At 46.0% G+C, this 71,543-nt stretch overlaps 2 protein-coding genes across 2 annotated transcripts; one reads left to right on the top strand and one right to left on the bottom strand.

Moving 5' to 3' along the window:
* The first annotated feature begins 11,134 nt into the window (after window positions 1–11,134).
* Window positions 11,135–15,361, top strand: CUNH10orf71 (chromosome unknown C10orf71 homolog). Its single transcript, XM_042696274.1, has one exon. The coding sequence runs from the start codon at window positions 11,135–11,137 to the stop codon at window positions 15,359–15,361; it is 4,227 nt and encodes a 1,408-aa protein (XP_042552208.1).
* Window positions 15,362–38,048: 22,687 nt separating this feature from the next.
* On the bottom strand, window positions 38,049–70,808 carry Drgx (dorsal root ganglia homeobox). Its single transcript, XM_042696535.1, has 6 exons — window positions 70,744–70,808; window positions 65,477–65,574; window positions 63,925–64,026; window positions 60,108–60,286; window positions 59,879–59,991; window positions 38,049–38,314 (listed from the first exon to the last, which is right to left on the bottom strand). The coding sequence occupies exons 1-6, from the start codon at window positions 70,775–70,777 to the stop codon at window positions 38,049–38,051; spliced, it is 792 nt and encodes a 263-aa protein (XP_042552469.1). The 5' UTR covers window positions 70,778–70,808.
* Between the last annotated feature and the right edge of the window lie 735 nt (window positions 70,809–71,543).

Genomic DNA, 71,543 nt, shown 5'->3' with positions numbered 1-71,543 from the left:
AGTGCATTGGTGACAGATGGGCTGGGGACTTTGGCTACTTGGTGCTGGGGTCTGCAACAATAAGATAGACATAGGTAGGGGTCTGGCATGCCTCGGCTGCCAGATGAAGTAATTTAAAATTACCCCCCAGTGAAAGCCAGGCATTGGTGGCTCACCCCTGTAATCCTAGCTACTCAGGAGGATTATAATATGAAGCCAGCCTAGGCAGCAAAGTCTGTGAGAAGTTGCCTCCAATTAATTCCACAAAAGCCAGAAGTGGAGCTGTGGCTCAAGTGGTAGAGTGCTAACCTTGAGCAAAAAAACTCAGGGACAGCACTCAGGCCCTGAGTTCAAGCCCCAGGATTGGCACACACACACACACACACACACACACACACACACAAACTACCCCTAGTGTAAAGATAAATACTTCTGTAGGTAGTATATCTGTGCAATATATGGAATGTATTTACAATAAATTACTAGCCTGAGTCTCAGACTATATATATATACATGTGTATGTATAGTGGCAACCCCAGGGCCTTACTAGTGTTTACAATCAGGAGGCCAGTATGGAGAGTGAATACTGGAATAACAGCAGTGACCTGTGTGCACACCACTTCATAGCTCATGACCTACTTGGCGTCCATTAGCTTGTTCAATTTGGAGAAGGGCTATGTAGGTGGAGAAACAAAGGCCCAGAGAGGCACACGACACAGCTCAGGGCCACAGGTCCTGGGGCTCAGGCTCCCCTACGTGTGTCTTGTGGCATTTTGGCCACTTGTGGCTCCTGAACTTGAAGAGTTCACCAAAGATTTAAAAGCACAGGGGAAAGAAAAGGAGTATTTTATGTTCATGCTACAAGCTGGAAATCCTCTCTGCTATTTTTCTGTTATAGCCACGGAGCGGGGGGAGGCGGGGGTGGGGAGAGGAGGGCGGGGAAATAATAGTTTATTCCACAGGAAACGGGGGTCCCTCCGTTTGGGATGTGTGGGTGCTGCTGAGGGCTGGGGACAGAGGCTGACTCAGGGGACCTTGGACAGGCTCTGAACGCCCATGGATTCTGCCCAGCTTTCGCAGGAAGCCATTGGGGTTTGCTCTGCTGCTGGGTTTGACCACTTGCCTGTAGTGTGGTTTTGGAGCCCAAGGTCTTTGGGTAGATTTAATTGCCTTAATTGAATGGTGTTTTTACTTCTCAGTCAAGGAGGAAGCAGGAAGACAGAGGAGATGACAGAGGCTGGCTTTATCACACCCAGAAGGCCCTGACAAATTGGAATTGATTCCTCTTGCTCTGCTTTCTGGGGTAGGCTTCAGAGGCATCACCTCAGGCAGGCCCTAAGGAGTGCTTTGGAGTTGTGAACTACAACATCCCCTGTCTGTCTTCAGGCCTGAAGCCCCACTCCACTGTAGATCTATGCAGCCCTGCCCCCACCCCACAGCAGCCCCTATACTGTCAGAACTGTGCCTTGCTGGTCAGGCCTGAGCCACGTGCTTGGCCTCTGTGTCTACCAACAGTCCTGTAAGAGTCAGAGAATGTGCTTGTGCATATTCTGCATTGCATAAGGGGAATGTCTTAATTTGGGCTAATGTGTGTGTGTGTGTGTGTGTGCACGCACACACGTGTGAACACACATATATATGTATACCTGCTGGTTAATTGCAGATAAGAGTCTAATGGACTTTTCTGTACAGGGTGCCTTTGAACTATGAGTTTGATATCTCATCCTCATGTGTAGCTAGGATTACAGGCATGAATCACTAGCACCCAGATGATCCCTTTTTTGTCTTATTTTGGTGCTGAGTCTTGAATTCAGGGCCTGGGCACTGACCCTGAGCTTTTGTGCTCAACACTAGTAGCTCTGCTTTGAGCCACAGCTCCACTTGAGGCTTTTTGTTTGTTTGTTTTTTGTCAGTCTTGGGGGCTGAACTGTGGGCCTGGGTGCTGTCCCTCAGCTCTTCAGCTCAAGGCTAGCACTCTACCACTTGAGCCATAGCACCACTTCCACCTTTTTGTGCTTATGTAGTGCTGAGGAATCAAACCCAAGGCCTCATGCATGCAAGGCAAGTGCTCCACCACAGAACCACCTTCCCAGTCCCCACTTCCAGGTTTTAAGTGCTTAATTAGAGATAAGAATCTTATAAACTTTCCCACCCAGGCTGGCTTCAAACAGCAATCCTCAGATCTCAGCCTCCTGGGTAGCTAGGATTACATTTTCGACCATAGTCCATTTTTGACCACAGATATATGTTACAGATGTTAGGGCTTGGAATCAAAAAATAAAGGAAATTCACTTGGATTCAAACTCTCTAATCTAGGATTTGTGGTAGGTCAGCAATTGACAAATTACCATTGAATCAATTTTTTTTAATTCTGCTAAGGAAACTAATAGTGTGAAAAAACGTTCAGGGTGGAAGTAGAAAGGCTTAATCATGTTAGACATCTCATGTCAGGTCATGAAGACAGGTGGAAAGACAGACAGACAACAGTCCAGCACAGGGAAGTTCCCAGACTAACAAGAGAGAGAGATGTTAACCAGCAAATCACCCAGTTCAGTTGCTAGGCAGGCCAAACCAATTATGAGAGTATTTCCCGGGAGCACCTGAAATAACCGGAAGAGGCTTTCTTGGTGAAGGGATAGGTATCTGGGGTTCTGAAGCATGTGTAGGAGTTAGCCAGGAAACAGGGTAGGGCAGAGGAAAAGAAAAGAATTCCAAGGGTCCAACATGCTAAAGCCCCAAAGCATGAAGTCACACGACTTATGAAAGAAGCTGGCAAAAGGCCAGGATGCATAGAAAGCCAACCACAAAGTAGAAATAGTCCAAAAATAAGGATGGTAGGAGAGACTCCTTACTAAGACTCCTTTGGAATATGTGAAAACAGGTAAGCCATTGAGGCTCTAAGCAATGGGTGGACATGACAGATTTGGCTTTCAGAAGCTGTATCTGGAGGGTGTATAAGAGTGACTGGGGTCCTCCTGTAGCCCAGGAGTGTCATGACAGCAGTGAACGGTAGCTTCTATGGCGGTTGATAACGCGAGATGGAGACAAGATGCTTTCAGCAGATGATGCTTGTCACACTTGGACTGGCGTGAGAAGGGGACTGAGGATGGGGGACGGAGAAGAGTGTGCTGTGATCCTTGGGTTTGGGGATCCCCAGAGGGTGAGTGGTCTCTTGCCATGTCTCCCCTTTTACCTGACAAGTTGTCCTATGAACAGATATTCAGCCAAGTCAGGCCCTGTGTGCCACACCGCGGGCTTCTCCAGAACAGCCTCTGAGCTGCACCCAACCCAGGGGCCCTGAAAGAAACACCACCCACCACCACATGCCTGCCCCTTGGCCACACGTGGTACCCATCAGCTGCTGCTCAACTGTGAATATTCTTGTTTTCTGGCCACTGGTGGCTCACCCCTGTGATTCTAGCTACTGAGGAGGCTGAGATCTGAGGATCTCAATTCAAAGCCAGTCAGGGCAGGAAAGGCCATGAGAGTCCTGTACCCAATTAACCAACAAAAAGCTGAGAGTGGAATTGTGGTTCAAGTGGTAGGGCATGGATGGAGCCCAGACCCTGAGTTCAAGCTCCATTATTATCATCATCATCATCATCATCATCGTCGTCATCATTATATGATGATGATGGCCTTGACACACTCAAGACCAGGGCTCTTTCATCTTAAACTTTCTACTGTTTTGCTCCCCCTTATTTATTGTGTGTGTGTGTGTGTGTGTGTGTGTGTGTGTGTGTGTGTGTGTGTGTGTGTGTGTGTTGTGTATGTGTATTCGGATCCTGGAGCTTGAACTCAGGGCCTAGGTGCTGTCCCTGAGCTTTTGTGCTCAAGGCTAACGCTCTACCACTTGAGTCACGGCTCTACTTTTGGCTTTATTTTAGTTTGTGCTTAGAGTTAAGAGTCTCATGCATAGTTTTTCCCAGCCTGGCTTTGAACTGTCATCCTCAGATCTCAGCCTCCTGAGTAGCTAGGATAACAAGCGTGAGCAGTTAGTGACAGTCACAATTGCCACTTTCTGAAGCCTGAGTGTTATGATACTCGGGAGGGCACATATTGAGCTGTGGGGAAGGCGGCGGCTGGCTGTGAGGATGGGCCCGCTGTGAGGATGGGCCGGCAGGAAGGCCCACCCAGGGCTGCCTGGGGAGGGGGACCGGGATTCACCATATGGTAACCAACACAGTGTGCGTCTGTGATTCTCCAAAGAAATATATTCCCCAAATTTATATTATTATGATTACTAATATTATTAATAAACTACCTTCAACTAGATTAATATCCAAGAGCTACAATCAAGGGATGGTCTTGTGGAAACCCCAGAGATCTGCACTTAAGATTTGCATAGTGGGTTTATTTTAATTAGTTTGCACTTCATCCTGAGCACTCTGAAAATTCTCCTGGGCAGCTTTTTGGTTCTGTTAGCTGTCAAAATAGATGTTCACACCTCCTGCCAACAATAAACCAAACAAGTGCCACTCTTTGCTGACTGGACACGAGTTTGGCTGCTTTCGTTCTCTTTAAAACCTAAGGGACCTTTGGTTAGACCTTTTACTAGAAAAAAACAATTTCATGACTTGGCCAATCACAGAAAAAATCCCAAAGGCTTAAGAGTGGTTCTTAAGGATTTCTTGGACCATAGACAAGGAATTTAAAAAGTGTTAACCCTATGTTGGTTTGCACCAAGAATGTCACTATTTAGAATTTTGTTGTGTTTATGTACGGATTTGGTGGTTCACTCTCATAATTGTAGCTACTCAGGAGGCTGAGATCTGAGGATTACAGTTCAAGCCAAACTGGGCAAGAAAGTCTCTTATCTCCAATTAAGTACCAAACAGCTAGGTATGGAGCTATGGCTCAAGTGGTAGAGGGCCAGCCTTGAGCTAAGGGACAGCCCTAATTTTAAGCCCAAGTACCATCATCATCATCATCATCATCATCATCATCATCATTGATAATAATAATAGAGCAATTAGGACATTCAGGAAGTTGAGATGAGGATCATAGTTTGAAACAAGTCTAAGCAAAAAGTTAGCGAAATCCTAGCTTAACAAACAAAGGGGACGGTAGTACACACCTGTAATCTCAACTATATTTTAGGTAGGTATAGGTAAAAAAAATTGTAGTCTGAGGCCAGCCCCAAAGAAAAATACAAGATCCTGTTTGAAATATGAATTAAAACAAAACAGGACTGGAAGGAAGCAGAATGCCTTCTTGAATTCAAACCCTAGTAAGACCAAAATAAACAAATTTTAAAGAATGAATATATTACAACTCAATCACTGGTATTTAAAGACAGTATTTGTTTCTTTTCACTGAACACTTTGGCCCTTTGGTCAGTTGGGTTGCACTAAAATTATTTTCTCTTCTTTCTAGATGGGCAGTGATAACCTCCAACATAAGCATGGAAAGAAAGTTTAAGATCCCAGCTCCTGTACCCCAACAAGGCAGGCACCTGCAGTCCCCACAGCTCTAACAGGTAAGGGTTCATCCACTTTCTATGACAGTAACAAAGACCTGAGAGAACCAAGTTAAAAAGAATAAAGCTTTATTTTGACTCCCAGTTTGGAGGTTTCAGCCCATGGTGGGTTGACCCCATTGTTTTGGGCCTGTAGTGAGGCAGGACATCACACTGTAGCAGGAGTCTGTGTTGGAGGTTCATGTCTCCATGGAACCCTGAATACAAAGAGAGAGTAAGGGAGACAGACATCTAATAGCTTCTTCAAAGTCTGTTCAGTCCCAAAGACCTAACCGCCTCCCATTAAGCCCCGCCTTAAATTTTCTAACATTGCTGCAGACCAGACCTATAGGGGACATTCCAGACCCAAAGCATGATGATATGGAATCAATATCTCCTATGGCTGGTGCCTGTGCTGGAGGAGCCACTGCTAGTGTGAGGATGAAGCCAGCATTGGGACTGACCTCAGGTCATCAAGTCAGAATTGAAGAAATAACCTGAATAAAGGCAGTGAGGTGGTGCTGCATCTCCCTGTCTCCTGGTATGAACTCATGTGGTTACTTTTCTGGATGCTTAATCAGCAAACACTCTTCATTGTGTGTGTGTGTGTGTGTGTGTGTGTGTGTGTGTGTGTGTGTGTGTGTGCTGGTCCCAGGAATGAACTCAGGGCCTGGATATTGTCCCTGAGCTTTTTTGGTCAAGGTCAGTGCTTTACCACTTGATCCACAGCTTCACTGCCAGCTTTTTGGGAGTTTGTTGTAAATAAGGGCCTCACAGCTGGCTTGAACTTTAATCCTCAGATCTCAACCTCCTGAGGGCTTATTTCAGTTGTAGTTGAAATCACAAGGTAAACTTGGGATCCATTAGAATTCTTTGGTCACAAGCAACAAAATCTGGACACATCTACAAAAACAAGTAATTGTGGAATGGAAAATTAGAGATAGAGGTTGAAGTTCAAAGAACGGAAAGATCAGAAAGCCAACAGTCCCCAAGGATGCAGAAAGTTCTCCCACTGATAAAAACCCAGAGGACATGGGGCTCTAGCATAAACATAAAATCAGCATCTCTGCTGAGTGTGATAGCTGACACCTATAATCCTAGCTACTCAGGAGGCTGAGAACTGAGGATCGTGTTTCAAAGACAGCCCAGACAGGAAAGTCTGCAAGACTCATCTCCAATGAACCACAAAAAGCCAAAAGTGGAGCTGTGGCTCAAGTAGTAGAGTGCTAGCCTTGAGCAAAAAAGCTCAGCTTTGAGGCCCAGGCTCTGAGTTCAAGCCCAGGATCGGCACACACACACACACACACACACACACACACACACACACACACACACACACACACACACACACACACACACACACACGCACCTCTGTCCTGTCTTTCACCCTGGCTCAGAGAGTACAGTAGGCTTCCTGGCTTTCAGCACCCCTTACTTCTGAGCATGATGATTGGAAGAAAGACTTTCTCAAAGATATCAAGTCTTCTTACTCAGAAGGGTGAAAACTCAGTGTTCCAGAATACATAGCAAATCCCGGCTAATGTAACAATTCACTTAGCCAGAGTCTGTTTACTCTCAGATTCTAGACTTAGTTCTGCAATTCTCCTATTTGTGTCATACATGCACCACGTTTTTCTGATATCATGCACCAATACTGATGAGTGATCTTGGTGTCCCAGACACCAGCAGACACCACCACCATACTGGAAGGGCCATGGGGCTGCTGGTAATCACATTATAATGGAGAGACAGGCAATGAAGCAGTGAACATAGACGAGGAAGGGGACATCCATGGAATATGAGAGGAGGATTGTAAAACTTTATTTGAATGTTAGGCCCTTTATTAGAATTCTTCAGAACAGAACAGAACAGGATGATTCATAGAGGAGAGAGACAGAGAAGGAGAGAGGGGAGACACTTTAACTACGATCTATCCTCTTTAGCAAAATTCTGCCCACTCAGCAATGCAGCATCATTAAGAATAGGCAGCATACTCCACAGAAGAGCTCTAAAGTTTATCTATCATGTAAAATCAAAAGTTTTATCCCCTATGACCATCAAGCCCCCATCACCCAGCCCCTGGCAATGACCCTTTTAGTCTCTGGAGTAGTTTGGACTCTTTTGAAGTAGTTTGGCTCTTTTATATAAGTAGGCTCCTGAGGTTTTTGTCCTTCTGTATCAGGCTTATTATACTTAGTGTGATGTCATCTGGGTTTATCTGCAGTGTCACAAATGGCTGACTCCCCTTCCTTCCTAACACTTTTATTTAGGTATGTTAGTTGTACCAAAGGGTTTCATTGTGACATGACCATATATGCATACAATGCCCCCCAATCAAACTCACCCCTCCCTCCCACTACCTCAGCCCTTCACCCGGCTTTGTGAAACAATTTTGGCAGGTTTCGTTGTTCTTTTTCCGTACATGTATATAAACTATATGGAGCATGTCTGCCCTCCTTTACCCTCTCTACCCCCGGACATGCACTGCTACCCACCTCCCAGCTGGGCCTGCTTTTCTCTCCTAACATCCAGTTTTGAATGGATTTGATTGTATAAAGAGTTTTTACAGTGGTATTTCACATGTGTATATATTATATTTTATCAGACAACTCCCTCTGTTGCTCTTTCCCCATCCTCTCTACCAGCTATTATTTAACAGCTTCCAGAGATTTCTTTTTTTTTTCTTTTTGCCAATCCTCGGGCTTGAACTCAGGGCCTGGGCATTGTCCCTGAGCTTCTTTTGCTCAAGGCTAGCACTCTACCACTTAAGCCATAGCACCACTTCCAGCTTTTTCTGTGTATGTGGTGCTGAGGAATGGAACCCAGGGCTTCATGCATGCTAGGCAAGCACTCTACTACTGAGCCACTTTCCCAGCCCCTCCAGAGATTTCTTATGCCATCTTCATACACAAATATAATGCATTTCAATATTGTGTGCCTTCCATCATGCCTCTTCCTCTCTCCTTCTCATCTCCCCAAACATTTCCACAGTTACAATCATGTTAGACAGATGCATAGATACATTGATATATACATACATAACATACAGACAGACACAGATGGATGATTGATAGATGAGATAGATAGATAGATAGATAGATAGATAGATAGATAGATAGATAGATAGATAGATAGATAGATAGATAGATAGATAGATAGATAGATTCTACCACAGGAAAGAAAACATGTGACTTTTGTCCTTCTTAATCTAGCTCTCTTCATGCATCCTGAGGATCTCCAGTTCCATCTATTTCCCTATAAATAACATAATTTTATTCTTCCTTGTGACTGATTAAATTCCATTGGATATAGACTAGTTTTCTTAATCCATTCCTCAGTAGTTGGGCATCTGGGATGTTTCGATTGCTTGGCTATGATGAATAGTGCTGCAGTGAACATGGGTGTGTCAGTGTCTCTACTGTACCCTGATGAACATTCCTTTGAATGAATATCATTCGATGTCTGGGGGTTCTAGCTTTTTGATTTCCATAACAATTGCCCTAATTCATATTCTCACTAACAGTGTATGAGGGTTAGTTTTTTCCATAGCATGCCTGGAAGCATTTGCTATTTATGTTTTTGATGATGGTCATTCTGATTGTCATTTCTATTTACAATTTCTGCATGGCCAGCAATGCTGATTGTGTCTTTGTGCATTTGAGGTGTACTTCACTTCTTCTGAGAATTCTTTGTTCAGCTCATTTGCCCATTTATTAATTAAGCAGTTGGTTCTTTGGGCATTTAGGGGGTTTTGGACTCATTGTATTTTCTGGTTATTAATCCTTTGTCAGATGTATAACTATTTTTAAGACTAAATTATATTCTACTGTGTGCATGTACCACATCTTTTATCTATTCATCTATCCATGGACATTTAAGTTGCTTCTGTATGCATGAGGTTCCACTATGATCAGTTTTAGCTGATAAAAATCAGGATCTCAGAGCTGGGAAGGTGGCTCAGTGGTAGAGCACTTGCCTTGCATGCATGAGGCCCTGGGTTCAATTCCTCAGCACCACATAAGCAGAAAAGCCAGAAGTTGTGCTGTGGCTCAAGTGATAGAGTTCTAGCCTTGAGCTGAAGAGCTGAGGGACAGCGCCCAGGCCCAGAGTTCAGCCCCACGATGGACCCAAATAAATAAATAAATAAATCAGGATCTCTAAGATCTTAATTTCATCTTCTTTATGCTTACAAGTAGATATTGGATTACTGAATCATAAGGTAGCTTTTTTAACTTTTGAAGGAAACTTCACAAGGTTTTCCATAATGGCTATACAAGTTGCATTCCCCCCAAGAGTAGGAATCCTTAACAACACATGATCTTCATATATACGTATGAGTTTTGAGGGCTGGGGAGGTGGGCAGTACTGGGGTTTGAACACCAGGCTGGGAACACTCTCTACCACTTGAGTCACATTTAGTTACATTTCAAATAGAGTCTTAGGTTTTTGTCCAAGGTTGGCCTTGGCCAAGATCCTGCTATCTTCACCTCCTGAGTCGCTGAAGTGTAGTAGTAGCTGAGTTAGGTAGTACAAGCATGAACCACAACACCCTGCTTGTTTGTTGAAATGAGGTCTCAATTACTTTTGTCCTGGATTAGCCTTGAACTTCAGTTTTTCTGATCTGTCTGCTGAATAGCTGAGATTATGAGCCTGAGCCACTGTGTCTGACTCACTGTGGTTTTAAGCTACATTTTCCTGCTGGTTACTCATTCTAGACACCTGTTATTATACCCATTGGCTATTTGTACCTCTCCTTTGAAAAAACACCTATTCAGTTCCTTTGCCAATTTTTAATTGGATTATTTGCTTTTGTTTAATTGTAGGTTATTTTGCAATCACTTTGTAGGAGTGCCTTATAGAGTTTGGAAAACAATCCTTTATCAGATATATGGTTTGCAAACATTTCACCCCATTCTATTGGGTATCTTTTTTTTTTTTGACAGTCCTGGGGCTTGAAGTCATGGCCTGGTGCTGTTTCTGAGCCTTATAGCTCAAAGTTAATGTTGCCACTTGAGACACAGCTCCATTTCTGGCTTTTTTAGTGGCTAATTGGAGGCAAGTGTCTCATGGACTTCCTGCTACGGTAGGTTTCAAATCTCAATCCTCAGATCTCAGCATCCTGAGTAGCTAGGATTATAGACATGAGCCAAGGCACCCAGCTTCCGTGGGGTATCTTTTCATTTAGTTGTTTTCCTTTGCTGTACAGACACTTTTCCTTTTTAGGTGATCACATTTGCCTCTTCTTTCTTTGCTTTTGTTACCATCCTCTTCTCCATTGTTTTTCTCTTAAGGAGTTTAACTCACCTGCTTTACATGGGGTAATCTGCTTTGTCCTTTCCGCTGATTTGCATGTTCATTGTACCTGAAGAACCCGGTCCTAGGAACATCTAGTCTGCGTGCCTAACCCCAAACCATGCTTGCTGTAAGCGAGCCTCAGCAGCATCGAACTAGCCATCCCAGGCACCTTTACCTATCCAGGCCAGCATACTGATCTATTACCTTGAATGTACTGTTTACACTATGCATTTCTTTTCCAGAGGGGGAAAAAACAAACAAATAAATAAATTCCCACTTTGCAATTGCAACTGGTCAACAAGAAGCTCAAGTCTGTGGGAAGAAAGTTGTCCCTAATTCTGACAGAATCGCACCCAAGGCACTGCCCGCTGACAGGGACCGTCCAGCCAACGTCCACAGACCATGCAGGGGAGCAAGAAGGGCACAGATGGATTCAGTGACACCTCCAGCATTGGCAGCGTGCTGGATGATGCGGACAGGGAGGTGAGTAACCTCACAGACCGGGCTTTCCGCAGCTTGTGCATCTCCGAAGACACCTCCTTCCACGACTCTGAACTCACCCTTTCTCCAGATAGCAACCGCCAGGGGTTCGGCTCTTTCCACCAAGAAACTGTGGGCCATGCCCACAGGAAGAGTGGCATTTGGACTCAGCTTCCCTCCCAAGGCACAGAGCATGCTGGCTGGGCTGCCGCCTTCCAGCAGCTGCCCAAATATGCTCAGGGGGAGGAAAGGTACCCCAAAACCAGCCCCCCACCAACGCCAGCCCAGAGGCGACTGGAGGTCCCCGTTTCTGGTCTGAGGAGCAGCACTAAGCCCATTTCCAAAGTCTCATCTTTGATCAAATCCTTTGACAGACCTGAGAGCCAACATTGTGACAGTAGGCCCCCGCCTAGCAAGCCTCCGGCTCTCAAAAATCCCCCCAAATTCGCCCCTCTCCCAGAAAGCGGTGTCAATTTCTGTTTCGATTCTGCCTTTTTGACTGTCAGAAGAGTTCCCGCTGAAGTCTCCAATCCCCACCAGAGCGGCCACCAGCCCGGCAGGAATCTCGGTGAGCAACAGTCCCCCAAGAACTCTGACATGGTCTCCCCTGGCTCTGGCAGCTTCCTCCCCACAGAGGACAGTGCCACCAGCTCGTTAGAGTCCCAGTTCCCCTCTCCACCCAACAAGTCAATCAAGTCTGAGCCCGAAAGAAGCAAAGAGTGGACTCCCAGAGGGACTTTTCTGCATAGTGAAAACAGCGCTTTTGAGTCATGGAATGCCCACCAACCAAAGCTGCAGGAAAGGAAGGAGGTGGCTGAAACCATCCCAGAAAGCAAGGCTCCCAGACATTACGAGGACAAACTTTTATTGAAAGAGCCCCATGCCCCCGATTGCAAAGTCTCTCCCTGCCAGGTCCGACCCAGCTGCAGCCAGGAAGAGACCAGAGCAGCACCAGGATCTCTGTGTACCTCAGGATCCTGGGGGCCCAGAGATCCAGGAGCCCCAGTGTTCCCTCCTGAGGGAAAAGCGTCTGGCTCACAGTCAGAGCCTCAGATGAAGTCAAGCCAGCCCCCGTGGAGGAAGCCAAAACCTAGCAAAGGAGGGAAAGACCCTTGCCAAGATACCCCAGAAGAAAAGAAACAGAGTCACTGGAGAGATCTGCCTCCATACTCAAAGCACAACCCGCCTGGGCAGTTTCCAGACAATGAAGCTCTGGACATGTCTGGGGATCCCCATGAGCACTACAGTCCTCCTTTTAATATCAGTAAGCTACTGACCCCCATCATACCCACCAAGCACACCCTAGAGTCCTCAGGGCCCCAGCCTGGGCACACCAGCCCCTCCCCGCCAGCACAGCTAAATGGATACCAGGAGAGGGAGGCCAGCCAACACCTGCCTCGGGACAGTTACAAATCCAAAGCGCCCAGCCTCCTGTTCAACCTCAAGGATGTGCGGAAGCGGGTCAAGAGTACCTACAGTCCCTCCCCTCTCTTGAAAGGCTTTGACGAAAAGCACCGGAGTAAGACAGATAGCAAGCAAGAAGCCATCAGCAATGGGGTGATGCTGCCCAATGGACTTGAGGAAAGTCCTCCAAATGAGCTTTCAAAGGAGAGCCCAGCTGACGCCCCCAGCACACCTCACAGCGGTACCCAGGGGGATCCCAGTGACTCCTCTGCAGAAATCCATCGTACCCTCAATTCCCCTCCAACTGGCACCCACACCCCTTTCTGTGTCAATGGGGAGGCTGTAGAAAGGAACCCTGAGAAGGAGGAAGTGGAAGGAGAGGCAGAGCTGGGTCCTGCCAAGGCCAGTTGGCACCCAGACTCCAAGGAACGTCACCCCAGAAAGCATCTGTCACTGAAGCTTTGTGACAGGGAGCCTGAGACCGGACAGGCTGCAGAGAAAACAAAGGTCAAAAATGGGCTCTCGAGATCCATCTCCCAAGAGACAGAACCTGAGCAAAAAGTGGGCCTTCTGGTCCCACCCTTGAGCCAAAAGTTCTCCCCCGGACCCCTCTCTCCGGAGGAAGAGGAGGTCTTCTACAGTGACAGCCAGTCTGATTTCATGCCGAGCCTCCAGAGCAAGGCCAAGTTCAGCACCAGCTCTTCAGACCAATCATTTGCCTCCTTTGAAGATCAGCAGAAGGCATGGTTTCCCGAGAGCCAGTGGGAAGACAGGAAGAAGGACACAACGGCAGGTGACAGTCAGAAAGATGAGAAGAATGTGCTAGAAAAGGATGAGCCACCAAGTCATGGGGAAGGGGGCATGGAAAAGCCTACCCAGGGTGGGGTGCTGGGAATAGAAGGGGCGGGGTTGTCTACAGGGAGACCCAGAAAGGCAGCAGTGGAGGAAGTGAATTTGAGAGGCTCTTGGATCCAAGGAAAACAGGACACAGCCCTTCCCCATGCCAAAGACACCCCTCCCTCCCCAGCTTCTGCACCAAACAAGCACAAGCTGTTCCCCATTAAAGACAACACACTCAGGGCCACCCCAGTGATAAAACCCATCATCCTGCCTCTCCTGAGGACCACAGCTTGCGAGGAGTCTCCCAGCGGCGGCCACCGCGAGGAGGAACTGCAAAGACCAGGGTGGGGGGAGGAGGCTGGTGGCCCCTGTGCCCCCCCAAACCAGGAGATGCCCAGCACCCCAACCTCTGCTATGCTACAAGGCACCTGCCTGAAGCACACAGTGAGTGAGAGCCTGGAGGACCCCTGGCAGGTGCACACTGGAACCAAGATAGAGACCTCTGAGCAAGCTCACAAGGGGAACTTCCCACCTGAACCCCTGACAGGAGGAGGGGGTCACGGGATGTCACCCCTAGATGTAACACATGCACTCCTGAGCAGTGATGGCAAAAGCAGGCCCACAGAAGGGAGCACCCTGCCCACTCCCAGGCATGTCCCCACGATCGCTTTCCCCCAGGAAGATTTAGAAGTCCAGCCACTTAGCACACATTGGGAAGGTTTGCAGAGTCAGTTTTTGTCTCCACCCAGAGCAGGGCCTGCTGGGAAAAGGCAGGTCCCCTCTGAGATGGTGGCTTCTCCCCACCCCAGCTCCCTGGGGGAGAGCAGCACCTGCTCTCCAGCTGCCAGCATCCTCTGGGATGACACTTTCCAGATCCCCAGCGACCTGGGTCTGCTGCCGGAAGAGCCTCTAGCCTCCAGCTCCTCGGCCAGCCAGGGTCCTGCCAGGCTTACCCGAAGAGAGGACCTGACCCATAGCCTCACGTGGGAGGCAGATAGTTCTGACCCCCAGCTGGAGGGAGCCGCAGAAGATGTCCGGACTCTCTCTCCAAAAGGTACACTATTAGAAATGGCTGCCAGTTCTGCAGGCCCTTCTGAGAAATCTGAACATCCGGCTCACCTGGGAAGGACAGCCAGCAAACCCCCAGCAGTTCCACCCAAGACAGAGAAGGCCCTGAGGAGGGCCAAGAAGCTGGCGAGCAAGAGGAAGAAGATGGACAGAGTGCAGGAGAAGCCTGGAGAGGCCTGGGAGAACTTGCAGGAGCCGGAGCATAGGCCGGCCTTGCCTGGAGACAGGCCTCAGGCTAGATTTCCCGTGGTGAGGGCCCTGCCCCCTCCAATACACCGCCACTCAGTATCAGGAGGCCCAGAGCCTATGGGAAGGCGGTCCTGGGGTCCTCAGTCCCTCACACCCCTGCCCCCCTACCCTGCTACCCAGAAGATCCTCCAAGATCCTCAGTCTGGAGAATACTTTGTCTTCGACTTGTCCCTGCAGGTGAAAATCAAGACCTTCTATGACCCAGAGACGGGCAAGTATGTCAAAGTCTCTGTCCCCTCATCAGAGGGGGTGTCCCCTGAGCCACCCCTGCAGGACGGCCTGGCTCCCTCTTACCTGCTGTACCCTGGCTTCCGGCCTGTGCCGGTGACCGCCCTGACACCCCTGCGGTGCTCCTCCCAGCTCTCTGCCCCTACCTTCCTCAGGCAGGGCCCCCACACCAGGCCCCAGAGTGTCCATGGTGGAGGACTTCAGCCAGCCCTAGGGCCTCGGGGTGACCCTACCCCACAAGCTGCTGACCTGCACCCACGGGAGCCTCCCCAAAGCCCAGAGGAGGGCACAGAAGCCTCCAGCCTGAACATCATCTCCACTGAAGACCTAGAGGACTTTGCCACTGAGGGCATTTCCTGAGGATTGCAACAGACTAGATCCTCCCACCCCCAAAACAAAAGAGCTTACAATTCTTAACAACTAATCTCTCCCTCCCTCCCTCCCTTCTTCCCTCTCTGTCTCTCTGGGTCTGTCTGTCTCTCTGGGTCTCTCTGTCTCTCATGCACACACACACACACACACACACACACACACACACACACTTAAACTCATACTTAGCTGTTTGAATTTCCTAAAATCCACAAGAAAGCGGGGATCCATGTGACTCCATCAGAAGAGCCCCACCCTCGGCTCCCTCTCAGTCCCTTCTCAAACCTGCTCTCCTCCCTTCTCCCCCTTCCCCATTCCTGTCTTTCTTTGGCCCTGCACAAGAAGGATGGTAGGGCACAAGCAACTGTCAACCGGATGGGGTGACTGAACTCTTGCACCCCCACACCCTCCTTCTCAAGGGTGGGTTCTTCCCTGAGGTCCCAGCAGTGCCAAGCCCTGTGGTGGGCACGCACACCCCACAGGAGGAGCTCTGTCACACTTTCCTGGGGGGGGGGGGGACGCAGGTGGCACATGATAGCCGGGCTCCTGGTCACTGAGATGGAACTGGCTGAATATGACCCAAGATGGATTTTGCAGAAAAACTGTGAGTGGGCAATAGGTTTTGTTTGCAGAAGGATGTTTGCCCCGGGAAGGCTATGTCCTGATCAAGAAAAGACTCTCCTGGAAAAAGTGAAACAAGTTTGCCAATGTGCTTCTGTCCCTGGACTCCTGTCTTTCTTCTGTGGGCAGTGGGAGTTGGGAAAGTTTGGCCAAGGAAGAGTGGTGTGCACTTCCCAAGGCAGCCCGCAAGGGATTCTGTGCCTGAATGGAACCGCAGCCCCCGGGATTCACGGCATTCTTTAGCCCTGCTCATGCCATCTTGGGGAAGACTGTCAGTGCAAAAATGAGGGAGGCAGGCCTTAGCTCACTCTCAGCCTTGGCCCAGGAAAGCTGAGTCAGTTCAGTCAGTTGACTCCGTTTCCCCAAGTGAAGAAAACAAGCTGCTCTGACTTAGTGACTGGTTTTTGCACCCTGCACTCAAAAAGAATGTGTACTCTTAAGTCCTCGGTCTCTGGGGGCAGAGCCGGGGGTGGCAAGGGGGCGGGGGACATGGGAAGAGAGGGTAGTGACTCTGCTTAGGTCACCTGGGCTGTAAAAGTTTTGGGAAAGATAGGGATGGCAGGAAGGGACCAGATTCAAGCAGCAGTGCCAGTTCATGCTTTAGATTTCGGGGTTTTATACCTCTCTACTTTCCTAGCAAGTACAGCTACACCTGGACTTCATTGTCAAGATGTCCCCAGGTAACTTCCCCATACACACACATACACATACACCCTGGATTGATGCTACTGGCTCTAGTTCTATCTGTAAAGTCAGCTCAGCTCAGTGTCATACCAGGAATGCAGGTCCCAGTGCCACACACCAGGCTCTCATTGCAAGGGGCAAAAACAGAGCGGTCCTTGATGCCACCAGCCCAGGACCGGCAGGCCCTCACCACTATTTTTTGTCTTACTAGAATCAGAAAAATGAGTTCATCTGAGAATTCTCAGAGCCTCTGGGGGAAAGTGCCTAACAAAAGAAAGGTCTCTTCATTCAATAATAATCACCTATTATAAGAACTGTGTCCTCACAAGGAAAAGTACTGGAGGGATGGGATGGGGGAAGCTGTTCCCTTCCATCTTGAGGGGGATGTATTAAAAGGACTATGGGGAGAGGCAAAAGGATCAAGGTGAAGATCTGGAGATTCAGGTCAGCTCTTTGGGGCTTTGCTGGATTGCAGTGTGTTGGTGGATCGCACGGTCTGTCCACTCATACCAGGGAACAGGAAAGAATGTCTGGCCTGAAAAAAGCCAGCCTACACCTGCTCACCGCAAAGCATCCTCCATCTTCAGTTCAGATAACAGCCCAGGAGACAAAAGGTAAGAGTTGCTACTCAGGAAAGAACAACCCACTTGGTGGTTTGTACCAAGATGGGGGGGGGTACTTATGTTTCCTTCTTCCCTCCATCCCTTATTCCTGTTCGTCTCCTCTCCCCCCTTCATCCCTTCCTTTTTCCTTCTCCATCCATCTCTTTTCTCCTGCTTTCTTTCTTCTCCCCTTCCCTGTATCCCTTCCATCTTCTTTTCCTTCCCTCCCTTCTTCCCTTCCTATCTCAGCCCCATTTCTTCCTTTTCCCTCCCTCTCTCTATCTCTTCTCTCTTCCTTCCCTCCTTTTTCCCCTCCCTCCTCTCTGTCCTCCTTTCCCCCAACCTCTATCTTTTGTCAAACCTCAGCACAGAGCCAGGCACTTTGGTGGGCACTGGAGGAACCATGATCATGAAATCTGCACTCAGCTATCAATGAATTCAAATCTAACAGAGAAGAAAGACAGTTGCCATCCCAACATTCGGTCATCAACGGGTTTCTCTGAAGAGGACACAACTCAGGCTGGAAAGCTGAGGGAGATGGTGCCCAAATTAAGGAAGGTACAGCAGTTCGTCTACCTATGAAGAAAGAACATTTCCCCTTCGTCTGTTTATCAAAGATGACACTGATCAAATGTGTCTAGTAAGATGTGTCTTACCATAGCACATTGGATTCATCTAGCAATTCATGAGCATTTCTAGTCAGTGCAAGGGCTGAGGATAGACCTTTATTGAAATGTCTGTCAGCTTCTGAATTCATATTTTATTCTTTTGGCTTCCCAAGAAAACCCTTATTCTGCCATTGTGTCTAAAAGGGCGAGAAATATGTATGTGTATAGTTAGTATACACAGTACATTCTGCCTGCATGTTCTTTACTGTGGGGATGTTTTCTGAGTTAGACTCCTAAAGTGTCTCCTTAGAAGGGACAAAAATGTACAGCCCATTCAAGGGGAGTATCAAAAGTCCTGAAGTTGGTTAGTGCAGGAGGGAGATTGTTATGCCAGCTTCTGAGTGGGGAAATGTGAGCCTGTTATTAGTCATCACAACAAACTGTATGGCTGCCTTGGCTTAATTTCCCTTGTATACAAACAAACTCACTTGGATATGATGTAATTGCCTAGGCACTAAGAACAGATTGTGTCAGAGGCTTGAGGCTCTCACTTCTGGGTGGATATTTGAATCCTAAGTTGATGCCTCTTCAAATGTGGTCCTCAGATCAAGCCAAGAGCTAACCAGAACCCCAAGATCTGACCAATTTTCCAAGGTCGCCAAGGTGACAGATTCACCTGCAAACTGAACTCTGTGAAAGTGCTTTCAGTACTATTGAGCCTGCATAGGTGATTTAAGGCAAGAAACTCACAGACCTGTCTATTTATTGTGGGTCCTGACCTTATACCTTCCTCCTATCTACTTCTGCAGGTCCTGACCTCTATCCTTCTTCTATCTACTTCCTATATGTTCTAACACTCTCTTCCTGGCCTTATACCCTCCTCCTATCTATTTCCTGTGGTCCCTGACTACGTACCATCTTTCTACTTCCTATGGGTCCTGACCTTGTACCCTCCTTCTTGTCTGCTTGCTGTGTGTCCTGACACCCTCCTCCTGTCTACTTCCTGAGTTCGCAGCCTTCTTTCACCTGCCTCTTAAAGTGCTGTATCTTCAACACAGTGTATTCAAAGAGACTGCCTCTGATGCCCTCACTTCTGGCCATACCTAACTCACTTGTGTAGTCTGCCAGCACTCTGTGATTCTCTATCACTGAACATGTTATAACTGCCTTATTCCCTGTGTATCTTCCTCATCCACTGAATGGTCAATATGGAAGAGAAGAATCCTGCATGTCTGTATTACTGCTGCCTTCTCCCCGTGGCACAGTGCCAGGTGTGAGGGAGGCCATCAGTAACCATCTCCAGATTCATCACTGAATTATGTTAAATTGTTGGGTTGGAGCTGGTAACAGAACTATACTGGGAGAACAACCATTACCATCTGGACAATGCTACTTTCCCCAATTGGGTGTGGCTTCCACACAGCTAAGCCTTGGTGTTAAGGCAGAGTAGGTACTTTACTGCCTTGACCCCAGTTATGGGGGACAGCTGAGCAGCTTGCACCCTACAAATGAGGTCTCAGGGACCCAAAGCCCAAGAACAGATGTCTCCCGATGTAACCCTTAAGTATTTGCATTTCACTAATGTTCTTTGATGAGAAATTCCACACCTGCCAACAAACGGAGGCCAAAAGACTTGCCCAGCACCCACATCCACATCCAAAACCCAGATTAGAACCCAATTATCCTTTGGCATTGTGTTGATCAAATGATGAGGACATTAGGCAAATTGTATTAAGTAAAAGTGATGAACGTGCCTGAAGTCTGTGTGTATCACCACAGGATGCCTATGGACCACACCTCATTCTTCAGAAGTATTTTACTGTGTTTGCTTGCTAGGTGGTAAGGCCAGTTTTAGTGTAGGTGTGTTTTAACTTTTAAGTCATCCTCCTTCAAGATCAAGAAGGTAATCAGGCACTGGTGGCTCACAGCCTGTAATCCTAGCTACTTAGGCGGCTAAAACCATAGTTTAAAGCCAGACAGACAGGGAAATCTGTGAGATTCTTATCTCCAATTAACTGAAAAAGTGGAAAATGGAGCTGTGGCTCAAGTGATTAAATGCTATTATTGAGGGGGGGGGAAAAAGAATGGATGAAGGGAAGGAAAGAAGGAATGAAGAAGAAAAAGAAAAAAAGGAAAGGAAAATGAAAAAGAAAAGTTGAGGATAGCATCTAGGTCTTGAGTTCAAGCCCAGAAAACAAAAGGTAAAGTAAGATAGTTGTTTTTATCTTCTTATGTTCTCTTAATCCAATCCAATGAATCTGGCAAATTTTAGCTCCACTGGCTGAGAAATGAGTCTAAAGGTCTTCTAAAAGCACCCACAAATCCAGGCTTAAGCCTGTAGTAGATTTAAACATGGAGGATCTTGAGAAAATCTTCACAGGTCCAGGGTAAGCCTGACATCTTCACACCCAATACACTTCTCTATGACTTTTTCAAACAGGTGACTCTGAAGGTTCTTAGAAATTCAAATTAGTCATTAAGAGATGATTTTTTTTCAATGTTCCAAAAAGCTTCTTATTTTGAGCATGTTGTTAAGGGTCCAGAAATTTGACCAGTTGTTCCCCTCCGAGCACATATTTGAAGGTACTCTGACCACACTGACACCTTAGAGCACATTATCTTTGCAACGAGCCCCAAGAAGACCTTTGCCTCTCACATGGTTGGGGGAGAGGATGCATCAGAAGCCAGGAGAAGAAAGGCAGAAATCTCCATATACATATATATATATATATATGTATATACACACATATGTGTATATATGTGTACATATGTACATGTATATAAACATATATGTGTATGTGTGTATATATGTACATATATATAAATTAGCACAGTACAGCACATAAATGCAATCAGGAAAAAAAAATCACATGATGGGGCTGGGAAGGTGGCTCAGTGGTAGAGTACTTGCCCCTTATGCATGAGGCCCCGGATTCGATTCCTTAGCACCACATAAACCAAAAAGGCCACAAGTGGCACTGTGGCTCAAGTGGTAGAGCGCACTAGACTTGAGCTGAAAAGCTCAGGGTCAGTGCCCAGGCCTAGAGTTCATGCCTCATGACTGACAAAAAAAAAAAAAATTACATGATCAACTCAATGGATGGAGAAAAAACTCAACATCTTTTTATGATTTAAAAAAAAAATTAAGATGGGCACCAGTGGCTCATGCCTATAATCCTAGCTACTCAGGAGGCTGAGATCTGAAGATTGCACTTTAAAGCCAGCCCCGGCAGGAAACTCCATGAGACTCTTATCTCCAATACACCACCAAAAAGCCAGAAGTGGCGCGGTGGCTCAAGTGTTAGTGCTCACCTTGAGCTGAAGAGCTCAGGTTCAGCAGCCAGGCCCAGAGTCCAAGCCCCATGCCTGACAAAAAAGAAAAAGAAAAACTCATCCAGACACTGGTGGCTCATGCCCATAATACTAACTACTCAAGAGGCTGAGATCTAAGTACAATGGTTCAAAGCCAGCCTGGACAAAAAGTCCCTATCAGACTCTTATCTCCAATTAACCACTCAAAAACCAGAACTGTCACTGTGGCTCAAAGTGGTAGAGCACTAACCTTGAGCAAAAGAACGCAGGAATAGTGCCCAAGGTCCCAAGATCAAGCCCCACGACTAACAAAACAAAACTGTGAATAAACTAAGAAGAAATACAGCTTTACATGACATATCTCTAGCCAACACCAAGCTGAAATCATGTCCTCTGAAGTCAGACAGAAGATAAAGGTGTCCACTCTCCCTAGTCTGATGGAAGGTAGACCTGGAACACCTAGCCAGAGCAATCAGCAAGAGAAAGAAATAAAAGGCATGGGGATAGGAAATACAGAAGTCAAATTATCCCTATTTGTACTTGATATGATACTATGCATAAAAGATTCTAAACACTCCATGAAAACAAAAACCTCTTAGATATTTTTCAGCAAAGCAGTCAGATATAAAAATAAATAGAAAAAGTCATTTTTCTATACATGAGAAATGAACTTGCAGCTGGGCACTGGCAGCTCACACCTGTAATCCTAACTATGGAGGAGGCTGAGATCTGAGCATCACAGTTTGAAGCCAGCCCAGGCAGAAAAGTCCATGAGACTCAGACCTCCAATAAATGACTCTAAAAAAGCCAGAAAACATGCTGTGGCTCAAGTAGTAGAATGCTAGCCTTGAGCAAAAGAATCTCAGAGACAGAATCCAGGTTCTAATTTCAAGCTCCAAGGCCAGAAAAAAAATGAACTGGCTAAAAAAGAAATCAAAAAAGCAAACCCAACCACAAGAAGCCTCAAAAAATGTAGGAATAAACAACTAAAGAGGTAAACAATCTCTACAATAAAAAAATTATAAAACATTGACGAAAGAAGTCAGAAAAGGCATCTGAAGGTGGAAAGGCCTCCCACATTCATAGATTAGCAGAATCAATATTGCAAACATGACTATACTACCAAATTCTATACATTTGTTGTAACAATATTAAATTAAATCCCAACAATATTCTTCACATAAATTGATAAATCAATCCTAAAATCATATGGAAGCACAAAGACCTCAAATAGGCAAATTAACCCTGAGCAAAAAAGAAAACAAAAAAAATAGTGTTGGAAATATAATACCTGACTTCAGGCTATAATACAGAACCATAGTAACAAAAAGACAAGGGTACTGGAACAAAAGACACAATGACCAATGGAATAAAAGACCCAGAAATAAACCCATGCATTTACAACCATCTGATTTTTGACAAAAAAAAATGCACCAAAAACATAAAACGAGGAAAAGCCTCTTCAACAAATAGTATTGGGAAAACTGGTTATCTTTATCTAGAAGACTAAAACTAAATCCCCATTTCCCTCTCATTGCTGAAATCAATTCAAAATAAGTCATAAACCTAAATGGAAGACATGCAACTTTGGTCAAGAGCAGGTGGCTTGTGTTTATGATCTTAGCTACTCAGAAGTAACAAGATCTGGAGAACTGGTTTGAGGCCAGCTCAGGCACAAAAGTTGACTAGATTTCATCCCCAAATTGACCGGCACAGGCAGGGCTAGAACAATGGCTCAAGTGACACCAACCTCAGCACAAAAAAAAAAAAAAGTCAAGCAAGATCATAAGGCCCAAAATTCAGGCCCTACTACCAACACACATACACACACACACCTTTGTGCAGTTGATTTACACTACTTTTTAAAATAAATAAAAATAGCTGGTACCAGTGGCTCACACCTATAAACATAGCTACTCAGAAGGCTGAGATCTAAGAATTGCTATTCACAGCAAAAACGCAGGAAATGGAGCTGTGGCTCTAAAAAAAGCTCAGGGAACAGAGCCTAGGACCCAGGTTCAAGCCCCAGCACTGACCAAATAAGAAAGTAAATAAATAATAAAATAAAATTGGCACTTTTAGACAAAAATTTAAAAGAATGCAACTCTGGAAGACTTTGACCTCAGATATAAAATCTTATTCTTGTTAAGCACTGATGGCTCACACCTGTAATCTCAGCAACTCAGGAGCTGAGATGTAAAGATTGTGGTTCAGTCAGTATGGGCACACAAATCTGTTAGAGTCTCACTCCAATTAACCAGCAAAATGCTTGAAGTGGAGGTATGCTCAAGTGGTAGAGTAAAAGCCTTGTGTGAAAAAGCCAAGCAAGAAAGTTCAAGCCCAGTACCAGCAGAAAAAAAAAGGGAAATACTCAAACATAACAAAAAAATAACCAAATTCTTTAAGCAGAGGAAAAATGACATACAATAGCAATCTAAGAATATAGCAATGAATTAACCACTTCTAAAATGATGAATATGTAGGCTAATAGAAACATCTCTCTGCACTTAACATATTGCAAAGAAATTTGCTTAAAACAAAAAGGACAATGTAGTGTGAGGTTTACAGCAAAAATAGATGCAAGTTTATGTCAACAATGGTGGAAAGGTTGTAAAAAGGTAGAAAGTTTTCTTACAAGGTTTTTATGATATATAACAAGTGGAATAATATTGCTTTGAGGTTGTTTAAAATTAAGAATTAAGCTGTAAGTCCTGGAGCAAACACTAAAAATAATAATAATAACATTAAACCAATAATGAAGTAAAATAAAAAATTTTTTACCCAAAACAAAGGAGGAAAAAGCAGGGTTAAAAAAGGACATAGACAAATGAAAATGCCCTAAACACTCAAATTCAGAGACACAAGATGCTCAGAAAATTCAATTACAACTTGTCAACAAAGAAATTCACTTTTACTGTAAAGCCACAGTCTAAATCATAAATAGAAAAGGATAACGCTAACCCATCTACATTAATATCAAACAAAACATGTTTCGGAGGAAAAAAGCATTACCAAAACTAAAGAAGATCATCATCTTCTCATACTAATAAGATCCTAATAGAAAACAAACCTGCTCTATACCCACGGCTCACACCTGTAATCCTAGCTACTCAAGAGACTGAGATCTAAGGATCACGAGGAGAAAGTACATAACTATAGTTCAAAGTTTCAACATTACTCTAACTTCTACAGCCCAGCGTAATGGTGAATTGTAACAAGGTGACTGACAAAGTACACTTCTCTGGGTGTGTCCATGAAGGTGTTTATAGAGATCACTGACCTCATGAATGGACTGAACACTTGGTAGGTTCCTAATATGATGGCATTGGGAGGTAGGTCACTTAAGCTAGGCTATAATCCTAGCTACTCAGGAGGCTAAGATCTGAAGATCACAGTTCGAAGCCAGCCCAGGCAGGAAAGTCTGTGAGACTCTTATCTCCAATTAATCACCAAGAAGCCAGAAGTGGAGCTGTGGCTCAAGTGCTAGCCTTGAGAAATAAAGCTCAGAAACAGATCTCAGGCCCTGTGTTTCAAGCCCCAGGTCTGGTACAAAAATTAATAAATAAAAGCTAAGGGACAAAATTTACTAACCAAAAGCATGCTTGTCAGTAAAGTAAGTTAGTTATGGGGCTGAAACTACAGTTGTGAGCACCTATAGGTATCTATTCCTGTTACAGTAAAAGGAATACCAAAGACAGAGCCAAACTGGCTTATATAACAGATCTGCCCTCAAGATAACCTGCTAACCCATTTTCCATTAATCCAAGAATGGTTAATATATGTATGAGATAAGGGCAGAGCCTCTGCCACCTACTAACCTCTACAAGGTCCTGTCTGGTCCACTTCTTAATAACTCTACCAGAGTTTTGAGGGGGATATTAAGTAGGATCATAGATTGACAACAAATAGATGATAGATGGATGGATGGATAGATACATACATACATACAGATACAGATACATACACTGGAGGCTGAGATCTGAGGATCACAGTTCAAAGCCAGGCTGGTTAATCTCCAATTAACCAGCAAAAAGCCAGAAGTGGAGTGTAGCTCACATGGTAGAGTACCAGCCATGAGCCAAAAAAGTCAAGTGAGAACATGAAGCCCTGTTTAAGCCTCAGTACCAGCATCAAAAAACAAACCAACAAACAAAACCTTCAGTGTTGTTGTTGTTGCCTTCCCCATGCATCTTAAAGAAACAATGCAATATAAATGCTATTAGCAAGTTGCATTAGCAAATTGTTGAGCTAATAAGATCATCTTCAGTACAGACGCAACATTTTTACGGGGTTTGCTTTTTGGGTTTTGTTTTTTGTTTTGTTTTGGTTTTTTGTCAGTGGTGGTGCTTGAACTCAGGTCTTGGGCACTATCCTTGAGCTCTTTTGCTCAAGGCTAGCACAGTGCCACTTTCAGCCATAACACCATTTCTGTTTTTCTGATGGTTAATTGGATATAAATAAGACTCTCATAAACTTTTCTGTCCAAGTTGAACTGTGATTCCCTGATCTCTGTGCTTGGTTGAATCTGCAGATGCAGGACCCACGACTACAGGAAGAAAGAACACCAAGATGACTATTAATTTCAGTCAAAGTAGATTTTAGATGAGGAAATAAATCAGGACATTTCAGAGTGAGCAAGGCGTAGAGCAGGAGGGAAGCTCAGAGGGGCTTGGGATTCCCTATCCCCTAAATGGCGCAAGGAGTGAAACCGCGTCTGCATGTTCCCTGAGCCTAAGGGACATCCACGTCCAGCCAGAAGGGTAGCGTTCAGTTCTGAGGACTAAGGAGGCTGATGCTGGGCAAGGAAGGATAGAGAGAAGACAGGCTCTGATCCCTATAAACCCCCTCACTCTAAATTCCTCCCACTGAGTAAACAGAGATGAATCTTCCCCATAAAGAGGGACTCCAACTGATGCCATTACTAATTGCTGGCAATAAAACTGCTAAATAAAGAACAGAGACAAGATGATGAATCTACAGGAGGCCGCCCGACAGAACAATTAGACTTGAGAGACGAACCTTCGCTCACAGGCTGCGCCACCACGCATGCATTATTAATAAAGTAGACATTGAGCTCTGCCACTAGAAGAAAAGGGGACCCTAGCCTTTGCCGCTCACCCCAGTAAAGTCTCCCACTGTCTCTCAACTTTGGCAATGAACTGTAACTGAAAAAGAAGTTGCTGGATGATGCCCCTTGATAGAGAGGCACCAACCCCACAACTCGAGTCCCAGGTAAAACTCTCAACAGTTCCAAATGCTAACTCATGCCCCAGGGCCTGCTCCTCTCCCAGGGCATCTCAATGGCAGCTCCCCCACTGCTGTGGCACAACAAAGTATCTTCTCAACTGAAAACAATAGTCGGCCAGGTGCTGGTGGCTCACGCCTGTAATCCTAGCTACTCAGGAGGCTGAGATGTAAAGATTATGGTTCAAAGCCAGCCAGGAAAGTCCATGAGTTGTTTATCTCTAATTTACTACCAAAAAGTCAGAAGTGGAGCTCTGAATCAAGTGATAGAGTGTTATCCTTAAACACAAAAATTCAGGGACAGCACTTAGGCCCTGAGTTATGCCCCAGGTTGACATCAAAAAGAGAAAGAAGGAAAAAAACTGATGATTATCTTCCAAGTTTCTGTGGATCAGAAACTGAAAGTGTCTTGGCTGAGTACTCCTGGCTTGTGAGGTCTCCTGGTGTTTAGGTGAAGCTGTTGGTCTAGCCTGAAGACTAATTGGAAGGAGCACTTCCTGGCTCATCCCAGGTTGGCTTGTTTTCCTGTGTCTGTGAGCTTGAGGCCCCATCAGACATGGCAGCCACCCTTCATGCCACTCTCATCCTGAGGGAGTTGTCCTAGAAAGGGCTAAAGACCTCAGAATGGAAGCTGCCATCTTCTCAGGGCTCAAGTAACAAAACAACAAACTGACAAAACAAACAAGCTGGGTGCTAGTGGCTCACACCTGTAATCCTAGCTACTCCAGAGGCTGAGATCTGAGGACTGGGCTTTGAAGCCAGCCTGGGCAGGAAAGTCCATGAGACCCTTATCTCCAATCAACCACCATAAAAACAGAAGTGTCTCTGTGGCTCCAAGTGGTAGAGTGCTAGCCTGAAGTAGAAAAACTCAAGGATAGTGCCCAGGCCCTGAGTTCAAGTCCCAGGATTAGCCAAAATAAGTAAGTAAGTAAATAAATAAATAACTCAAAAGCCCCAACTCTAAAAACAGAACTCCCATATGATCCAGGACTTGAACCAAGGACTCAACCAAGGAGTTGTACACCCTGGTTCATAACAGCAGTATTAGACACACACAAATAGCCAAAATATGAAAATGGCTCATTGATAGAGAAGATGAACAGAATGTGGTGTACTCACACAAAGGAGCAAATTCAACAACGTGGATGAACCTAAGGGACATGGAATTAAGTGAAAGCTGGTCACAGAAAAGGACAATCACGCTCTGTCTCCACTCTTAGAAGGCACTCTGGCATGGGGCTGGGAAGATGGCTCAGTGGTAGAGCGCTTGCCTTGCATGCCTGAGGCCCTGGGTTCGATTCCTCAGCACCACATAAGCAAAAAGAAAAAAGCCAGAGTGGCGCTGTGGCTCAAGTGGTAGAGCGCTAGCCTTGAGCTGAAGAGCTGAGGGACAGCGCCCAGGCCCAGAGTTCAGGCCCCACGTCCGGACCGAAAAAAAAAAAAAGAAGGCACTCTGGCAGCTAACAGATGGATGGTTTTCAAAAATAAGCAAAAGGGTACATGGGAAAGATTACAAGATGGAAAGTTCCAGAAACGGACAAAGGTAATGCCTTCACAATAACATGCATATACTTAACACTACTGAACTGTGAACTTAGAAATGGCTATGTTTTCAAAAAGAAAAACAATTTCCCTGTCTCATAATAGTCATGGCATACTTTTGTATCAATGATGGCTCCAGAGCTTTTTAACTCAGGGTCTAGGCAGTGTCCCTGAGCATTTCTGCTCAAGGCTAGTGCTCTATTATTTGAGTCCCAGCTCCACTAATGGCTTTAGACGTGTACTGGAGATAAGAGTTTTATGGGCTTTCCTGCCCAAGCCGTCTTTGAACCATGATCCTCAAATCTCAGCTCCTAAGTAGCTAGGATGATAACTTCTTTAGAAGTTAAGATGTGTAGTGGATCGAATGTTTGTATGTGTCCCCCCTCCCCCCACTAATTCATATGTTTAAGCTGAACACCCTGTATTATGTTCTCAGCTGCTAAGAAAATAATTAAGGCCGGGTGCTAGTGGCCCATGCCTATAATCCTAGCTATTCATAAAGCTGAGATCTGCGAATCATGATCCAAAGCTAGACCAGGCAAAAAAGTCTGGGAGACTCTTACCTCCAATTAACCTCCAAAAAGTCTGGAAGTAAAGCAGATGGCAGAATGCCATCCTTGAGAGAAAAAGCTAAAGGAAAGTGCCTTAGTCCTGATTTCAAGCCCCAGCACCAGTAATAACAACAGCAATAATGATGATGATGATAATAATAATAATGAAGAAGAAGAAGAAGAAGAAGGAGAAGGAGAAGGAGAAGAAGGAGAAGGAGAAGAGGAAGAGGAGGAGGAGGAGGAGGAGGAGGAGGAGGAGGAGGAGGAGGAGGAGGAAGAGGAAGAGGAAGAGGAAGAAGAAGAAGAGGAGGAGGAGGAGGAGGAGGAGGAGGAGGAGGAGGAGGAGGAGGAGGAGGAGGAGGAGGAGGAGGAGGAGGAGGAGGAGGAGAAGAAGAAGAAGAAGAAGAAGAAGAAGAAGAAGAAGAAGAAGAAGAAGAAGAAGAAGAAGAAGAAGAAGAAGAAGAAGAAGAAGAATTAAGTAGGGTCATAAAAGTATAGGGTGGTGCTGGGCACTGGTAGCTAAAGCCTATAATCCTAGCTATTCAGAAAGCTGAGATGTAAGGATTGTAGTTCACAGCCAGCCCAGGCAGGAAAGTCCATGAGACTCTTATTTCCCTTAACCATCAAAAAGCCAGAAGTGGAGCTGGAGGTCAAGTGGTACAGCAGTGGACTTGAGCAAAAAAGCTCAGGGATATTACTGAGGCCCTGAGTTCATGTCCCAGGACACACACACACACACACACACACACACACACACACACACACACACACACACACACACACACACACACGTATGGGATGCTGATCTGACAGAATAGATGTCCTTATAAAAAGACATACTGAAGATATTTCTGTCTCCCTCCCGTTGCCTATCTTCTGTGCATATATAAGGTTATGTACAAATAAAGAAAGAAGACAGATATCTGAAAGCCACAGAGAGCCCTCCCCAGGAACCAACCCTGCTACTGAACTGATCTTGAACTACCAGACTGCAAACTACGAGAAAATAAACTTCTGTAATCTAAGCCACCCTACCTGGCCTGTGTCATTTTGTGACAGAAAGCTGAACTGACTGACAAATGCATGTTGCATATAATTAATGTTAACTCTCTGTATTTAATGTTTTAAACTATTATGGATAGCAAGTCGTATTTAATACTCTCCTTTGAAAAACAGCCTAGCCTAGCCAGTGTAATCCTGTAATCCTAGCTAATCATGAGGCTGAGATCTAAGAATCATGAATTGAAGCTAGCCTGGGCAGAAAAGTCCATGAGACTCTTCGCTCTAATTTATCACCCAAAAGCCAGAAGTAGTAGAATGCTGGCCTTGAGGGGGGAAATAAGCACACCAAAAAAAAAGTGTGTGTTTGTGTATGTGTGTGTGTGTATGTGTGTGTGTGTGTGTGTGTGTGCAATCCTAAAGTGATGGAGAATGGACCAGAGGCTATGCCATGACTGACGGGGATAGAAAAACAGTCTCCTTGGGAAGGTGAAACAGTCTGTACTCTAATGAAGAGTGGGTTACATGAATCTGTTCTAGGATGACTGCACATATCCATTGTCCCCTCTCACATGCACCCTCTCCACCAAAAATGACAATATGTAAAAACTGATGGAATCCAAAACAAGTCTGAGGTTTAGTAAACCACGCCGTCCCAATGTCTGCGTCCATGCTGATCATTGCTCTCAGCTCTTTGGGGAGAGTGGGTAAGAAGTTCATGGGGATATCATGCTACTTTTGAAAATCTAAAATTATTTTGGAATAAAAAAACTATTTAAAATGTATCCAGTCAAACTGAGTGCCCGGGGCTCATGCTTATAATCCTAGCCACTCGGGAGATCTACGGATTGTGATTTGAAGCCATCCAGGGCAGACAAATCCATAAGAGTGTTATCTCCAATCAACCAGCAAAAAGCTGGGAGTGTAGGTGTGGCTCAAGGGGTAGAGTACCAACCTTGAGCAGGGGTGAGAGGTAGAGTATCTAGTTACTGAAGATGTGGTATTTTGTGCCTCTCTGGAGATAGAACTCACTGATAGTGTATAAGGTGTCATTTGTGCTCATTTTTTTTCCCTTGGTGCCTGTCCTGAGGCTTGAACTCAGGGTCTGAATGTTGTCCCTGAGCCTTTGTGTTCAAGGCTAGTGCTCTATCACTTGAGCCACAGCTCCACTTCTGCCTTCATTGGAGGTAAAGAGTCTCACAAACCTTCCTGCCTGGGCTGGCTTTGAACCACCATCCTCAGATCTCAGCCTCCTGAATTGCTAGGATTGCAGGCATGAACCATCGGTGCCTGAATCATTGCCTCCATCTTAAAAGAGGGCAAACTGAGACATGGTTCAGGAAAGAGATTCTCCAAGACCCCACAGCCAATGGGTAGGATGGGATCCAGGATGCAAGGTCAAGTCTGATGACCCCTTACCTTGACTGCAGATCCCTGCGTTGGCCACCCTGGGCTGCCACCTGCAGGCTGGCCTCTGGCAGCAGGTGCAAAGCCAGCCAGTAAGGACAGGGCTCTAATTCAAGGCTGTGGGCAGAGCAGCTGGTTGCTGAAGTCCCCACGGCCCGGGGCCACATTGCTCTTTATGTTCCTGGGGAGATAAAATGCTCCACTTAGGGGAAGCTCTCTCCAGGCTGCAGGGCCATTAGCTCACTGACTCAAAAAAAAAAAAATACCATTTGGGCAGCGCTGACAGATGTGGCCATTACCCCATCACTTAGCCATTCTCCCTGCCCCTCCCCGACCTTGGGAAGGGGAGGGGCTGTGAGGCACGCAAAGCCCTGGGGAGGGGCCTCGAGATTCACTTCCTGGCACCACCTCCTCTCCAACCTTAAGTTGCGCTTTGCCAAGCCACCTCACTCCACGGAGCAGGAGACAGCCTCAGACAGTGAGGTATGCTGCCACTCCCCTAGAACTTCATTAACGGCCTTCACACACCTCATCTCCGTTCCTCCCACCAATCTTGTGTACTGGGAATGAGACTTAGTAGTGCCATGATCCTGGAATAAGGAAGCAGCCCAGAGATGTTCAGGAGCTTTCCCAAGGTCACACAGCGAAGGGGTGTCCAACTTCTGGTCCCCAGCCTCCTGCTTCTACAATGTTGTTGGGGTGATCCATTCTCAAAGTGGTGCTGATGCACTGAGGGAAGGATGAAGACTGACTGGGGAACCTTTCACGTATTGGCAATTGGTTCACCCCCACTCCCGCCGCCCCATGTGATCCAAGAAGGTGCCTGAAGACCTTCTAACACCTGACAGTCCCCAGCCAGCAGCAAAGGCTGCTGCCAGTTCCTCCAAGCTGATGGTGAAAAGCCACAGCCACAGCACGGCTGGCCCATGCATTCGAACCCACCTCCAATCCCAGACGCACAGACCTGGAGAAGCATGCCAAAGGACAATGACTGTCTCTCACCCACAGCCATTTGGAGAAGTGGATGGATTTGGACAGCTTGGGCTTCCTTCAGCCTCTACTCAGCTCCATGACCTCAGAGTCCAGTCAAGGAGAGAAGGACCAGCCCCCAGCCCATCTCCACCCATAGGCAGGGGGTGGGATGGGGGTGAAGAACACAAAGAGAAGATGGAGCTGGGAGCAATGGTTCCTTATCTTAGCTGAAGGTGGCTCAAAGCCAGTCTTGATGGGGCAGATGGATGTCTCTTCAAGAGTCTGGAGGGCCCAAACCATTCGTACCATCTTCTGATGGAGAATCTGAGAGGGTAAATGGATCTGGCTTTGCCAAAACAGCCAGGGCCAGGAGGGAGATGGAGAGAGATGCTCACGGTCAGTCATAGAGACTACAGACCCCAGCACCTCCCAGGTCCACCCCCCTGAACTAGACAGTCGTTCGTGGAGCCCAGCCCTGGAGAGCCCAACTCAGGCAAGAGCTTCACTGTCACTGACAGGACCATATGGACACAGGCTAGTAGCTTTGGGTCAGCTCACAGGACACAGGGAACTCTGTACCCAGGTATATGAGTTTCCTGGGTGTAAGCTGCACAGCCCACAGCTATGCTTGTGCAGGGGCCCATAACAGAGGCCATAGAAGTCTTTGGCTAATTCCTAGTGAGGGGGGAAAAAAAACCTCAAATGTTGAATTTTCTGAAAATAAGCTGGCTAGCTTCAGGACTGGAGCTAGCTTTAAAATGATTATTCCAGCCAGGTGTCAATGGGTCATGCCTGTAATCCTAGCTACCCAAGAGGTTGAGAACCAAGAATCACAGTTCAAAGCCAGCCAAGGCAGGAAAAGTCTGTGAAATTCCTATCTCCAATTAACCACCAAAAAAGCCAGAAGTAGAGCTGTGGCTCAAGTGATTGAGCGCTAACCTTGAGCACAAAAACTCAGAGACAATGCCTAGGCCTAGTTCAAGCTCTAGGACTGGCACAAAAATTAATTAATTAAATTTATCTATTAAAAAAAAAATACGATTCCAAGTCTCTTACAGTTTCTGTCACTAAGGACCATAAATGTCATCTTGACTAAGCAGAGGTCGGCTCTTCCTCATCTGTACCTCTCTCTGCACCTGATGTGGTCTCCCTGCAGTGGGCACATCCTAGACTCTGCCCAGGACCCAGAGAAGGGTATCCAGTGCTCCTCGGGCTCACAGGGTCAAGGCAGCCAGGATACCATGCCTGATTGGACCAGAGGCATTTGCCCAGCCATGCTGCACCAACTGCATTCACTCACCATGGTGGCAGGATTCCCAAACACAGGGAATCAATGCTGAGCTAAGACTGGAGTCTAGGTGCAAAGAGAAGAAGCAGAAGGGGGGCAGAACTGCAGGGTGGGGAAGCAAAGGAGGAAGAGGAGTTGCTCTCCTAGCTCCTGGTGCCTGTCCCACCTTCTCACTTCCACTTCAGACTAACACTGGTCTCAACTTGCCCTGCAGCTAAAACATTGTCTTCCCTCCCTGTGCTCCCATCATGCTTCAGTGCCTGCCTGTCAGGTTCCAGGGCAAGTCCTCAGTTGCCTTCCCTGGCCTCAGACCAGAGGACAGGCCTCCTCTTGGAAGTCCTACACACCTTGTGGGGGTACTCAGGAAAGAGAGGTGGCCACTCCAACTCCCTCTGTAGGCTTGGTAACTCAGAGCCCAACCATCTTGTCTCCTTCTTGCAAGACTTTGCCTAAGGAACATCCTCAAGCCCTTGACATGGTGTGAATTCACTTTACATTGTGACCTTGTGAGGCTGTGCATTCATCACGCAAGAGTGTACCAAAGCACAGAGAGGTTAATAATGACTTACCCACAATCATACAGTGTCAAGAGGTTGGATTTCAAACAGGCCAAATGTACTCTTCGTCTGCAAAGCTGGACTCCGCGTTTGTCAACGTTTTACATTATCTTGTGAAGCCAGAAAATTAAGAAAAGAGTGTCCTTTACGTGGAGTGGTTAAATCTTGGAATACCTTGGTGGTGGCCTCCTCTAAAACACATATGCACACGTCTGAGAGGCCTAAGAACCTCTGGGTACCATCAAATCTCTTTGGGACCCGCTCCTGACAGGCTAATACTCGCAGTCTTTCAAACACACCAGGACCCTTGACTGCTTTCTAGGGTCTTAAGGAAACAGTTCATCCTAAAAATTCACCTGTTAAGTGTTCATTGTATGACAGAAAACAACATGGCCACCAGCCAGTCGCCCTACCCTCCTGGCCTCAGTTTCCCTATCTGACAAATAGGAACAGAGCTGTACATCCCTTATCCAGAATGCTGGAGATTAAAGTGTTTCAGATATGGGATACTTTTTTCAGATTTGGAAATATTTGCATAAGCATCTTGAGAAGGGAACCACAAAATTCACATAGGTTTCATAGGCACTTTACACAGCCCCAAGGTAATTTTATACAATCTTTTTAGTAATTTTGTATATAAAACCAGTTCTTATGGTATGGAATTTCCCATTTGTGATGTCATGTCAACACTCATGAAGAATTGTTAGTTTTGAAGCATCTCCGACTTTGGAGATACACAATCTGTGTTTACCTTATAGATTGACTGTTGGAATTAAATTAGCTGAGCTTATCTGGCACTGGGGGCTCACATCTGTAATTCTAGACAGTTCAAAGTCAGCCTAGGAAGAAAAGTCTATTAGATTCTTTTGATTTTTTTTTTTTTTTTACCATTTTTTACCATTGCTGGGCCTTGAACTTAGGGCCTGGACACTGTCCCTGAGCTTCTTTTGCTCAAGGCTAGCACTCTATTTCTGGCTTTTTTCTGTAATTGGAGATAAGAGTCTCATGGACTTTTCCTGTCTGGACTGACTTTGAACTGCCATCCTCAGATCTCAGCCTTCTCAGTAGATAGGGTTATAAGAATGAGCCACTGGCACCAAACTCATGAGATTCTTGTCTCCACTTAATCAGCAAAAAGCCAGAAATGGAGAAATGGCTTAAGCAGTAGTGCTAGTCTTGAGTAAAAAAGCCAAAGGGAAGCATGAGATCCTGAGTTCAAATCCTAGTACACACACATACACACACACACACACACACACACACACACACACACACACACAATTAGCTAGTGAATCTAAGGAAGACCCAGGAGCTGGTCTTGCATAAATAAGCAAGGGAAGGAAGGAAAGAAGGAAGGAAGGAAGGAAGGAAGGAAGGAAGGAAGGAAGGAAGGAAGGAGGAAAGAAGGAAGGAAAGGAAAAGGAGGGAGGAAGGGAGGGGGAAAAGGGAAGAGAAGAAGGGAGGGGAAAAGGAAAAGAAAGGAAAGGAAAGGAAGGATGAAAAAGAAAGAGAGAAAAGAAAAGAAAAGGAGGAAGAGAAAAGATGAGCTCCCCAGTGTCTTATGCCAAAGCAGCCTACCCTGCCCCTGTCTCCTGACTGTGTCTCCTCCTCTCAGGGCTCCTCTCAGATAGGATGCATGGGATGCATGGGATGAGTGGGATGGGCCAGGCCACTGCCCAGGCCCTGATTTCAGTGGCTTCTAGGCTCTATTCTCCCAGCCTGGAGTGCATTAAGACATGCTCTTTGGAGTGCTTCAACTAATAAATGAATAATAATTATTAATCAATCAATCAATCCCCGGAGCTTGGGCCTCCTTCCCAGACTGAAGCTCAGCTGCCTTTTACAGTCATCTTATGAACATCTGGAAGCAGGGCAATCTGCAAGTTTCTACCCACGCTGCCCCAAAGGGTTCTTCACCAAGGACGGCCTTGAAGAGGAATGAACAAGGCCATGCCCATCCTTCCGGGGACCAAAGCCTGACTCCTAGTGGCACAGGCACCTGGGGAGAACTCTAGCTTACACAGGAGACTCTGTCTTGTCCCAGCATCTGCTGAGAAGGTTCCCAAGCCAAAGCCTCAAAGCCTTTCTGGAAGTTTCTGAGAGGTTCCATTTGCATACTGGCCAAAGTAGAGGAGTACAGAGCCACAGAACCCACCCCACACCACAGCCTCAGGACCAGGACCAGAAAGAACAAAGAGAGGACCTGAAATCTTTAGGTTTTTGTTTTAACTCTTCTAAATTTATTTGGGTATTTAAACAAACAAAAACTACATCATGCACCAGTTACTTTTTGTTTTTGTTTTTTTCTTCTTGTTGTTGTTTTGCCTTTGTACAACAAAACTAAGTACTCAATATTTCTGCAGAGATTTGGCGCTGGCTTTTTCCCCTTCTTTCCGTAACGTCAGGCAGATTTTTTTTGATGTTTTCCAGTTTTGCACAGTCACTGGAGTGTTGCGTCATGAATTATTAAATCAGTGCTTCGTGGTAATACATAATTTCTTATCAATTATTCATGCTAATGTGTGTGTAGTTTACTTAATTGTGTTATTGACGATCAAAAGTAATTTCCTGAAAGTCCTCAAGGACACAAAATTTAATCAGCGTAACTACTTTTCGGATGCAATGCTGTTAAGTATTCTTAATTTGCCCAACAGTTCACTTATTTATGTACCTTTCTGGAGGAAATACGAGTTTAATCAAACAATTAGATTGAAGACTTAGTGTGCATAAGGGCTCGAGCTTACATCGCTCAACGGAACATTCGTAATTACAGGGAAACAGAAGCTTTTTGGCAAATTGTTTCATCTTTGTACTCAACAAGCAAAATACAGCAGGAGGAAGGATCTGATTTTTTTTAAAGGAGACAGTGTTTTTTCAAACACTTTGTGGTAATTATAGACGAGGCACAATACACATGGGAGTATTATTGGGGGAAATATTGGAAGGAGGCTAAAAAGAGGGCAGAGGATCTGAAAGTAGAACCATTTGATTATAATAACTGGAAGAAAAATCACCATCAAAGCAATAACTGTTTTTGCATGGAAAAAAATCATCAGCAAAAGCCATCAAAAGACCCCCAACACCTTGTAGGAGTAGGTGAGGGGCAGGGCTCACGGTATTGCACATTTCTCCCTTTGATCTCTTCAAAGTCACCATCTATGCAAGAGCAAATAGTCCCACTTGATTGAAACAGAAATCCTAAGAAATTTGGCTTTGGGGAATCCATTCTCTCCATACCACAAGGAAACCATCTTTCATAAGTTTCTTCTCTGCCCATCTACCAGTCTTGTCTCATCTCATTTCCTACTTTTCTTCCCTCCAGTTAAAAAAAAAAATCATCTCTGGAGATGGTCCTCCATGTACCAGATAGATACTTGTTGAGAGGTGAGGCATCTGGATGCCTAAGTATTTAGGAGGCATTTTTAGAAGCTTCCTCTTCAGCAAGGGTCTCATCCTTGCCTGGGCCAGAAAGCTGATTTCCAGTTGGTCAATTTCCTACCAATCTCCAGATCTCTTCCGGCAAGAGGCAGGACCCTGTGATAGGCAGTTCCATTGCAAGGGCTTGCTTTCTGCCCACAGTGTCAAGATGGCAGCTCCCAGGTCACGGAGTTCAAGGCCAGTCAGAATGTCCTGGCCTCCCTGGCCAGATATGGCCAGCAGAGAGACTCCTGCCAGGGCAGTGCCATCATGTTCCCTGGGAACATGCTGTGTCCCCTCAGCCCTTCTCCACCCCCACATTACCTCACCTTCAAACCACGCCCATCATCAGAAATACCCCTCAACAAGATAAAAGTCTTGACCAACAACAGTTGGTTGGGAGTCCACCAGTTCTGAGGTTCTTAAGCAATGTAACATGTTCAGTCCCATCTCCTATCATGAGATTTAAGCCCTGATTATCTCTCTGGGATGGTCTACACCACAGTACCTGGAGTTGACAAGACCTTCAAAGGTGACCCAAGGAGGGGACAGGAGCCATAATCCCCCTCTCTCCAGACTTCTAGGTCTGGATGGAAAAATCCCAGGGGTCTCATCAGAGAGTGACTTCCAGATTCCCCCAGTACCAGGGACATGACACCAAAAAGAGCCAGGACAACACAGCCCAACGGTGGGACTCCAGAGGGGACTGTCCAGGCGCCAAGGGAGCTGCAGGCATGGAGTTCCCATCCTGCATCCATGAGGAGGAGGCCCAAGCAGCAAGCGTCTCCTTGCTGTTCTGAGTTTGCAGGGCTGAGGCTGGCTGGGGAAAGCAGGAGCATGGGAGAGGGCACACCAGGCAGGGTACTCTGGACTCTCAAACACTCTTCTCTCCTTCGCTCTGTTCCTTGGTGGGAGGGGTCTTGTCTTGGCTGCCGTCCGGGGGTGCTGGCTTGGTGGCCGGGCTGGGGCTGCCGCTGGTAGATGGCAGGAGGTTGGCCGACTGGAGGACAGCTTCTGAGTGCTCCCGGGCCTTCATGCGCAGGGCTGCCACACTGGCTGTGCGGTTGCTCTGGCAGCCATAGGTGGGAAGGAAGGAGAGGCCCATGGGGTCTGGGACGCAGCAAGAGCACAGTGGGCCTCCTGGAGGAAGGAGGGAGAACAGATTTCATCATAGACCAAGCCTTGTCTCTTAAGGTTTGGTGAAAGCAAAGGACTGAGGCTCAAAGGAACAAGACTGATTCCATCTGGCTCCAGAGGCCAAAAGGAAAGTAGCCTGTGCTCAGGACCCCAGAACTGCACAATGCACACCATCCAGTTCATAGTTAAAAACATAACCAGAGCATTAGGGGGATGTGGTGATTGTGTGGCTCCACCATCCATCAGCCACATGGTCTTTGATCAAGAGCTTGGCTTCTCTGAGCTTTCGCTTCAATGTTTAAAATGAGAGCTGGGTGTTGGTGGATCATGCCTGTAATCATAGCTACTCAGGAGGCTGAAATCTGAGGATCACAGTTCAAGGTTAGCCTGGACAGAAAAGTCTGTAAGGTTCTGATCTCCAATTTTCCAGAAAAATAAAAAGTAGAGCTATGGCTCAAGTGGTAGAGTGGCAGCCTTGAGCAAAAAAGCACAAAGACAGTTCCCAGGCCCTGAGTGCCAGCCCAGGACTGGTACGAGAGAGACACAGAGAGAGAGAGAGAGAGAGACAGACCGACAGACAGAGAGACAGAGAGAGACAGAGATAAAGACAGATAGACAGGGGCTGGGAAGTTGGCTCAGTGGTAGAGCGCTTGCCTTGCATGCCTGAGGCCCTGGGTTCGATTCCTCAGCATCACATAAGCAAAAAGAAAAAAGCCGGAAGTGGCGCTGTGGCTCAAGTGGTAGAGCGCTAGCCTTGAGCTGAAGAGCTGAGGGACAGTGCTCAGGCCCAGAGTTCAGGCCCCACAACTGGACCTAAAAAAAAAAAAAAAAAAAAAAAAAGACAGAGAGACAGAGAGACAGAGACAGAGAGAGGCAGAGACAGAGAGAGACAGAGAAAGAGAGACAGAGAGAAACAGAGAGAGAAAGAGAGACAGAGAGAACACTGACATCATAAGATTACGATATGGACCCAATGAAGTAACTCCACATTACTTTATGCCGAGAGGACCTGCAAGAATTTACTGAGGAGCTCTGCAGGGATATTTTAAATGCCAGATGTCATGCAAGCTGCTTGCTCTGAGCTGCTCCTGACTTAAATGTGAGAGCATATTGTATTGCTTTGAAGGGTGTTGTATCTTTGTGAAGTGAAATTTTGCAAGTGTCCATGTGCAGTATAAAATAAGAAATCTGGTACCACTCTAGCATTAGAAATACAGAGTGTTCTAAGTGTGTCTCTGTGTGTCCACCAGATACACAACCCATTAAAAAGAAATGTTAAAAGCCAGGCACCAGTGGTCCAAACTTGTAATCCTAGCTATGCAGAAGGCTGAGATCTGAGGATCTTGGTTCAAAGCCAGCCTGGGCAGGAAAACCTGTAAGACTCTTATCTCCAGTTATCTACCAAAAATAAAGCTGGAAATGGAGGTGTGGCTTTAGTGGTAGAGCACCAGCCTTGTCTTAAGGAAAAAAAGCCAAAGGAAAGTATGAAGCCCTGAGTTCAAGCCTCAGTACCGGCACAGAAAATGAAAGGGGGGGGGGGGGGGAGGAGGGAGAGTAAAGGGGAAGCGAGAGAGAGGGAGAGGAAGAAGATACTGAGATGCTGAAGGTGGCAGATTGGGGCCAGTCAAGCAGAAAAGTCCTCAAGACTTAATAAATAGCAAAAAGGTGAGCTAGAAGTGTGAGGTGTGGCTTGAGTGGTAAGAGCATCAGCTGAGCAAGCAATCCAAGCAAAACTGAGGCCTCAAGTCCATACCCCATTTCCAGAAGAAAAAAAATGATTTTTAGATGGTAGCAAAGTTGTTGGGACATAGATTCTTACTGTCTAGTCTGGATCTAACCATTTCATGAACCGTCAGTTAGCTATTGCTTACAGCCGCAGGAGAAAGAGGGATTGAGAGTCTCTGAAGCGATTGTTAGGTAAGCACTTAGACCAAGTCCAATCCTAGGTATAGACTTCTTACACAATTATTACTTCTTCTGGAGATACTGGCAAGTAGACATGGTGAGCTGCACTGGAATAGCTAAAGGGAGTCATAATCTGGAGCTGAGGGGCTGTGTCAAAAATAGGACTCCAAACCAGGCACTGGTAGCTCATTCCTATAATCCTGGCTAGTCAGGAGGCTAAGATCTAAGGATAGCAGTTTGAAGCCAGAACAGGCAGGAAAGTCTGTAAGACCCTTATCTCCAGCTAGCTACCAAAAAGCCAGAAGAGGAGCTGTGGCTCAAGTGGTTGGGTGCTGGCTTTGAGCACAAAAGTTCAGGGACAGCACCTATGCCTTAAATTCAAGCCTCAGGAATTACACAACTACAAAATAAATAAGTAAATAAATGAGTAAGTAAGTAAAGTAAGTTAGTAAATGATAGCAAAATGAGAGACAGAAAGGGGAACTGTTAGGGATACAAAGTGGCAACATAACATGTAGCCAATAACATGTTCCATCAGAGCAGTTCTTGTTCCCATGATGCCTCATGTTCTACCTCAAATGTTTCTTTCTACTCAAATGCTTCTTCTTCCCATATTGCCCTGGGTTCCTGGCAACCAACGAAAAAAGCCAGGGCTGCACATGCACAGGCCATCAGACAAGCAGCACACAGCCAAGGGAGGAGATACGGGAGGAGCCCCATGCTATAATAATGGCCCTCCCAGAGGACACCATTGGACTCTGGGCCCCTCTCCAGATGGAGAGCTTCATTAGTTACTTTCACAGCTTTCTTTTCACTTTCAAATAAACTTACTCAGTTTACCTTAAACAGTTTTCTGCCTTTTAATTCTTTAATGGGAAGAGAAAATGAACCTTTGGAGAGCTAGTTCCCTGAGCCAATGTGGTTGGCTGGCTTCTAGCCTGGTGTGCACTAGGTCGGATCCCCAGTGGTAAATGTTCCATGGCTCCCAATGGCTTCATACTGACGTAGCCTCATACCAACAGCCTCATACCAACACACTTTGGGGAAGTGGAAAATTTTGCCAGAACTGGAGGTACAGCTGACAGACATTAGCCTTGAACAAAAAACCCTGAGGTCAAGCCCCAGTACCAACACACACAGAGGGAGAGAAAGAGAGAAAGAGAGAGAGGGAGGGGGGTTACAATGAATACAATAACTCAGAATCAAGTCTGTGGCAGGAAGGAGAATATGGTTCACAACTCACTCTCAATTCTAGTCAGATGGGAAACTGAAAAACAGAAGGACTCTAGAAAACACTGTAGTTAAGAATTGTGAGGGCCATGCACAGCAGGGAGCAACATTCCACTTTAAAAAGAAGGAATGCCATCCAAAGTGATAACACAAACCTCAAGGACATGCTAAATGAAATAGGCCCCAACATGACTCCACTCAGGAAGTATCTGGAATAGAGAAATTTACAGGGAGAAGTCAAATGGTGAACTCAGAGCTGGGGTGAATTGGGCCTAGGGAGCTGTTGGTTAACAAGTAGAGGATAGTAGGGGAAAAACAAAGGAGGGGGTAACAATGCTCAAAGTACTCATTACCTTATTCATGTAACTGTAACTCTCTGTACAGTATCTTTACAATAAAAAAATAAAAATTAAAAAACAAGTATAGTTTCAGTTTTACAAAACAAAAACAGCATTCTAGAGTGGTGTCACAGTGTGATTAAAGTTGTCCCTCAGTATCCACAGGAAACTGGCTGCTGGAAGTCCCTGTGAGTACCAGAATCCAAGGATGGTTAAATCACCTAGAGCATCATGGCAATACATATGCACAGAACCTGCAATATTCTCTCCTATACTCCAAATCATGCTAGATGACATGTAAATGCCTCAAATGACACAAACACTAAACAAACATTTCTTATACTATATAGTTTAGGGAATCATGACAAGAAAAGTGATCTGTACATTTTTGGCACAGATGTTTTTTTCTCCAATTATTTTCTATCAGTTAATTGAATCTGAGGATGTGGAATTTACCTATGTAGAGGGCTGGAAGTATACTTAAAGTTATTGAAATATACACTTAAAAGTGGTTAAGGTGAGGGGCTGGGAAGTTGGCTCAGTGGTAGAGCGCTTGCCTTGCATGCCTGAGGCCCTGGGTTTGATTCCTCAGCACCACATAAGCAAAAAGAAAAAAGCCGGAAGTGGCGCTGTGCCTCAAGTGGTAGAGCGCTAGCCTTGAGCTGAAGAGCTGAGGGACAGCGCCCAGGCCCAGAGTTCAGGCCCCACAACTGGACCCCCCCCCAAAAAAAAAAAAAAAAAAAAAAAAAAAAAAAAAGTGGTTAAGGTGGCCGGGTGCCAGTGGCTCACGCCTGTAATCCTAGCTACTCAGGAGGCTAAGAACTGAGGATTGCAGTTCAAAGCCAGCCCGGGCAGCAAAATTTTAACTGGAGAAAACCAGAAGTGGTGCTGTATCTTTTTTGTTGTTGTTGTTGTTTGTTTTGTTTTTGTTTTTTTTGGTCAGTCATGGGGCTTGAACTCTGGGCTTGGGCACTGTCCCTGCACTCTTCAGCTCAAGGCGAGCGCTCTACTGCTTGAGCCACAGCTCCACTTGGTGCTGTATCTTAAGTGGTAAAGTGCTCACCTTGAGCTGAAGAGCTTAGGGACAGTGCCCAGGCCCAGAGTTCAATCCCCATGAGCAACAACAACAACAACAACAAAAAGTGATTAAGGTGGTAAAGTGAGACTGTTGAATTCCTTGTGGAACTCTGAATATTAATTGAAAGAGATATGGAATTACTAAGTGATACTTTCTCACAGTGTTATAAAGTCCAAAACTAAGTGAAGCCACTCTAAATCTTTCTAAGCTTCCACATTCTCTACTTAATACACTTACCTTGGATGACATCTACAAAATATCCGATAGCAAATCTTACTTCCCTAATTCTATACAAACAAAAGGAGAGTTCAAGATCACATTTCACATCCTACTCCAGTGCCCACTGAGGAACCCAAGTTGTGCTGAGGGTACTGGAATCCCCCTGATACTAACTGAGAGCTGTATTTGCTCCTTGTCAAAGCCTTCCATCTGATCAGAAGGCAGAATACTTTGCCAAGAGAATTCTGAGGAGCAAGCCAAATACACACCCAAAACCTCAACTTTCAGTTGTTAGATTTCTAGACTTGGAACTCCAGAAGAAGAATAAATAGCAGGAGTGGGTGGTTTGTTGGTGATGATGGTGTTTGTTGTTCCTCTTTTTGTCTTCAGTCAACAGTGTATAATCATGGGCCAAAAATTAAATTAGCTACAAAGGAAGTTAACTTAATATGTCATATAGCAATGAAAAGCCTAACGATTCACAGTAACCCACTGTAAAGGCAGCCATCGAGAACATAACACAGCTATGACAAAATTGTACAGCTAACCCATCCTGATTATGCTTAGTTTCATAAAAAAAAAATATACACACTCCAAAAAATCAAATGGTGCTTTGCTAGCAAGATAAAAGTTAACACACTCTAATTTAAGTGATAAAGTGAAAATGTTAGATTTGTTGAAAGGCAGCCTTGTCTTTAGTGGAAGTTGGGGAGCATTGTGGGAAAATATGAGTCAGGCATCTGCAGTATAGTCCTGTGCATCCTGAGTATTTGTGCTTTTTCCCTCAATGATGATCTCCTTGGCAACATGCACCCACAGATACCAAGGGTTTATTTGATGCCATGAAAAGAAGACTAACAAAATATTCATTTCACATTTCCCACTTCCTTTATCACACATGTACATTGAGTGTTGTTGGTGTATTCAGCTTCAAAAGACAGGAGAAGGAACAGTAAGCCAGCACAGCCCCATGTTGGCAGATGTGCGAAGGTGTAAAATGAACATACTCAGGACTTAAGATTTCCATTTCCCCCCAAATTCTCCTATAGACAGTCTAACCCTAAGGCAATGGTAAATAGAGGCAGGGAATCAGGAAGGCAAATAGAACACGAAGGTAGAGGCCCTGCGGATTAATCCCCTTGTGAAAGAGACACCAGAGGGTTGTCTTGTCTCTTCCCCCATGCGGAAGCTCTCTACAAAACAAGAACTGAGCCCTCACCAGACACCAAATCTGCCATATACTGAAACACTGGATTTCAAGAACTGTGAGAAAAAGATGGCTTGCTTCAAGTGGAATATTTTGTTACAGCAGCCCAAACAGACTAAGAATACAGTTAACCACAGATAGAAGATAGATAGATAGATAGATAGATAGATAGATAGATAGATAGATAGATAGATAGATAGATAGATAGAATAGTATATCTTTATCACTTGAGATAGTCATTCCCCCAGGTCTATGATTTGGTTCCAGGACCAAATGCATGGATGTTCAATCTTGTTATATAAAATGATATCATATTTGAATTTAACCTACTTAATCCTCCCACATACCTTAGGTCATCTCTAGATTTTTTTCTAATACCTAATGCAATGTAAATAGCTTTTATGCTCTCATATCTAGGAACAGTACAGATGAAATAGTTTTCAAACACCTTTGATTTGTGTTTAGTTGAATCTATGGATTCAGAACCCCTGGTTGCGGGGGGAAGGGGATTTTATGCACATAATAGTATATGAGCATATGCAATCCATATGCCACATGATTTGTGGTGCATAGGCATATGTAAGCTTTTACACATATAGTTTTTGAAGAATATTTTTAAATTTCTCAAATTAGATCTTCTCATTTATAAACAAGTTCTGAAATAAATGTTCATTGGAGATACATATGTTTACAAATAGTCTGGTTAAAAACAAAGTAGTTACCAATACTGAAATACAGTGCTTGGTTGTAGGTGTTAATATTATGAAGGACTTCGTTTTTCTTGGCATTTCACAGTATTTTCTATGTTTTTCCTAAGCTTCCCAGTAGGAGTCTCATAAAAAGATGTCCTTCCTCTGGTCTGTGATTTCCTGTGTTCTGTGTGAGGGACTGGATGGGCATTCTTCCTTTGGACAAGAGATCCAACGATGCTGGTGAGGAATCACACCAGTGTCCAGAAGGGCAGATGCCTAGAGGCAGATGGCCTCAGCATTGACACAGATACAGAACTGAAGATGCACCATCGCATAACTCAGGAGCCCTCTGTCCACCTCCTGCTTTGTGGGAATCAACAGGAATGCATCCCTTCACCTGAGAGCCAGCTCAACCCTCAGCCTAAGACACTCCTAAAAAGCCATAACGACTCCATCCCTTTGACCTAGCCAGCTCCTGCCATCACCAAAGACTATGCAAGAGCCATCTGGCCCTGAAATGTGGCCTGAGAATTGTTTTGTTTGGAAAACATACTACCTCCTGGACGCTAAATTAAAACACACAATTAGATTTCCATTAAGTTACAGCAAATTCTGCTGAATTGATCTAATCGGCCTCCATCCCTATATGACATCATGCTTTAAAGGCTTAGCTTGAACATAAATACTTAATGTAATAAATACAGTCTGAAATATTTGATCTCCTTGGCAGTTTAATTGATCTACTGCAGAGACTGACAGGAAAAATTAAGTTAGCTCTGTCTCGTCTCTGCCAATAGCACATTTTCATCATAAAGATCCGTGAGAGCTGAGGTGGGAGGCAGGCAGAGCCTTGGCACTGTTTTCTTGTTGACCATCCAGACTCAATGTAAGAGGCGAACAAGAAAATGAATGCATGGATTCGTGAGACATTTCACAATAAAAACTGTAGCTCTTTTTCTTTCATAATCAAATACATAAATCTGCATGTTGAGATGTGAGGATCACGGTTCAAAGCCAGATGGGGCAAGAAAATCCATGTGACTCTTATCTCCAATTAACTACCAAAAAAAAAAAAGTGGAGCTGTGGATCAAAGTGGTAGAGCACTAGCCTTAAGCAAAAAAGCTCAAGGACAGTGCCCAGCCCAGAGTTCAAGCCCCAAAACCAACAGAAAAGAAGGAAAGAGAGAAGGAAGGAAGGAAGGAAGGAAGGAAGGAAGGAAGGAAGGAAGGAAGGAAGGAAGGAAGGAAGGAAGGAAGGAAGGAAGGAAGGAAGGAAGGAAGGAAGGAAGGAAAGAAGGAAGGAAGGAAGGGAGGAAGGGAGGAAGGGAGGGAGGGAGGGGGGAGGGAGGGAGGGAGGGAGGAGACTGAGTTTATGAGTTTATGAGGACAGTTTAAGTGGGACTGTTAGGAGATGCCCACAATATTCAAGTTTGTTGTTGTTGTTGTTGTTAAGTGACTATGTTCATGATAACCAAATGTGCTGCAAGCGCAAATTCAAACCTGAACACATTGTGTTTTACCATGGGCCCCTTTGAAGTGCTTGGCTCAGATCCTGATAGACTGCTGTTTTGCTTTTCTAACCATGAGTTATGATTAATTCCCTAGTCCCACTCTCACATCCCTGATCCCATAACTAAAGTGCTCCATTTTGGTCCAAAGTAAACATTTAGTGCATATTTGAGGGGGACAGAAATCTGTCCTTTCAAACTAAATTGGCATATATTTTAGTATCTCAATTTGCCATGAATAGAGAAACTGTAAAGTTATCTAAATAAAGTTACCCAAACTGATTAATGCCAAAATCAGCAGCTTATTATATTTTACAGATTCTTTTGGTGAAAACTCTAAAGTTCACCCCTTGCCTTAATTCCAACTCAACTACCGCATGTAAGTTCCCTATCTCCTCTGCAAACTCTCACCAACCACTCAGACCAGAGCTGTGGGCTGTGACAAAGTCCCAGGGTCACTTCAACTGCTCCATTTCACCTTGAATGTCTCTGCAAGGTCAAGCAGATCCCATGGGCACTAGCATAGGCTGTTTTTTCCCCTGCCTCCCGCTGCCTCTGGCACTGGCTCAAAGCCTTCTGCTCATCTCCTTGCACTCTGGGGTCCCATTGATCAACAGGAAGTGCAGGTCCGTCAGCACCCAAAGGAAATGACTTCAGGAAAATTAGCTGCAGGGTTCTGTTTTAAGCCAGAGGATGACAGCGGGTGCCTTTCCAAGGACTGGAATCAATACAGGGAGCTGAGAGGTACATACCTGGGCCCTCAGCTGTCCTGCCTCTGCCAGACATGCTCCATGACCTTGGAAAGCCCCATCTCTCCAGTAGGTCTCAGTTTCCCCCACTGTAGCCTAGAGAGATGTTTTTCCAAGGTGTAAGACAGGACCATGTCTTGTCCCCTGGAGTCCTTGCTCCACACATACCTTGTGCAAGTCTGTCTTTCCTTCCTCGAGCACCATGTCACAAATCCACCAAAACACCAGGGGTCTTAGTCACTACAACCTGGTGGCTGGGAGCCCTCATCCCTTGGCAAGAAAATGCATGTAGGATGCAGTCCTCAGTCACAGACATCCAAGCCCAAACCCTAAACATCCTCTCAGCCTTACTCCCTTGACACTAGCAACAACCACAGCACACGTACACAGAACCATCGCTCAACAAGAGGATGAACCATGACAGTCTTACGCCTTGCATGTGCTTTCTGAGTATGGGGTCCATACTCACTGGCATTCCCTGAGCTTCCTTCAAGACCTCCTCATCCCATGCAGAGGGACTTCCTCCCTCTGCGTGCCTCACGTGGGCATGCTCTTCTTTGTCTCTGTGGGAGCCCATGACTTTTCTCTCCCAGAATTCCCAGTTGCCCTGCCTGCCTCTCTCCCAAGCCACAGACCTCCTTCCTTCCTTCCTTCCTTCCTTCCTTCCTTCCTTCCTTCCTTCCTTCCTTCCTTCCTTCCTTCCTTCTTTCCTTCCTTCCTTCCTTCTTTCCTTCCTTCCTTCCCTCCCTTCCTCTCTCCTCCCTTCCTCCCTCCCTCCTTTCCTTCCTCTCTCCCCCCTCTCTTTTTTTTGTTGTGGCTCTGAACCATGATCCTCAGATCTCCATCTCCTGAGTAGCTAGGTGCAGGTATGAGCCACCATTGCCCAACTATGGCATTCACCTTAATCACTACAACTCATCAGAGATGACAGTCTGCCTATTCTAGGTGTGACTGCACAGTTTGAGAACCTCAGCTTTTTGACACATGGAACCCAACTGCCACCCAATCCTACCCCAAATTGGCTGTGGTAAAATCGCTATGGAGAAAGAGAAAGAGGAGTTTCAGACTTAGCTCCCAGCTGGCTGCAACCCTCTGGGAGACCCCAAGCGAAATCAGCAGAAGAGCTGTCTAGCAGAGCCCAGCTAGTCCTTAGAACCAGGAGAAAATAAGAGTTGATGTTTTATTGCACAATCAGCCTCCTGTATGCATAGGTTCCCATTTGTGGATTTAACCAGCCAGAGAAGGAATATATATGAGAAAAACTACTTCTGTGCAAAACATGCACAGGCTTTTTAAAAAAATCCTAAACAACAAGTATAATAATTGCTTATCTAGCATTTATATTGTTATCAGTTATATTGTATATTGGACAGGGTGTAAAGGAGAAGGTGTGTATGTTCCATGCAAATATTATGCAAATTTATTATAAAGATTTGAGCACCTACAAACTTCGGTATCTGTGGAAGCTACTGCAATCCCCTGGATCCCAAAGGACAACTGATATTTATGGCAATCACAGTTCAATAAAATGTAGTCTGGAGATGATAAGAAAAGAAAAATCACTGACCAATTTCACAATCATAAATGCCAAAACCTTAAAGAAAATATTAGCAAACCAAATCCAGCCATCTATTAAAAAGATAACATGTCACTTTTAATTTGGGCTTATTTCAGGAATGTGCAGTTGGTTTAACATTGAGGAAATCAATCAAAATAATTCATCATCTTAATATATTGAGGAAGAAATATCATGCAATCATCTCCATAGTGGCAGGAAACGTACTTGGTGAAATTCAACATGCATTCGTCTTTATGACTTTTTAAAATAATAAAACTAGGACAAGAAGAAAGTCTGCCTGTTTGATGAAGTAAAGACTCTGTGCAACCATGAGACTTTGAAAGCATCTCCAGGGGATCAAGAATAAAGCAAGGACAGGTGGCGTCGGTGGCGTGCACTGAAGATAGTGCATTCTGCGAAATGCCCATGACAGCAATGACAAAATGGCCATCAACTAGAGAGACAGAGAATAGATTTGTGGTTTCTTAGGGCCGGGAAGCTTGAGGGAAATGGCTGTCCACCCATGGGTAGCAGACAATGAAAATGCTCTAAAATGATGCAATGATTACTGTACAACTCATCAAACCAGCTAAAAATCACTGACTTGAAGCTGGGCACCAGGGCTCACTCCTGTGATCCTAACTGCTCAGGAGACTAGATGTGAGGATTGTAATTCAAAAGCCAGCCTGGGCAGAAAAGCCCATGAGATTCTTATCTCCAATTAACCACCAAAAATGCAGACATGGAGGTGTGACTAAAGAAAGTGGTAGAGCTCAGTCTTGAGTAGAAAAACCTAAGGAACAGTGCTCAGACCCTGAGTTGAAACCCAGTATTGGCACCCATAAAATAATCATTAAATTCTGTACCTTAGTGGACAAATTGAGCAGTTAAGCATATCTTAATAAAACATTTTTTAAATTAAAATAAAACGAGGATATCTATTTTTGTCACACCTAAGATTACTTGGGAAACAGAAAGAGGAAGATGCCCTGAGCTCAGGAATTGAAGGGCAGTTTGGGCAACCATAGCACAACTTCAAAATTTCAATTAAATAAATAAGTCAGCATACATAAATGTATACGTGCATACATGTATATGTACATATATATAGCTATTCAGGAATACATGTAAATACATTGCATACACATGTATTTACATGAATATATGTGTGCACATGTGCATATACACACATATGCACACATATATACACATATACTCCTCAGTAGCGAGAATTACAACCACAAGTGCTCGGCTCAGAATGCCGACCTCTATGGGAAAGTCATCTCATCATAAAAGTTAGCAGGGTAGTCTCTCTTTCTGTCATGTAAGGACATGGAAAGTGGGCACTGTAAGCCAGGAAGAGATCCTCACTAGGAATCGAATCAGTCACAAATTTGATCTCAGAATCCCTGACCTCCAAACACCATTAGTTTAGACTGAGCTCCTGCACTGGGCCCAACATGTCAAATCAATATGGAGTCATTTGTGCCACCAAGCCCAAACTAAGTTGTTCATCTGACCTTGCAAGAAATCAGAAGAAAAAAAAAGAGATAATAGTCCAGTCCATGAACAGGCCAGTTTTAACTCACACACCCACAAAGAGACAGAGCCCACAGAAGCCTAGTCTCAGAGTAGCCATAGTAGGCAGGACCCCTAGCCTCCTGAGAAGCTTGGAATGGAACTGGCAAGGACGTGCTTTTTTAGATTCACAGAATAAAGGAAAATTGAAGATGAAAGAAGGGAAGCTTTTGTAGGCTCTGAGGAGAGTGGCCACTTCTGAGCCTGGGCCTTTATGGGCAAAGGTTTTATGACAGTCAAAACACATGTTACTGTGATGCTAGGCACTGGGCGCCAGTGGCTCATGCCTATAATCCTAGTTAATCAGGAGGCTGAGATCTGAGGATCAGGATTCAATACAGTATTTTTTCCATCTCAAAAGCTGGCACTGTGGCCTGTCTTGGAAATTAAGGCAGGAAGTGGAGAGTCCCTCGGTTTGGGTCACACTAAGGAGACTTGTTGTTGGGATGGACATGCTGGACTCTCTCTCAGCACGGACCATGCCTTTCCTTTCTCACACATGCAATGCAGAGTCAGGGCTGCTACTACAGTCACTGGCAACTACTGAATGCCCCAGGGGTGAGAGTAGGTGAAAGAGCATTATCTAATAGCCTCTCCTTCTATCTTTACAACCAACCGGCCAGGCCAGGCTGGTGAAGCCTGGATGCCAGCTCTAGCCCATCTGTGCCCAGACTCCTCCCAGCTGGATCAGCTGGACCCCTCCCACCTCTCCTGGAGCAGGTATAGAGAGGTAGAAGTAGGCATCAGGTCAGACTGCATTGTTCTGCTGGGTTTCTCTGGCCTCAGGCCTGACTCAGCATCAAGACCTGACTGCCCCCATCAGGCAGTTTAGGCCAGTGGGCTGTTTCCTTCTGTTTGGGGAAGGTCAGATATCATGCCCCTCCCAAGAGGCTGACCAGTCCAGGGCAGGAGAGCTGCTGGGACTCTCTCAGCACACGTAGACAGGGAGTTATAAACACTCTCTGTAAGCTGGTCACCTGCGGCTCACGCTTGTAATCCCAACTGCTCAGGTGGCTGAGATCTGAGGATGGTGGTTCAAAGCCAGCCCAGCAGGAAAGTCTATGATACTCTTATCTCCACTAAAACCTATCTCAAAAAGGCCAGAAGTGGAGCTGTGGCCCACATGGTAGGTGCTAGCAGCTGTTATTTTTCTCCACATCACATCCAGCTCTGACAATCACAGGTTAGAGGCATCAGGCTTAGTGGTCCAGGGAGCATATGCCTCCTCCACTCCCTGCAGCAATCCGACCCCCATCTGTACCTGCCCAGCCTGTAGTCAGCACTTCCCCCAGAACAAACCCTGGAACAAACTCTCTGGCCATGAATAACTTCCACATTAATGAATTGTGATCACAGTGCAGGACAATTCTTAAGGTTGCTTCTCTGAATATCCATCCTAGTGCAAACCTCCCCTGCATAGGCTAGGTCCTGCTGCTTTCTTATCTGAGGTTTTCCAAAGAATATGCACTCACAAAATATGCTATTGTGCAGCTGTGCATGCCTGTAATCCTAGCTACTCAGGAGGCTGAGAACTGAGGATCAAGGCTCAAAGCCAGCCTGGGCAGATAAGTTTGTGAGGCTCTCTTCTCCACTTAACCAGCAAAAAGCCAGAAGTGGAGGTGTGACTCAAATGGTTTGTGCCAAAAAGCCAAACAAGAGCACCAGACCCTGTGTTCAAGCCCCAATACTACCATAAATAATGACAATAATAATAATAATCATCATCATCATCATCATCTACAAACAAAAGTTAATAACTCCTGCTACTGTCAGCCCTGCCAGCCTGCCTAGCAGGGCAACACCTCTCCAGCCATAGCAGATGCAAAGAACATCCTGTGAGCTGGGTGCTAGTGCTCACGTCTGTAATCCTAGCTATTCAGGAGCCTAAGATCTGAGGACCACAGTTCAAAGTCAGCCCAGGTAGGAAAGTCTGTGAGATTCTTATCTCCAATTAACCACCAGAATACCGGAAGTGGAGTTGTGGCTCGGGTGGTAGCATGTTATCTTTGAGCAAAGAGCTCAGGGACTGAGCCCAGTCCCTGAATTTAAGTCCCATGACTGACAAGAAGAAGAAAAAGAAGAAGGACAATAAGTGGAGGAAGAGGAGAAGAAAGAGGAGGAGGAGGAAGAGGAGGAGGTGATGGTGGTGGTGATGATCATCCTGTGAAAGCCCGAAGCAGCCATGGCTAGGTACTTCTGCAAGGCACAGAAGAAGTAGGAGGGGAAAAAAAACCTTAGCATTGTGAAAATACGAATCATGGGACTTACAGAAAGGATGAATTTCCAAAGCAATAAAGCTTGGGGAGAAGGGGAAAGTCTAAGAGTACCTGATACTTCCATGGGCTCTCAGAAGGTAATGGGACCTGAGCTCTGGCGCAGGAGTGCATGTGGAGGACTCTGATGAACAGTAATAGTACTAAAAGTGCAACCATATACCAAGGGCCTCAAACGTCCTCACTCATGCTCTCCTTGGCCTATGTCTTACAAAGTCAGCCCAGCAGGGGCAGGCTGCCCATTTGTCAGATGAGCAAATAGAGGCAAAGAGTATCAGTAATGGCATAATTGGAGAATAGGCAAACCAGGGTTCACCCAGGTGGATCCCTCCACAGCCCTTGGTTTGGGACTCTGTGCTTGCCAGCTGCCTGCTTTTCAATGATCTGCTCTGTCTGGCCTGAGCTATCTAGCTGCCTTAATCCAGGCTGGGGGTAGCCCAGTGCTGGCCAAGCACCTGCTTGATGAGCCAGGACTCTGGTCTCACACCTGCTTCTCATGATTGCCCAACCACAGCGGACTGCACACATGGGCCTCTCATCCACCAAAAGCGGCCACTGCTCACTTTCTGTTTACTCCCTGCCTCCCATTACCTGAGCCCTGCAACTAGCATACATAGATATGTCTTTTCATAGATATGAACAAGCCTTTCTGCATTCTCAAACACTGAGCCTCTTGCACAAGCACCCCCAAACCTCCAGCCCCACAGCTGCCTCTCAGCCACCCTGACCAAATCCAGAAGCCTGGTTGGCACAGAGCAGCAGCCTCAGAATAGAAAGATGGTGATGTGGAAAAAGGGGCGGGGGGCGGGGGAACTGTCTCTGATCTAAACAACCACACACCTCTTTTCTTTCTTTTGTTGTTGGCTATGGGGCTTGAACTCAGGGCCTAGGCATTGTCCCTGAGCTCTGTTTGTTCATGGCTAGCTCTCTATCACTTTGAGCCCCAGTACCACTTCTAGTCTTCTAGTCATTAATTGAAGATAAGGGTCTCAGGGACTTTCCTGCCCTGGCTGGCTTTGAACTGTGATCCTCATCCTCCTGAATAACTAAGATTACAGGCATGAGCCATGGACACCTGGCTCATAAAGCATCTTTTAAGAACATCAGTACTGGGGCTGGGAAGATCTCAGTGGTAGAGTGCTTGCCTTGCATGCATGAGGCCCTGGGTTCAATTCCTCAGCATCACATAAACAGAAAACGCCGGAAGTGGTGCTATAGCTCAAGTGATAGAGTGCTTGCCTTGAGCAGAAGAGCTAAGGGACAGTGCCTAGGCCCAGAGTTCAAGCCCCATAACCAACAAAAATAAAATAAAAGAGCATCAGAACTTTAAGATACTCAGCATATTTAACAAGCCCCAAGCCACATACAAATGCTCCATGCTTATAAGGCAAGAGCTTTGCACCCACCAAAACAATGCCTAGGAGAAACATTGCCCAAGAAGAAATGTACTCATTACCTGACTTATGTACCTGTAACCCCTCTGTACATCACCTTTATTAAAAAACCATAGAAAAATTAACATTAAAAATGCCTAGAATTTATAAGATTATTTCTTTGTTGTTTTGTATGTCACTCCCCCACAGTATAACCCCTGCTTTCACTGTATTTGATGTCGGTATAATTTGTGGAGGGGAAAAACAATTCGTTTAAATAGGGATACAGGTGGACCCATTGCAACAATGAGATGTACAAGTCGTTATGTCAAAAACAAACTTTACAACTTTTGTGTGGGGCGGGAGGGGCGTGGAGGACTGGGGCGGGAGGAGGATGGGAAGGGATGGGAAGGGGAAACAAAGGAGGAGGCTACAATGCTTGATAAGAAATGTACCCATGTAATTGTAACTCCTCTGTATAGTATTTTCACAATAAAAATAAATAAATAAATAAATATGCGTAGAACCAAAGACTGTACCCACCCACCCCCAGCCTTGTCCTGGGATCTCCAGTAGGGCACTGTATGGGCACTTCAAACCCCAGAACTCCAATGGGACTGCTCCATGTGTTTGCAGGAGGACATATACTGTCTCATGGCGTTGGGAGCCCTGCATTTGTGTCCCCCCCCCCACCTCAACTAGGGGCAGGATGCAGTATAAGTGGTCTTGGCTGCGATCTTGTGCCACTGAGCCTATAGTCTTGTCCAGGGCTGGGACTGAAAGGGGCTATGTGATGGCAGGAGGACCACGGGCCTTGAATCTGGGAGATAAGATTAGCTCAGATTCATTTCTTGAGTCCATTCTGGAGAGGAGGGTTGGGGGTCTCTGAGCTGGGAGGGGCCACAGAGTTCCCTCAACATGAGTCCCGGTCTCTAAAGCTCCTGCCTAACTAAGTCCAGACCCCCTCCCCAATAGAGACTCAGAGAAGCAGGGTAGATGTCAAGGTCCCATTGTGTTTCTCTTTCCAGCAGGTAGGTACTCACTCAGAGGAAGGGCTCAATGAGTAAAGTCTTCTATAAAGAGCTCCCTAGGATGCTGAGAACAGCAATCTGCCTTGGCAGTAAGGTCTCATCTCCTCATGTTCCTGCCCCAAGACTCAGCTTCTCACCAGTGAAAAAATCTAGACAAGGGTTTCAAGTGCTGCCCCTAACTCACAGGATGCTGGGTCACCTTGACAGGAAGTAACTCAGGAGCACTCCTGATGGATTGCTCATTTCCCTGCATTTCCAACATGGCTTAGCTTGCTGGAGAGGTGGAAAACGCCAAGTGTTCAGCGGGGTGGATGAGAGGGAACCACAGAGGGAGAGAGTGAGGATAGGGGCAGGGCCACGGAGGGAGACAAGGTGCCTGGAGGCGGGGCTACAGAGGCAGTCAGCCAGACTAGGGGAGGAGACCACAGAGGGACAGAGGCTGGGGGCAGGGCCAGAAGAACAGAGCTTGAAGAGGAACTTTGCCCAGGGTCTGAGAAAGCCTGTGTGCAAGAACTCAGAACACAAAATGAGAGAGTTGAAGAACAGCTCCACCCAGCCCAGAGCGAATCCCCAAAGGTAGGCCACTGGTTGGTGTTATTATATCTGACCCAAAAGATTTGCAGGCACCTTTTTTCTTTTTTTTTTTTCTTTTTTTGATGCTCGTCTGGGGCTTGAACTTAGGACCTGGCCATTGTCTCTGAACTTCTTTTGCTCAAGGCTGGTGCTCTACCACTTGAGCCACAGTTCCACTTCCAGCTTTTGGGGGTAGGTTTTAGTGGAGATAAGGGTCTCATGGACTTTCTTTCACAGGCTGGCTTCAAATCTTGATCCTCAGATCTCAGCCTCCTGAGCAACCGGTACACAGCTTATCATTTAAAAGATGAGATTCTTTTTTTTTTTTTTTGGGGGGGGGGGGTTCAGTCGTGGGGCCTGAACTCTGGGCCTGGGCGCTGTCCCTCAGCTCTTCAGCTCAAGGCTAGCACTCTACCACTTGAGCCACAGCACCACTTCTGGCATTTTTCTTTTTGCTTATGTGGTGCTGAGGAATCGAACCCAGGGCCTCATGCATGCAAGGCAACCGCTCTACCACTGAGCCACCTTCCCAGCCCTAAAAGATGAGATTCTTATGGACCGACTGATTGGGTACCCCAAATTCTAAGTTGAAATTCTAACTCCCAAGGGCATGGTGTTAGGTGGAATTTTGGAAAGATCTGGAACCTGAAGGGTGAGCCCTCCCAATGGGATTTGCCCTTTTAGAGGCAACCTGCCACCAGAGCACTTGCTTGCTCCCCTGTGTGAGACACGGGAGGACTCCACAGGCTAAGCAGAAGCTGAGCTTCAGAGCTCAGCCAGGACTTTCTGGCTTCAGAGCTATGGGAAACAGATGTATGCTTATATTCATGGCCCAGTCTTTTGCATTTTGTTATTGGAGCCCCAAGACAGGAATATTTCAAATAAAAATGCAGATTTCCAGCTTCTAAAAATTCCAAAATCCCCATCTCTATTACTGCCAAGTCCAAACCTGCCTGAGGGACCTTGTACATTGCTCCATGCATTACTATTTCTGATAATAAAGAAATATGCCTTTCACCTACACTTCCCTCAAATACCATGAACAAATAGAGCTCAAGCGCCCCGGGCTTCCAAAACATCAAGCAAGAGTTCAAAGCCATCCCAAGCATGGGCTGATATTCCTTGTGACTCTTATCAAATTAATCACCAAAAATCCAAAGGAGAACTGTGGCTCAAGAGGAAGAGGTCCACTTTGAGCAAAAAAAGTTAAGGGGTCCTAAGTTCAAGCCCTCCCAAAAAAGCACAAAATTAAAAAAGAAAGAAAATGAAAATGAAAAAGTATTTGTAGAGGGAAAGGAAATGTATACATTCATTTTTCTTATGGTTTGCCTGGCTCTGCAAAGATTCCAGCATGTTGCCAGCCTCAGTAGGCCTGACCACCCCAAACTTTTCTCCAACCCAACCTGATGACACTCAGGAAGGGTGTCTAATGGGGACACTAACAGGTGGCCCTGGGCCCTGCAGCAAAACAATCAAAGGAAAATCCATTTCCAATGAGGCGAGCAGCCCAGCCAAAGGGAGCAGAGGTAAGAACAGAAGAAAGAAAAAGGAGAGTTGCACAGAGTCCTATACTGAGGGTTCCCCCACCAGATCTGGCCTCTATTCTGCCAAGGTTATGATTTCCTACAGATATGAGAGGTTTAAGTCCCAGTTTTGTCTCCCTCTCACTTCCTGTCCTTGACTTCTCCAGCCCTCCCTGCCCTGAACCTTCTCACCTCTCGCCTTCGGCCACTGCAAGGGCCCACAGGGCCTCATCTGGCTTACAAGAGATGACCCAAGGACCAGAGAGGGGAAGATGTGTGGATCCCCTCTTACTATTTATGAAGCTAGAGGGAGCCAAGCAGAACATACTTATTAAAGGAATAGCTACGCTTAGGTCAGCTGCTGGCAGCATTGGACAGACAGATGGACAGACAGACAAATGGATGGATGGATGGATGGATATGAGACTGTTTCTTTGTCAAGACCAGATCTTTGGATGATGCTTAGATATGATTGGTAATCTCCTTTCTGGGGCCCTTTTCTCATTAGCTACCAATTCCAATTGTATATGTTGTTTATCTCTTATTTAAATATATCACTTATTTGAAATGACCAAGAACAGAAATGTTTCAGATTTTCTCAGACTTTGGAGTATTTGCTTATATGTAATAAGATACAATAGGAATAAAAGTCAAGGCTAACTACAAAATTCATTTAGGTTCCATATACATATAGCCTGGAGTTGATTTTATACAGTAGTTTTAGTGTATCTAATTTGGGGGAGACAGACAGTATTGGGGCTTGAACTCAGGGCCTTGCACTTGCTGGGCTCCATTCTAGCACTAGAGCCACAGCCCCAGACAGTGCATCGACAGTTTGACTGCATCCTATCACATGAGGTCAAACGTGGGAATATATATATATATATATATACATATATATATATATATACATATATATACATTGACATATATACTATATATATATATGTATGTATATGCTAGTAGTGGAACTCAAAGCCTATACTCTCCCCCTTGGCTTTCTCACTCAAGGCTGGTTGGTGCACTCCACTTCTGGCTTTTTGCTGGTTAATTGAAGATAAGTCTCACGGTCTTTTCTGCCAAAGCTGGTTTCAAACCAAAATCCTTAGATCTCAGCCTCCCGAGTAGCTAAGATTACACGTGTATGCCACCAGTATCTGGCAATTTCAGGGTTTTTTATTTGAAAACTACACATTGAGCATTTCTTATGTCAAGATGCTGGTGTTCTACATGGTGTCAGCAGCAGCCAACCCACCCAGCACAGCCAGCTAAGCAAAGGGATGTACAAGTTGCCTAGATCCAGGCCTGGGAGGTACACCTCTTACAGTGAGACACCCAGACCCAGCACTGGCCATTAGGGCCTTGATGGATTCCTGGGCTCTCTTGGTGGGCACCCAACACATTCTCCATCTTCCAGACAAGTGTATGCATGCGCTCTCTACACTTGGAAGGCCCTCTCCACCTTCTTCAGCAGACTTCTCAGAGAGACACAAGAACTCTCCCTTCTGCCTCCATCCACATTTGCATTGCATATTGGGATACTCTGCGGTGTGTGTATGTTTCTAACCCACCCATATTGAAAGGACTGCTACAGGACAAGGAGGCCCCAGGTACTAGCCCATGACAGGCAAAAGACACACAGGGCAGCCTCTCCCACTGCCTATGTCTTGGGAAAAGCCTACAGCCACACCTTGTTACCTCCCAGACCTCCTGCCACAGACAACAGGAAAGCACTGCCTCTCACTCTCTCTAACCTGGCTGGAGCCCAGCCCTGTTCCTCGCTGGCACAGCCCAATTACTGGACCCACAGGTACATAGCAAGGCATTGAGAGATACTAGAATGGCCCTTACATCCAAGGATAGTACCCTCAAAAATCTTAAGACAGGGCTGGGAAGGTAGCTCAGTGGTAGAGTGCTTGCCTTGCATCCATGAGGCCCTGGGTTCGATTCCTCAGCACCACATCAGCAGAAAAAGACAGACGTGGCACTGTGGCTCAAGTGGTAGAGCACTAGCCTTGAACTGAAGAGCTGAGGGACAGCACACAGGCCCAGAGTTCAGGCCCCACAACCGACAAAAAAAAATCTTAAGACAGCCTTAGAGTGACTTTCTCTGCCTCTGACAAAACATCCCTAGCCATTTTCATTCTTCCTGTAAGAAAGCCACTGGAAGAAAACAAATCTTAGAAAGCCATGAATCCTAACAGTGCAGACCTCTGCCTTCAGGAGTTCCTGGGAAAGTCAAGCTTCACATAGAGACAAGCCCTGAGAAGCCAGATCTCTCTCTGTCTCTCTGTCTCTCTGTCTCTCTGTCTCTCTGTCTCTCTCTCTCTCTCTCTCTCTCTCTCTCACACACACACACACACACACACACACACATACACACACACACCCCAGCACCCCTCCAGGCCTCCCTGCAAGCGGCAGTCAACACCTTAACTGTGATGGAGAGGCAAGAATGATGGAGTGTGAACATTTGAAACAACCAGCTCTGGGACAAGTCCTGGGCTGAGAGGGATGACACTTAATGAGGCACTCACTCATTCACATTCTCAAGTCAGATGGAAATCAAACAGGACAAGTCCAGTTCCCTGGCAGGAACTGACAGGAGGAGACTGTTGAGCCAGCCCCAGGGAAAATGAGCAGAGGACAGCCCAAGAATGGACCATCAAGACATCGTTCAAGCCATCTCCACCCTCCCCACAAGCCACACCGCTCATCCAAGGGAAGCTTACCTTTCAGAGAGGCCACATGGGACAAGGCCTGGGCATATGTAGCTGTGTTTAGGAGTGTCCCTGGCAAACAGGAGGGAAAGAAAGGACCTGCAGGACCCACTGTTCGCCCCAGGCTGGCAAAGAAAGAAAATTCTGTTGAGTTCTTTTTATGTCTATTGAGCTGCCCAAGACCCCCACACCACCCTTCCACACACACACACACCAGGCCAGAAGCCCAGCTAGCCCTCACCTCTGCTGGGCCTCCAGCACCTCCTTCTTGCCCCGGGCCTGATCCCCGGGAGGTGGAGAGTTGATGTTCCTCACTGGAGGTGGTGTCACCTCTGCCATAGGCTCTTTTGCTCCTGGCTCCTGATCAGAGGCCCCTCTCTCTGTTTTTCTCCACTTGGCTCTTCGATTCTGGAACCAAACCTGAGCACCAATGGGAAACATGCACCCAAAGGAGGCAGAAATTAAACAAGAGGAGGAAGCCAGGACATAGCATCCTGGATGTTCGGCTGGTGCGCATGGCTGACCTCATACTGTGTTCTCTCAGAATCTGAGTTTCAAACTTTCAGACAGATCAGACTGATCTACATTTATGATAGGCCTCTCTCAATGAATGCTAAAGAACTGACAGTATGCATTGCTCACAGGAAGGGTAAAACTGCTGCCTGTGAAAGATCTCAGTACAAGAATTACACATGAATGTATTTATTGGGTGTGAAATGTTTTTACTACCAGAGATCATTGTCAACACAACTTAGAAAACACCTCCCTTGGACTGGGAATGTGGCTTAGTGGTAGAGTACTTGCCCTGCCTATTGGACTCAATTCCTCAGTAATACATAAATAGAAAAAGCCAGAAGTGGCACTGTAGCTCAAGTGATAGAGTGCTAGCCTTGAACAAAAGAAGCTCAGGGACAGTGCCCAGGCCCTGAGTTCAAGCCCCAGGACTGAAGAAGGAGAAGGAGAAGAAAAGAAGGAGGAGGAGGAGGAGGAGGAGGAGGAGGAGGAGGAGGAGGAGGAAGAGGAGGAGGAAGAGGAGGAGGAGGAGGAGGAAGAGGAGGAGGAGAAAAAGAAGAGGAGGAGGAGGAAACACTTCCCTCAGCTGGGTGCTGGTGGCTCACACCTGTAATCCTAGCTACTCAGGAGGCTGAGATCTGAGGACCACAATTCACAGTCAGCCCGAGCAGGAAAGTTTATGAGACTCTTATATCCAATTAGCCACCAGAAAAGCAGAAGTGGAGCTATGGCTCAAAGTGGGAGAACACTAGCCTTGAGTAAAAAGGCTGAGGGACAGTGCCTAGGCCCCAAGTTCAAGCCCTACAAAAAAAAGAAAAAAAAAGAAAGAAGGAAGGAAGGAAGGAAGGAAAGAAGGAAAGGAGGGAGGGAGGGAAGGAGGGAGGGAGGGAAGGAAGGAAGGAAGGAAGGAAGGAAGGAAGGAAGGAAGGAAGGAAGGAAGGAAGGAAGGAAGGAGGGAAGGAAGGAAGGAGGGAAGAAGGGAAGAAAGGAAGAAAAGAAAAAGAAAACAACCCTCAGGCTTCCCATCAGAGACACAGTCCTCTTTCAGCAGGCTCACATCCCTGGGCTAATCTTGACTCATTGAAGTACATGTCGCAAGTTCATGATTAGCAGCCCAGAGTAACCAGGAGAAACCCTGAATCCAATCAGCCGTGACTTGGAATTATGGCACCCAGTGAACCTGGTTTCAAGTCCACCCCAACTCTATGTGTGAGCAGTTCTACCCATCCCCATTTACAGACAAGGAAATTAAACACAGCAACTCCCCAGGATCAGCCAGGTGGTCAGAGACAGTTTACAATCTCCAGCCCAGTGACTTGGCTTAAAAATCCTACCATCTACAGCATCCCCAACACAATGTCTGCCTGGCACAGAGCCATGGTCACCCAGAGAATGCTGGCTAGCCTCCTAGCACTATCACCCTTAACTCAGTGAGAGCTTGATGACTGACCTTGACCTGAGCACCATCGTAGATGCTGGTACCCATGGTTTTCAAACTGCATTTGCAAAAGTACAGCCCCTGGAAGCTAGGCCACCAGTTCAAGGTGGTGTCACCAGAGCTCTGTGAGTTGCTACTCTACTCTGCCCAGCAAAACCTCTCCTGTCCTCTTTTCTCCTGTCCTGTCCTGTCCTCTCCTGTCCTCTCCCCTCCTTTCCTCCTGCATCTTCTCTCCTTGGAGATAATTCCTGGCCAAAAAAATAAACAAGCCAGGCTTGGCCAGGGCTCCCCTAGGCTCCCCAGGGATGAAGCCCTGGGCCTCCACTGGCTGCAGACACACTGACTAGGACAGAGCTTGGGTCCTTAGGCTGAGCCTCCTTGACAGCCCACTCTATCTCTTAATTTTCATTCTCCTTTAACTGGGTTTCTTTCTTTCTTTCTTTTTTAATCGAGTTGGCTTTTAATTGCACATATCAGCAACCATTGAGTAATGATTTTATCTATATTCTAAATTTAGGGCAGTTAAATGCAAAGCAAAATGCAGACACTTTCTCGCGTCTTAATTGAATGAAGGTCACAGCTATAACAACATTTAATTGAGCTATTTTTCATTATCATATTTTAATGACTTTGCACTGACAGTTCTGCTTCTGAGGAAAGAGCATGATGGAGTCGTTTATTTCCCTATTTAGTTATTGTTTGACAACATCAGCTTCGATTAAGACCCTGCTTTAGAGAACATTAATCATATTTGAATGAGCAAGGGGTATAAATGTAAACACATCTCCATTCCCCCACACCAAAGCCCACGTCCCCACACGGAAGCTCACTAAACAAACGCTCCAAGGCCATTGTCTGCCTGCATAATAGCTAACAACCGCCCGGACAACAGTTCTCAGCCTTAATTGCTACCACCCCTATCTTACCCTTGCACCTTTCAGAAAGAAGTTATGATCCTCTACTTCTGAATGCTTAATAATTGTGTCATTTATCTCAATTTGCAGTTCAGTCTTTAGGCAGCTATTGGCAAGCTGGCATTAAAAAAAAAAAAAGAATGAAAAAGAAAGAAAGAAACGATAGACAGTCTCTGGGCCAAAGAAGATTTTCATTTCCAAATAATAATCAGTTTAATTTGCCTGCATATGACCAATGATTCATGTTCAGATTTAATCATCAGGATCACATAATCTGATTATAGGGGAAATAATTTGTTTACAACCCCCAATTTACTGCTCAGAATTCCATTATCTCTCTTCAGCCATTGGTTTTTAAGATATACTAACACGACCCAGGGGGACTGAAAGCAAACTATTATATTTCCTACAATTAGATCTTTGCATAGTCTTAACCCCAAGCTCCTACATTAAAAAAAAGAAGAAGAAGAAGAACAGAAACAGCATGGAGGGAAACTCATAAATAAAATGAATATATAATTGTGCTAAAGAATAGCTCGCCTGGAGAGGCAAAACTGTGAATGTGTTTCTCTCCTGCTTGGGCACATCTGCTGGGCTCTGTGGGTTTGTGCACTTAAAATATAATCACCGTGTAGTTTAAAAAAAAATCCTGCTCAGAGACCAACCATCACATAGCTTGTTCCCATCTCTGTCCAACCCTTTTGCTGCTGCTGCTTAAAGATTTTTAAATTGCACCTGTTCTGTGGATCCACTTCCACTGAAAGAGTCTGTGTACAGAAGAAAAGTTGGGCATGAGGCAATTTCTGGAAAGCAAATCAGACTTCCCATCTGAAAACGTGGTTCTCTGCAATTGACCGGCCTCACCCCAGAGCGGTCAGAAGAGCTTTGAGAGCAGCATCTCAGCTTTTTTTTTTTTTTCCAAAGCAAGGAAATGGATGTGCATTGATGTAATTTAGTACCTTAGAGACGCGGACAAATTAGTGTAGAACATTATCACTAGTTAATTATGAATGACCGATTAATCAACCTAATCTAATATTCCACATTATGTTGATGTTATTAAAGTGTATCATGAAAATGACAGATAGTCTTCATTTGCTTTCTTTGGCCAAATGTGCAATCTGCAGTCGTGATATCAAAAAAAAAGTTTGCCAGTTTTAATATTAGAGAGCTAAATAATTCACAAGGTTTACCTGCACTCGAGCTTCTGTGAGGTTGATCTTCATGGCCAGCTCTTCCCGCGTGAAGACATCCGGGTAGTGCGTTTGTGCAAAGACTGCTTCAAGAGCTTCCAACTGGCAAAAGGAAAAAAAATGTATACTGGTAATAGGCTCTGGTTAGGCAAGGAGGAGCGGATGCATAGTCCAAATCTGCAGCATGTGACAAGGAAGGAGGCCTTATCACAGGCTGATGGAGTTAAGGAAGCAGGAGGAGGAAGTTAGCTCTTGGAAAAGATCCCCACAGGGTGGCAATTTCAATCCCGGAGAATTTAGGAGCTGAGATTTATTAACCACCTCAGTGCTTCCCCTCAAGAAAGAGAAACAAGAAGAGAGATGTGACTATTTCTATGTATGTACATGGAAATCTTGCTACAGGAGTTTAAAATGTTATAGGTGAGCTGAGCACAGTGGCTCTCACCTATTATCCTAGCTACTCAGGATGCTGAGATCTGTGGATCGCAGTTCAAAAGTAGCCCAGGCAGGGAAGTCTGTGAGACTCTTCTCTCCAACAAACCAACAAATGGCCAGAAGTAGAGCTTTAGCTAAAAATGGTAGAGTCCTAGCCTTGAGCAAAACAAAGAACAAAAATAAAAAACAAAACTGAGGGATAGCACCCAGATTCTGAGTTCAAGTCCCAGTACCAGCACATGCATGCATGAGTGCATGCACGCACGCACGCACACACACACACACACACAAATGTTACAGGTAGCCTTAGGAACAGAGTGATCCATAGGGCTCCCACCAAGAGTCTGAAAGAAAGGAGAAAGCCCAGCTCCTGTGGTTCATACCTGTAATCCTAGCTACTTAGGAGGCTGAGATCTAAAGATCACAGTTCCAAGCCAGCCCAGGCAGGGAAGCCTGTGAAACTATCCAATTAAGCACCTAAACTCTGAAAGTGGAGCTGTGGCTCAAGTGGCAGAGCACCAGCCTTAAATGAAAAAGCTAAAGGACAGTGCTCAGGCCCTAAGTTCAAACCTCAGTACTAAGAGGTAGGCAAGGGCTATCAACCTGAAACCATTAGCCTAAGGCAACTGGGAGAGAAATTGTTGCTTCTCTAGTTCACAACCTGTGATTATAGGATTAAAATCTGCTTCCTTCCCCACCCCAGACCGATTCCTTGACAAATAAATTGTTCATGAAAAAGGAATGGTCCGCAATCACTTGACCTTATTTTGTTTTAATTTTTGTGTGTGCCGGGCCTGGGGCTTGAACTCAGGGCCTAGACACTGTCCCTGAGCTTTTTCACTGAAGTCTAGGGCTCAACCACTTGAGCCACATCTCCACTTCAGGCTTTTTGGTTGTTAATTGGAGAAAAGAGTCTCATGGATTTTCCTGCCCAGGCTGGCTTTGACCCAAGATCCTCAGATCTCAGTCTCCTGATTAGTTAGGATTACAGGCATGAGCCGCTGGCCCCCAGCTTAAATTGACCTTTTTTGAAAAGATTAGGGAAGGTTACTCAGCTCTGCCTCTGGAGGAGGTGAGAAGCAGCTCAGCTCATTCTGGGGAAAAGACTGATGCTCACCTGTTGAAGAGTGAACGTGGTCCGGTTCCGGCGCTGCTTTCTACGCAGGAAGCCATCGTCAAAATCCCCCGAAGAGTGGTTGCCAAAGGGTGCAGTACCTACTGGAAGCAAACTGAATCAGCCTGAGCATAAGGGACCCTGATTCTCAGGCTCACCTCCTCCTTGAACACCCATTCACGTTCCCTGGAGACATGGAGCTTGTCTGTCCCAAGGCACTTCTCCCTGCCCACCTCCCCCTCATCTTATGTTAGTACTGGATCTTGAACTCAGGGCCTTGGGCTCTCACTTGACTTTTTTACTCAAGACTGGTACTCTATCACTTGAGTCACCACTCCACTTCTGGTGGTTAACTGGAGATAAGAGTCTTGGATTCATCTGTCCAGGCTGGCTTTGAACCACAATCCTCAGATTTCAGTCTCCTAAGAGGCTAAGATTACAATGTGGGCCACCAGCACCTACATCTGCATCCACTTCTTTCTCTATCTTTCTTTCTCTCTTTCTCCTTCTTTCTTTCTCTCTCTCTCTACAAAATACCTCAGGTGTCTGTATTGAATAGAGTGATAGTAAACAATCCCCAAGAGAGTCAGGCCACTCTCCAAAGAGTTCTGGACCGTGTGTCAGTAGCTGGAAGTCATCTGCTGCCTGACTCCTTGTTGCACTTCTGATCCTTTCCCCTTCATTTCTTCAGATACTTTGGCTTCCTCAATAGAGGGCTACGTATCTCCTATCTGCTCATCCCTTAGTTTATTTCTACAGTTATCAGAGTTTAAAAAGATTGGGGGGTAAAGAAGGCAGAAGAGAGGGAAAAGAAAAAGGGAGAAAGGGAGAAGAAAAAAATCAAGAGTTTTTCATCTCACCTTTTCTCCTGGACTTGCAGAACTCGTGGAAGTAAGAAGTTTTAAATGAAACTGCATGCTGATGGCTCATGCCTGTAATCCTAGCTACTGAGAAGTCTGGGCTCTGAGGTATAAAAGCCAGCCTGAGCAGGAAAGTCTGTGAGACTCTTATCTCCAGTTAACCACCCAAAGGAAAAAAAATAGCCAGAATTATAGCTGTGGCTCAAGTGGTAGAGCACTAAAGCAAAAACCCTAAAAGACAGCACTGGGCCCTGACTTCAAGCTCCAGAACCAACACACACACACACACGTACACATGTGCACACATACACATAAATGTAAGTTTATAAATGAATATTAATTACCATAGATCACAGCTCATCAGCACCATAGTGAATCTATTACACAGATGTCAGTTAACAAAAGGCCTGTCCCAATAGCAACAGTCTTGAATGCCAAGCAGACTTGGACAAGGCTACTCTCAAAGGACACCCGAGGCTCTGAACAAGGCTTAGAAAGCACCCAGTGCTCCCACTTTCCTAGAAAAGAGAGACTTTGTCCTCCCCAGCAGCCTCCAAAGCTCATGATCAAGCCAGAACAGAGTCTGGCCCCAAATGTGCATTAGGATCATTTTCCAAATGTGCACTATTTACTTGATAGTCCACAATGGCTTCTTAGGAAAACAAATGAGCAAATTGCCATTAACCAGTGAACACTTTACCTGCCATGGTCTCTGTTCTCAGCATCGCTGTGCATGCAGTCTCAGCTCTAAGCCACAATGCCGACAGTGTGGCTCAAAAGGATCTCAGTCCTCAGAAGCCAAACCCTTTGGGTTTCTTCAAATTATGTTCACTGGGGAAGCACTCCAGGGCCATCCTCCACTGCCACCAATTTCTGCCCCATTTTCTTGTCCAATGCAGTCACCTCCAAAACCCTAGTCTCAAACATTTATCTCTAGCACAAAGGAAAAGTGTGTGTGTGTGTGTGTGTGTGTGTATGTGTGTGTGTGTGCGCACATGCACACGCGCACAGGTGCGTGTACATGTGCGTGCTTGGGGCTGGAACTCAGGATCTGGGCACTCTCCCTGAGCTTTTTTGCTCAAGGTTAGCACTCTACCCCCCTTGAGCCACAGCTCCACTTCTAGCTTTTCAGTGGTTAATCGGAGATAAGTCTCATCAACTTTCCTCTCCTGGCTGACTTCGAATTAACCGTGATCCTCAGCCTCCTGAGTAGCTAGAACTACAGGTGTGAGCCACCAGTGCCCAGCACAGTGGAAACTTTTAAAGGACAGTCTCTCCAAATAGTCTTATTTCTATTACTTTGCAAAAGGCAAAATTGCCTCCTTTGAAGACAAAGCATTTGACTAGTAAGGAAAGAACACAATCTCTAAGTCCTCCCAATCCTCTCACATCCTCACACTGCGCCATGTGAAGTTGTTTAATACAATACCTTTCAGTGGAATGCTCTGTGCCACACAGACTCAAAAAGAAGAAAAAAGATTACTTTCCTCAAAATAAGAAATAAACTAACCAACTCATAGAACAGAAGCAGAGATAAAGACATTTCTCTCATGTAAACACAAATCGAATGGTTGATGATATGAAAATGTGCAGCCTCACAGCTACTTAAACACAACACAACAGAATAATAAAACATTGCTTTGCCATTTGGACCCAAAAATAAATAAATAAATGCCCAGTGCTAATAGGTTGCAATAAATTGTGCATGCCCATTCATCATTTATATGAGCATCAATTGGTGCACTTATTAGAATGTCATTTTAAAATAATTATCAAAAATTTAAGTGCACATAAACATCTTTTAATCTATGAATACTCTTATAAAGTGCACTAAGTTAGAAAGAGAGAGAAAAGAATATGCCTGAAAACATTGTAATTGAACAATAAAACATGAAAAAGCCAAAGTACCCATCAGCAGACTTTCTACATAACATATAATGGACTACTACACAGCTGTCTAAAAGAAATAAGAAGCTCCGCATTGACATGGAAATTTTCAAACATACAGTATGAAGTAAAAACAAAATACAGAATGATATGACAGTATAATCTCGGTGCCCATAAGATATGACATTTAGAGAAGAAAACACAGAGAGTAGACATTCTTTTTCTTGAAGAATTCGTAAGGAGCCTGCAGCAACAGTTACCCTTCGGGAAGATAGAGAGGTGGATTTCATTGGTCAGTGTAGAAGTTTTTGTTCTATTTGAACTCTGGAAGATCCATGTCATAGTTTCAATTTATTGTCAGCAAAATATTTGTTTGTTTATTTATTATTTATCTGAGAAGTGAAATTATGAGCCCTGCTTTGTTTTTTCTCCTGTATTCTTTTTGGATTAATAAGGAATTAAAATTAAAGAGCAAATTGTTTGTAATAAGAGGTTAGAGTCCAAAAATAGTCTGGTTCTACTCCAATCCTAAACTAAATTTAACAAACTCCTGAAAAACTCTCACAGACAGCAAGATGGAAGTTTCTTAAAGCTCTGTCTCCTTTGTCTCTGGTCCCATCACTGAGACTTCCTGGGGGGGAGGAGAGGTGCTGAGGGATGCTAGCAGTAAATGACAGCCCCATGGAGCTGAGCAGAGGGCAGCAAGCAACACTCAGGAAGAGCAGGAACTGGACTGATCCATTTCTACAGCTCGAGCTTTCCACTCAGATCCTCAGGACACCCACTGTCCATTACTGACTCAATGCCCAAGCCTCTGCCTCGAAAGCAGGGCTGCCGGCTTACAGTCAGTCCTGACCCCTAGGGCCCAGAGGGATAGAGAAGGTACCCATCACACTGCTCCTTGGTAGCCTCCTTCAGAAAAATCCTGCTGGATTCTTAAAAGCTTTTTTGGAGGGAAAATAGAAGCAAACTTCCAGAAATTCTGAGGCCAGGGTACTACTTAAAGTAACCTGGAGAGAAGAAAAGTCCCTTCTGCTGTCTAACGGGCTTTTCTCCTGTGCCATGTTCTCTGGATTTCTTGGCTCCAACATTATTCTACAGCAAGAATAAATCAAAGGACTAGGTTGCTCCCAAGGTTACTGAAGTCCTAATATCTTAGCCTTGATTTTCTGGGGAGAGTCTGGCTCGAGCCCAGTGGATTATGTAGAAGAGTAAAGATCCCAGGTGGCTAATAACCAGCCCACTCCCTAGGACACTTCAGGCCCTGGGCTGGGGCTCCTGGAGGTACAGGGTTTTTTCTTATCTGGGAGAAAAGAGATCACACCAGGAACCCTGTAGGGAAATTTCTTGTGTGGTTTGGGCCTTCAAAGACAAGCCTCTGGCCCTGGAGGGTGGGAGGAGGAAGAGAAAGACTAAGGGGTGATCAGAAACCTAATGGGTCAACCCTGGGCAAGTGGCTCACACCTGGAATCCTAGCTACTTAGGAGACTGAGATATCTGAGGATCAAGGTTGGAAGCCAGCCTGTGTAGGAAAGTCGGTGAGACTCTTATCTCCAATGAACCAACAAAAAGCCAAAAGCAGAACTGTGGCTCAGATGGTAGAGACTAGTCTTGAGCAAGAAAACTCAGGGATGGCATCCAGGCTTTGAGTTCAAGCCCCAAGACTAGCATAGGAAGGAAGGAAGGAAGGAAGGAAGGAGAGGGAGGGGAGATGGAAGAAGAGAGAAAGAAAAACAGAAAGAGAAAGAAAGAGAGAAAGAGGAAGAAAGAGAAAGGAAGGGAGGGAGGGGAGAAGGAAGAAGAGAGAAAGACAGACAGAAAGAAAGAAAGAAAGAAAGAAAGAAAGAAAGAAAGAAAGAAAGAAAGAAAGAAAGAAAGAAAGAAAGAAAGAAAGAAAGAAAGAAAGGCAGACAGACAGAAAGAAAGAAAGAAAGGAAGGAAAAGAAAAGAAAAGAAAAAAGAGAACCCCGCGAGTGGGCAGAGGCCACGCAGGGCCCCAGGTCTCTGGGGAAGCTCGGCCAGCAGAGAGACTGGCCCTGAGTTGCCTAGCATTTTGAGTGAGACCGCACCCCCTGGGGTACCCTGGCCAGAGCCCCGATTTAGGGCAGCCCAGCCTTAGGTCCTTCCTGGCTCGTGGTGGGGCCCAAGACTCAGCAGGCCAACTTGCTTTAGCTTTCCGAGATGTTCGCCAAACACCGTGAAAGATTGATGCGGGCCCCCTGGGCGGAGGCGCCCCGATTAGAGGCGTGACACCAGCATCTGTGCCTGGAGGCCCCGCGGCCCCGCCGGCCGCCTCGCCGCCCGGGGCCACCCGACCCAGGCGCGGAGTGCGGAGGCAGGTGGCGGCGGCGCGGAGGGATGGAGCAGGGTGTGGGAGGGAAACGCGGGCGCCCCGCTCCTCGCCAAGCGGCTGCTCCCTCCGGGGGCCTGGGACTCCCACTCTCCTCCAGTCCCGACGCCGCCCGGGCCCTTTCGGGCCGGCTCCGGCCTCGCCAAGAAGCCGAGGACCGGACGCTTACTCACCCTCCAGCTGTGGCGGGCAGTGGAAATAAAACATCGCCGACGGTGGTCGGCGGTGCGGGCTGGACGGCAGGGCCCGAGGGTGGGTGGCCACGGGACACACGGGCGCGCGCAGGGCCGGTCTGGCTGCAAAGCAAACACAGTGCTAGAATCCAAGTCTCCTTCCTGCGCCCCAGGCCCGTCCTGGGGCGCTCGGGGAGCTCGGCTTCAGGAAAGCCTCCACTCCCCACCCCACCCCCGCCCCAATCCAGCAGCCCACGGTTAGTACCTCCACTCGCGAGCCGGGGCAGCCCTTCCGTAGGTCCGTCTCTCCCACAGCCGTGCCCTAACCCCAAACCCGCACGCTCTGCGCCCCAACTCTCAGGGGCTCCCCAAGCCGCCAGCCCTGCACCTGGCCCCCCGCAGTCAGGTCCGGGAGAGCGTGCGAGACCATCTGCGCTCGCCGCAGCTCTGGCCGGGAAGGCGGTGGAAGCCCCTAGGCCGGGGCGCGCGGAGCCCACCGGGGGAGTGGGTCGGGGACCCCCCCATACCACGTACCTCCTCCGCAGGCAGCGGGCGACGAGGCCGGAGCGCGGCGATCTCCAGTTCCCGCGGGCGGCGGGCGGGGCTCGGCGCTGCTGGCGCCCGCAGGACCGGAGAAGTGACTCGGGAAGTGGCCAGCTGTCTTGTTGTCTGTCTACAGCGCGCGCCGCCGCTCAGCACTCGCCTTTATAATCTCACGCATAATTGGCCTTAATCTGATTATTTCCAGCGCTGTCTACAGCGAGTAACTTGGATAGGTCTATTGGGCCTTACAAATGGCC

This window comes from Dipodomys spectabilis, unplaced genomic scaffold (assembly GCF_019054845.1).
Source record: "Dipodomys spectabilis isolate Male_0828 unplaced genomic scaffold, ASM1905484v1 ptg000207l, whole genome shotgun sequence".
Lineage (NCBI taxonomy): Eukaryota > Metazoa > Chordata > Mammalia > Rodentia > Heteromyidae > Dipodomys > Dipodomys spectabilis.
Note: the sequence above shows the minus strand (reverse complement) of the source record. Positions and strands in the feature narration are given on the sequence as shown.

Bases quoted from the DNA above. Each gene is read 5' to 3' on its own strand.
- CUNH10orf71 (XM_042696274.1), top strand. From the start codon at position 11,135: ATGCAGGGGAGCAAGAAGGGCACAGATGGATTCAGTGACACCTCCAGC.
- Drgx (XM_042696535.1), bottom strand. From the start codon at position 70,777: ATGTTTTATTTCCACTGCCCGCCACAGCTGGAGG. The intron at 64,027-65,476 runs GTGAGCATCAGT...TCCTTTTGCCAG, and splicing joins CCACGTTCACTCTTCAACAG to TTGGAAGCTCTTGAAGCAGT. The intron at 38,315-59,878 runs GTAAGCTTCCCT...TCCTTCCTCCAG, and splicing joins CCATGTGGCCTCTCTGAAAG to GAGGCCCACTGTGCTCTTGC.